Source organism: Stomoxys calcitrans, chromosome 1 (assembly GCF_963082655.1).
Source record: "Stomoxys calcitrans chromosome 1, idStoCalc2.1, whole genome shotgun sequence".
In the NCBI taxonomy this organism is placed as follows: domain Eukaryota; kingdom Metazoa; phylum Arthropoda; class Insecta; order Diptera; family Muscidae; genus Stomoxys; species Stomoxys calcitrans.
The window spans coordinates 109,334,195-109,406,283 of record NC_081552.1 but is presented as its reverse complement, the minus strand read 5'-3'; the positions used below and the strand labels follow the sequence as shown (position 1 = coordinate 109,406,283).

Here is a 72,089-nt window from a genome sequence, read left to right as displayed (position 1 = left end):
CCTTTCTTTTGAGCCACATATTAGCATTGTCGAAAAATGTTTACCATTTGGGGGTGTTTTGGGGAAAGGGTGATGCCCTAAATACATGGTCCTACATTTGGATATCAAATTCGTATTTTATTTCCAAATACCTTTATTTCAGCGATGGTCAGTAAAAAATTGCTGTTTGTGGCGTTCTTTGGGAAAGGGGTAGACCCCCAGAAAATTGGTCCCGAAAGTGGGTATCAATTCTTGCTCTACTCCCAATACCTTTCACTTGAGCCCCACATTGATGTGATTGGTAAATATGCTTGGGGGAGTGGGGTGGTCCCCCAAACATTAAGCCCAGAAAATATGTCAGTATTGTGCTCTACTCTCAAATATTATTTATTTGAACCCCATATTGCCATTGCCCTCAAAATTGGATATCAAATTCGTTTTCTAATCTCATTTAAACTTCTTATTGCAAAAGTCAGCAAATATATCCGGTTTGGGGTATTGGCCCTATACACTATAAATATTTAGTTCCATTTTCTTTAAAGACCCAAATTGTCTTGGTGAGCAAATACGTCCCATTTGAGGGTTGTTATGGTAGTGGGACGTCCCCTCGACAGTTTGTCCCTAATTTTGATGTTAGATGCGTGGTCTACTCCCAAATACCTTTAATTTGAGCCCCATATTTCCACAGTCGGCAAACATGACCGGCTTGGGGGGTGTTTTGGGGGATGGAAGGCCATTCAGTAAATTGGCCTTGAAAATATATATGGGATTCGTGTTCTACTCTAAAAACCCTCTCATATTGCAATTGTCAGCAAATACTTCCTTTTTGGGTAGTTTTGTGGGGGGTGGGGTGGCCCCATAGATACTTTTCCCGAATATTGATATCATATTCGTGCTTTACTCCCAAAGACCTTTCGTTTAAGCCCCATATTGCTGTGGTCGCAAATTTGTCCCCTTTGAGGCGTCCCCCCAAACACTTGGTCCCGTATTTGGATATCAGATTAGAATTCGACACTCAAATACCTTTTACTTAAGCCCCATATTTCCATGGTCAGTAAATAAGTCCTGTTGGGGGGTGTTTTGGGGAAGTAGTGGACCCCAGACACGTGGTCCCACATTTGGATATTAGATTCGTATTCTACTCGCAAATACCTTTCATTTGAGTCCCATATTGCCATGGTCCGATTTAGGTGTGTTTTCGGTGTTGGGGTGGTCCCCCTAACACTTGATCCGACAATTGGATATCAGATACGTTTTCTTATCCAAAATACCTTTCATTTGATTCCCATATTGTCGTGATTGGTATAAATATATGTTTGGTAAGTTTTAGGGCGGGGCGGCCTCCCTAGGTACCCCATCCGAAATTTGAATACCAAATTTTTATTTTTCGGGTATTATATGAGAGCACACAAAATTTCGCTTAAATCGCACCACCCATCTCCGAGATCTGGCGTTTCTGAAAATTAGGGTAAGGGGGAGGGTCCGTCCCCTTTCAGATATCAGATCACTTCGGGATCATTATGCACCATCTGTGAAAATTTCTAGAAAATCGGCTCAGCCGTATCTGAGTCTATAAGGAACACAAAAACAAACAAACACAAATTGATTTTTTTATATAAGACTAGCTGAGCCCGGCCCGCTCTGTTGCGCCCGATTGTGCTATGTTGGAGAGAAGTACTCTTAATTTGAACATTTCTGCGTAATTGTAGTTGAAAATGTATTCCAATTTTCCTATGGATCTTTCTACACTCAAGTACCTCTTATTTAAAACCCACATTGCAATGGTCAGTTAAAATCCTTCTTGGGGTCTGGTGGACACCCAGGCACTTGCTCCCAAAAGTGAAAGTCTATTTCGTGCTCTATTCCCAAAGACCTTTCATTTAAGATCCATGTTGCCATGGTCGGTAAATATATCCGATTTGAGGGGATTTATAGAGGTGGGGTAACACACGAAACACTTAATTTCGCAGTTGGATATCAGATTCGTTTTCTACTCTCAAATACCTTTAATTTTAGTCCCATATTGTAGTGGTTGGTCTATAGATCCTTTTGCCTGGTTTTGGGTGTGGGCTGCTCTGCTAGGCATCCCGACCCAGAATTTGATACCAAATTTGATCTTGGTCTTGATCGGCGTAAAAATCTAAGACGATCTATACACGTCCGTCTGTCTGTTGAAATCACGCTACAATCTTTAAAAATAGAGATATTGAGCTGAACCTTTGCACAGATTCTTTTTTGTCTATAAGCAGGTTAAATTCGAAGATGGGCTTTATCGGACTATCTTGATGTAGCCCCCATATAGACCCATCCGCCGATTTAGGGTCTTTGACCCATAAAAGCCACATTTATTATACGATTAAGATTAAATTTGGGACAGTGAGTTGTGTTAAGACCTTCAAAATCCTTCGCGAATTTGGCTCAGATCGGTCCAGATTTGGATATAGCTGCCATATAGACCGATCCTCCGATTTAGGGTCTTAGGCCCATAAAAGCCACATTTATTATCCGATTTAAATAAAATTTGGGACAGTGAGTTGTGTTAAGACCTTCGACATCATTCGCTAATTTGGCATAGATCGGTTCAGATTTGGTTATAGCTGTCATATAGACCGATCCTCCGATTTAGGGTCTAAGGCCCATAAAAGCCACATTTATTATCCGATTTTGACAAAATTTGGCTCTGATCGGTTCAGATTTGAATATAATGGACTGATTTTTCGGTTTAAGGTTTTGGGCCCATAAAAGGCGCATTTAATGTCCGATGTCGCCGAAATTTGGGACAGTGAGTTAGATTGAGCCCCTTGACATACTTCTGCAATATCGCACAGATCGGTCCAGATTTGGCGCATTTATTGTCGACAGTTAGTTGTGTTAGGCCCTTCGACATCCTTCGTCAATTTGGCTCAGATCGGTTCAGATTTGAATATAGCTTATAATCCGATTTCACTGAAATTTGACACAGTGACTTATGTTAGGCTTTTTGACATCCGTGTTGTATATGGTTCAGATCGGTTTATTTTTATACCCACCACCGACGGATGGGGGTATATTCATTTTGTCATTCCGTTTGCAACACATCGAAATATCCATTTCCGACCCTATAAAGTATATATATTCTTGATCAGCGTAAAAATCTAAGACGATCTAGACATGTCCGTCCGTCTGTCTGTTGAAATCACGCTACGGTTTTCAAAAATAGAGATTTAAAGTCTTGGCCCCATAAAAGGTGCATTTTTAATCCGATTGCACTGAAATTTAACACACTGACTTATGTTATGCTTTTCGACATCCGTGTGGTATATTGTTCAGATCGGTTTATTTTTAGATATAACTACTAAAAAGACCAATATTTTGTTATATACAATTGAACAATAACTTTTACTTATTAGTATCTGGTCCAAATCGGAACATAGCTGCTATGGGGCATTAGGTATGAATTTTGCACCGGATTTTGAGGAAAGGTGGTTCATATATATATATCCAAGGTGGTGGGTATCCAAAGTTCGGCCCGGCCGAACTTAACGCCTTTTTACTTGTTAGATACTAAAAAGATCAATATTTTGTTATGCACAATTGAACAATTGAATTGTACTTATTAGTATTTGGTCCAAATTGGAACATATTTCGATATAACTGCTATGGGACATAAGGTATGAAATTTTCACCGAATTTTGGTGAAAGGTGGTTTACATATATACCCGAGGTGGTGGGTTACCAAAGTTCGCCTCGGCCGAACTTAACGGTTATTTACTTGTTTTTAAATCATATTCAATTGCCATATTAAACGATTTTCTGTGGTGAAAAACTAATTTGCTAGCCTATATATTTGGTGCGGTGGCGATAGTTCTTACCGTGTAAAACTCTTGAAAAAAAAGTGTTGCCCAGCAACACGTCATTTGGTCTCGTCTAGCGGAGAGCTAAAAATGGTTGCTACATTATCGTTAATTAAATCACACAGTGTCCCGTATGATCATTATAAATAATCGACTGTTTTGGGGTGAAGTGGTCCGCTAGATATATAAGCAGGATCAGATTCGCAGTACACAACCTTATACCTTTAATTTAACCTCATATTGTCATGATTGGTGTATACAGCCGTTTGGTGGAGGGCGTCCATATGAGCGTTGTGCGCCACACTGCCACTTGAGCACAAATTTGAATGACGCATTGGAGGCGATTTTAGTAGGTAAAACACCACCTAGGTCTTGTACACAAAGTTTAATGTCATATTCGTAATCTGCTCTCAAATGCCTTTCATTTGAGTTTCATCAAGCTATGATTAAGTGGTTTTCCCATTTGGGGAGTTTATGGCGGATGGGGCGACTATCAGTTACATGGACCTCGTGTTACATGTAATTTTCGTAGTCTACTCACGAATACCTTTTATTTTAGTCCTATATTGATATATACGTTCAATATGTCTATTTGGAGTAGTTTTTGGGGTTGGACGACCCCTTGGATACTTGAATCCAAGTTTTTATACCACATTCGCTTTCTACTCTCCAATATCTTTTATTTGATACACATATTGTCCCTATTAGCCCACTTTAGATTTTGGACGGCGTTTTTGTGGTAACGAGGGAGGGTCCGCCCACTTCCAACAACAACAAATTACATAGCCTATACTTCCTTTCTGACCATATTCGTAATCTACTCGCAAATACCTTCCATTCGAGCTCCACATTGCCCTTAACGTCCAATAAACCAATATGGGTGGTTTTGGGGTCGGGGCGGTCCCCCAATTACTTGGCCTCAATTCTTTAAAATGGAAATCGTACCTTACCCATATTGTCCTCATCAGTCCACTTTTAGTTTTGGGTGGTACTTTTGGGGTAAGTAAGAGGGTCCGCCCCCCTTGCGATATCAAAAACTTATATAGCCTATTGCTCCTTCCGGACCATATTCGTAATCTACTCCCGAATACCTTTCATTCGATTCCCATGTTGTCATTATCCTCCAATAAATCTATTTTGGGGGGTTTTGGGGTCGGGGCGGCCCCCCAATTACTTGGACTCATTTTTTAATGTGGAATTTAAACTCTACTCTTGAATACTTTTCATTTAAGTCCCATATTGTCCCATTTGGCTGGTACTTTTGGGGTCCCCCCCCGATGCGATATCAAAAAATTATATAGCCTATTGCTCCTTCCGGACCACTCAACACAATCTATGAAAATTTCAAAAAAAACGGTTTAGCCATTTTTGAGCCTATACGGAACAAACAAATTTAACAACCCACAAACATACAAACATGCAAACATACAAACATACAAACATACAAACACACAAACATACAAACATACAAACATACAAACATACAAACAAACAAACATACAAACAAACAAACAAACACAAATTAATTTTTATGTATATAGATACATATAAACTAGATGAGCCCGGGGCGCTCTGATGCATTATGCTATGTTGGAGAGGAGTACTCTAAATTTGAAAATTTCTGTAGTTGAAAATGTATTCTAATTTTCCTATGAATTTGTCTACACTCAAGTGCCTCTTATTTAAACCCCACATTGCAATGGTCAGTAAAAGTCCTTCTTGGGGTGTAGTGGACCCCCAGACACTTGGTCCCAAAAGTGAAAGTAAATTTCGTGCTCTATTCCCAAAGACCTTTGATTTAAGATCCATATTGCCATGGTTGGTAAATATGTCCGATTTGAGGGGTTTTATGGTGGTGGGGTGACCCACGAAACACTTAGCTCTGTAATTGGATATAAGATTTGTTTTCTACTCTCAAATACCTTTAATTTTAGTCCCATATTATAGTGGTTGATCTATAAATCTGTTTGCGGGTTTTGGGGGTGGGCAGCCCTCCTATTTTTAGTTGTTATAAGGGTACATACAAAAAAATGCTAAATCGGCTAAGCCATCTTCGATAACTGGCGATTTTTGGTCAACAAATATGCACAGTATATGCAAAATATGGAAAAGATGTCCATACATTTTTGAACAAAAACAAGTAAAAAGGCGTTAAGTTCGGCCGGGCCGGACTTTGGATACCCACCACCTCGGGTATATATGTAAACCACCTTTCATCAAAATTCGGTAAAAATTTCATACCTTATACTCATATACCTCATACCGATCTGAACTATATACGACACGGATGTCGAAAAGCCGAACATAAGTCACTGTGTCAAATTTTAGTGAAATCGGATTATAAATGCGCCTTTTATGGGGCCAAGACTTTAAATCGAGATATCGATCTACATGGCAGCTATATCCAAATCTGGACCGATTTGGGCCAAGTTGCATAAACATGTCGAAAAGCCTAACACAAAGCACTATCCCGAAATCGGACAATAAATGCTTTTTTTATGGGCCCTAAAACTTAAATCGAGAGATCGGTCTATATGGCAGCTATATGCAAATCTGGACCGATCTGGGCAAAATTAAGGAAGGACGTCGAAGAGCCTAACCAAACTCACTGTGTCAAATTTCAGCGACATCGGACAATAAATGCGTCTTTTATGGCTCCAAAACCTAAAACCTAGATATCGGTCTATATGGCAGCTATATCCAAATCTGGACCGATATGTGCGATATTGCAGAAGTATGTCAAGGGGCTTAACTTAACTCACTGTTCCAAATTTCGGCGACATCGGACAATAAATGAGCATTTTATGGGCCCAAAACCATAAATTTAGAAATCGGTCTATATGGCAGCTATATCCAAATCTGAACCGATCTGGACCAAATTGCAGAAATATGTCAAAGGACCCAACACAACTCACTGCCCCAAATTTCAGCAAAATCGGATAATGAATGTGGCTTTTATGGGCCTTACACCATAAATCGGAGGATCGATCTATATGGCAGCTACATCCAAATCTGGGCCGATCTGAGCCAAATTAACGAAGGATGTCGATGGGCCTTACATAATTCACTGTCCCGAATTTCATCAAAATCGGATAATAAATGTGGCTTTTGTGGGCCTAAGACCCTTAACCGGAGGATCGGTCTATATGGCAGCTATATCCAAATCTGGACCGATCTGAGCCAAATTGACGAAGGATGTCAAATGGCCGAACACAACTCACTGCCCCAAATTTCAACAAAATCGGGTAATAAATGTGGCTTTTATGGGCCTAAGACCCTAAATCGGCGGATCAGTCTATATGGGGGCTATATCAAGATATAGTTCGATATAGCCCATCTTCGAACTTAACCTGCTTATGGACAAAAAAAGAATCTGTGCAAAATTTCAGCTCAATATCTCTATTTTTAAAGATTGTAGCGTGATTTCAACAGACAGACGGACAGACGGACGGACATGTCTAGATCGTCTTAGATTTTTACGCTGATCAAGAATATATATACTTTATAGGGTCGGAAATGGATATTTCGATGTGTTGCAAACGGAATGACAAAATGAATATACCCCATCCTTCGGTGATGGGTATAAAAAAATATATTTATGTGACCGTTTGGTCTTTCTAGTGCTAAGTAATATCTTAGTATTCTGTAGAGTCAAATTTTGAATACCCATCGGTCCGGTGCTCCAAACCTTATATCCATTTGCATATGTATCCACTCTCTACTAACAACCCTACATTCCTAGAGATGGGTATCTACCGGGTAAACGCTTGGGTATTTATAGGGTAAATATCCGATAAATTCCTTTTTTGGGTATTTTTATACCCTCCACCATAGGATGGGGGGTATACTAATTTCGTCATTCTGTTTGTAACTACTGGAAATATTCGTCTGAGACCCCATAAAGTATATATATTCTTGATCGTCGCGAAATTTTATGTCGATCTAGCCATGTCCGTCCGCCTGCCCGTCCGTCCGTCTGTCTGTCGAAAGCACGCAAACTTCCGAAGGAGTAAAGCTAGCCGCTTTAAATTTTGCACCAGTACTTCTTATTAGTGTAGGTCGGTTGGTATTGTAAATGGGCCATATCGGTCAATGTTTTGATATAGCTGCCATATAAACAGATCTTGGGCCTTGACTACTTGAGCCTCTAGAGTGCGCAATTCTTATCCAATTGGAATGCAATTTTGTACGACGTGTTTTGTTATGATATCCAACAACTGTGCTAAGTATGGTCCAAATCGGTCTATAACCTGATATAGCTGTCATATAAACCGATCTTGGGTTTTGACTTCTTGAGCCTCTAGAGGGCGCAACTCTTATCCGATTTGAATGAAATGCACGAAATATTTTGTTATGATATCCAACAACTGTGCTGAGTATGGTTCAAATCGGTTCATAACCTGATATAGCTGTCATGTAAGCCGATCTTGGACCTAGACTTCTTGAGCTTCTAGAGGGCCCAATTCCTATCCGATATGGCTAAAATTTTGCATGGCGTATTTTATTCTTACTTCCAACAACTGTGTCAAATAAGGTTCAAATCGGTTCATAACCTGATATGGCTGCCATATAAACCGACCCACAGTGGGCCAAATGGCAAAAAAATTGGAAATAAGTCTACAACTTTTTATCTGTTGATTTTAGCCATACAAAATGTTCTAGACATTTGTAGAGGAGGACATAGGCTTTCAGAAAAGTGCTGTTGTTGGTCCATATCTTTAATACAGGGTGAGCTACAGGGTGTCAAAGTTGACCACTTTTGACTTCTCCAAGCTTCTGGGGGCCATAACTTTTGATCTACTCAACCGATTTACATGATTTAGGACTCTAGAGAAAGAGCTTGACAAGATCTAAAAAACTTATGCATAAAGTACCATGCCATCGTGTACTGTTAAGGAGTTATGAATTGTTTAATTTTAAAATATGAAAATTTGGCCTTGGTTTTTTTCAGTGTTTTTTAAATAACTCCGTCAATTTTAAAGCTATAAACTTCATACTTCACACAAATTATGCCAGCATATGTGTGCATAAAATACAAAAGGAATCACGTGAATATCTTTGGCGGTTTAAAAATGGCATCGTTTTCAATATGAAAAATATTTTTTTTGTCAAAAAATTGCAAAATTTTTCAAAAAAGATACTCCCATTTCCTTTAAGTTTTCGCAAACTTTGGCCGTCAAAGCATTATCATTTCTTTCCATTTTCACAAAGTCGAGGTATTAAGAAAAGTTTTAAGTGCTAATTTGGCTAATTTCGATATCAAACAACACCGTTATCTTAAGACCAAAATGGCCAATTTTTTTACTAAACTTCAAAAGTTTCTCACTGGAAAAAAAGTTCCACGGGGATTTTTTCGCTTTTTTTGAACTTAAATGAAAGCTTAAAATGTTCCCAACATTTTAAGGTATGTCTCGCCATATCCTAGCCATAAATGAGATCGTAGCGATCAAAATACTGAAAAAAGTCAATTTTCAAGTAGTGCTATATTCATTGCTAAAAAACAAGTATTACGTCACATTTTATTGCAAAGATGTTAAATAAACTTTTATTTGGTAACACTTCTTCTACAAAACACAAAAAGAATCATGGAAATATCTCTATTCTATTCCATTTTATGGAACCGGCAATAAAAAAGTCAATTTTTCAAAAAAGTCGAATTTCCCAAATTTTGTTTTTGTTGTCCTAATTGCACATGACACACTATAGCCATATTTACGCAACATACCTTATCGTAAAGGAAATTTTCATACCTTTCCAACAATGTATAAAACATTTCTCAACTCGGATTCTATCTACTCTAAAATTCATTTACACTTCATTAAACTCTATATAAAAATGTCTATTTGTGAAATGGAACCTTATATGGGGCCTACACTAAAACATTGATAGATTTGCCCAGGGTTTACAATACAAATGTGTTAGAATAAAAAAAGGTCTCCTGCCAAAGTTTAAAAAAATTGGAATAAAAATATGTGTTTTAGAGCGAAAACACTTCGCATCGGCGTGCGTTTGTATGTATATTAGCTACTCCCAAAATAAAAAAGCATTTTAGTTTTGTATTATTTGATTTTATTCTCTACCAAATAATCTAAGGTATCAAAATTTAAAAGCTCTTTAATTTGAATGGCATCGGGATCGTCCTTATCTATATCGTCACATATTTTTGGTAGCCATTTAGTTCTGATGCTGTATAGTACCGGATCAGACGATAACAATAAATATTGAAGTAAATCATAATTTTGGTTAAATTTGGTGCTCTTTCGGGTATTGAAAAGCCGGAACTGTTTAACATCTCTATTACGGGATTCCTGAGCTTCTTCTGTAAGTTCTCCTAACGGAAGTATGTTGTATTCCACAATTTCCTTGCCATGATGTAAGACTTTATGTACTGTCGGTGTTAAAGCTTTCCACGAATATAAATCAGATAAAATGTTTTTTGTGTCATTACTATAAGCTTCAAATTTGGTTGAATTTATCATCTTTTTGCTATTGATTACAGCCAAAATCACTTTGAATCGTCTTAGCAAGTGTTCATCAAGACCGGTTATTTTAGATGTCGATACGGGGTCCTCAAAAAACCGCCTTGCCGAGTTGCCATCATTTGTGCTTCCGTATCCGTAAAGAGGTTTATCTATTATAAGTCCCTTTTGTTTAAACTCCAACTGGATTCGATTCTTCTCTTCCTGCCTCATTTTGTGAAGATCTTGGTTGTTTCTAGCAGAGACATCGCGGTTTCCAGGGCTAGTCCGATATTTAAGGTCATACGATAAATGCAAACAATACTCCATGAATCGAATTCTACAGTGCAGGGGCGAAATACCGAAATTGAGCGCATTTTCGTTTACTAAATTTTCATCAGACTTGTCCTCGAATTGCCCATTCTTCTTGCCACAAATATTGCATCTCCAATTGGACATAACGCCAGTTAATGCGTTTGCCACCTTTCCATCGATCATAGTGAGTTGTAGTTGAAACGAAACTTTTATATTTCTTCCCAATTGGTTTATAACAATCATGGGTAATGCAGCAATTTCTTCCTTTATTTCGTTCACCAAAGATCGTGTTGTGTTCCGGTCTTCCTTTGTATACTCAAACCGAATTGGGCGACATAAATATTTTGACCCAGGTGTTCTATTTATCCATATATCTTGAAATGCATTTTCTTTCGATGATGAAGATTGGTCCTTGTACAATCTCATTCTCAATGGTACTAATGATGCCATGAAAATTGATGCGAAGTTGGTATCTATTTCTGTTTGTTGCTTATATTCGGAAAATCCAGATGATCCATCACAACCCCATTTGCTGATCAAAACCACTTCGGAATTATTACATGTGTTCAACTGTTCTTCAGTAAAATTAGAAATAATTCTAACAGCTGTATTTTCAACAAGATCAGCAAGTTTCACTCTTGCTTTTAATTCGTCCACGTATATATTTGATGGCACCATTTTCGTCCTGGTGTTGTACAATTTATGTTTTGAGGGTAAACAACCCCATCCTTTTTCACGAAGAGCCTTCCTCATTGTTGAGTATTTGTTTCTTGAGAGGCCTAGGTTCAAAATCAGGGCCAGTGCATCTTCCTCCGTGAATTCTGTAGTCGATTTTGGAGTTGGAATACTTTCTACCATTCTCTTTACCCTTTTCGGAGATGCTAATGGTAAAACATCGACAATTCGTCCAACATTTTTTGGTTGTGTTTTTAACAATGCTGTTTTGAACGTATCTTTTATTAAATTTGGCGGATGTGCCGCCAATAGTTCCTCTTGTTTTTTCTTTTTGGTTTTCTCCGTAACTTCGTCGTATGCTTTGCTAGGCCGGCCGGGAATCAGCGGTTTAATTTCAATAAGTAGATCCGATTTCAGCCACTTCTCATACATTTTGAAAAACTTGATTTTTGCGAATGAACATTCTGGCAACCTTCTCTCAAATGATTTGTAGAATTTTTCAAGTTTGTCTAAAGCGTCTTTATTTAGCCTTATTCCATATATGTGGTCCAAAGTGTAAACAAGTTCCTTAAATGACTCCGTGTATGATTTGGAATCATTTTTGATGTCCCATACAATTTTCGAAAGAGTGGAATACTTCAGTATGACTTCCATAACTTATAAATGTCCTTTACGCCTCTACAAAATATAATGAAGAAAATTTGGATTTTGTTCAAATATTTATGCAATATATTCACAATTAATGACCCATTTCAGGTATCAGACGCAATCGTAAAAAGGGGTCCAAAGTGCCTCTTTTTACTTACTCTTCTATAATTATTTACCTGGACTCGAATTTGGTTAAAAAAAATGACAATGAATTTTTTATGGGTAGGTTTTTTCACATTCATTGATACGGTGGATTTCCTGGGAATTCGACATAGCGAAACAGGTAACATTTGTCTGCATCAAATCTTAACACAAATATATATATATATGCAGGTATATTTCTAGGTTACTTTTTATTCAAAAATCATCAGCTTACATTAAAAATAGATGTAGGTACTATACAAACGCACGCCGATGCGAAGTGTTTTCGCTCTAAAACACATATTTTTATTCCAATTTTTTTAAACTTTGGCAGGAGACCTTTTTTTATTCTAACACATTTGTATTGTAAACCCTGGGCAAATCTATCAATGTTTTAGTGTAGGCCCCATATAAGGTTCCATTTCACAAATAGACATTTTTATATAGAGTTTAATGAAGTGTAAATGAATTTTAGAGTAGATAGAATCCGAGTTGAGAAATGTTTTATACATCGTTGGAAAGGTATGAAAATTTCCTTTACGATAAGGTATGTTGCGTAAATATGGCTATAGTGTGTCATGTGCAATTAGGACAACAAAAACAAAATTTGGGAAATTCGACTTTTTTGAAAAATTGACTTTTTTATTGCCGGTTCCATAAAATGGAATAGAATAGAGATATTTCCATGATTCTTTTTGTGTTTTGTAGAAGAAGTGTTACCAAATAAAAGTTTATTTAACATCTTTGCAATAAAATGTGACGTAATACTTGTTTTTTAGCAATGAATATAGCACTACTTGAAAATTGACTTTTTTCAGTATTTTGATCGCTACGATCTCATTTATGGCTAGGATATGGCGAGACATACCTTAAAATGTTGGGAACATTTTAAGCTTTCATTTAAGTTCAAAAAAAGCGAAAAAATCCCCGTGGAACTTTTTTTCCAGTGAGAAACTTTTGAAGTTTAGTAAAAAAATTGGCCATTTTGGTCTTAAGATAACGGTGTTGTTTGATATCGAAATTAGCCAAATTAGCACTTAAAACTTTTCTTAATACCTCGACTTTGTGAAAATGGAAAGAAATGATAATGCTTTGACGGCCAAAGTTTGCGAAAACTTAAAGGAAATGGGAGTATCTTTTTTGAAAAATTTTGCAATTTTTTGACAAAAAAAATATTTTTCATATTGAAAACGATGCCATTTTTAAACCGCCAAAGATATTCACGTGATTCCTTTTGTATTTTATGCACACATATGCTGGCATAATTTGTGTGAAGTATGAAGTTTATAGCTTTAAAATTGACGGAGTTATTTAAAAAACACTGAAAAAAACCAAGGCCAAATTTTCATATTTTAAAATTAAACAATTCATAACTCCTTAACAGTACACGATGGCATGGTACTTTATGCATAAGTTTTTTAGATCTTGTCAAGCTCTTTCTCTAGAGTCCTAAATCATGTAAATCGGTTGAGTAGATCAAAAGTTATGGCCCCCAGAAGCTTGGAGAAGTCAAAAGTGGTCAACTTTGACACCCTGTAGCTCACCCTGTATTAAAGATATGGACCAACAACAGCACTTTTCTGAAAGCCTATGTCCTCCTCTACAAATGTCTAGAACATTTTGTATGGCTAAAATCAACAGATAAAAAGTTGTAGACTTATTTCCAATTTTTTTGCCATTTGGCCCACTGTGCGACCTGAGATCTTGACTTCTTGAGCCTCTAGAGGTCGCAATTATTATCCGATTTGCCTGGAAATACGACGGATCCTCTCATGGCCATCAACATACGTGTTTATTATGGTCTGAATCGGTCTATAGTCTGATACAGCTCCCATGTAAATCGATCTCTATATTTTACTTCTTAAGACCCCAAAGGGCTCAATTCTTATTCGAATTGGCTGAGATTTTACACATATAATTTAATTGTGGTCCAAACCGGACCGTATCTTGATATCGCTCTAATAGCAGAGCAAATCTTTTCTTATATCCCTTTTTGCCTTAGATGGAATGCCGGAAAAAGAACTCGACAATTTCGAACAATGGTGGAGGGTATATAAGATTCGGGCCGGCCGAAATTAGCACGCTTTTACTTGTTAATTTTGCGGATATCATGGATATATCAAAATTTTCCAAACAATTGTTGATGATTTCGTATTCTTTGTATATTAAACTCGCTTTCCGATCTCATAAATTCGGATTTTAGGTATATATAGCCGCTATATAGACTGATCTTCCGACTAAAAGTCTAGAGGCAATAAATTGGTAAATTTTCATCCGATTTCGATGAAATTTTGTACATTGAGTTCTGGTAGACCCCTTCTTATACCTGTCAAATGTGGTTCAGATCGGACCATATTTGGATATATCTGCCATATTTAGCCAAAGCCCATCTTCAATACAAGAAAAATGAGGTTTCTTATACACCCTCACCAAAGGCAAATATGTATTTTTAAAAAATTGTGGTTTTGATGAAAATAAGAAATATAAACTATTTTACAGATAAGACGACTTTTCCTCTCTTTATTAAGAATTATTAATTAATTTAAGTCTTCTTATTAAATAAAATTCATTTAATTTCTATATCACTGAACAATATAAGATTCAATATAGTCTTGATGATGTACATAACCTTTGGTTGTAAACTTCTTAATTAAGAAGTCTTGCTATTTCAGGTATAGGCAGCTTTTGAATGTACGACTAAACCATCGCAGTTAAAACAAGTAAGAGCGTGCTAAGTTCGGCCGGGCCGAATCTTATATACACTCCACCATTGATCGCATTTGTCGAGTTCTATGCGCGGTATCTCTTTTTAGACAAACATAGAACATTGAATAAGAACTATTATGCTATTGGACCTATATCAAGTTATAGACCGATTCGGACTATAAATGAATGCTGAACATAGTAGAAGTTATTGTGTAATATTTCAGTTCATTCGGATAAGAATTGCGCTTTGTAGGGGCTCAAGAAGCAAAATCGGGAGATAGGTTTATAGAGGAGCTGTATCAAGCTATTGGCCGATTTAAACCATACTTAGCGTAGTTGTTGCAAGTGCTACCAAAACACTACGTGCAAAATTGCAATAAAATTGGACGAGAATTGCACCCTCTAGAGGCTCAAGAAGTCAAGACCCAAGATCGGTTTATAAGGCAGCTATATCAAAACATGGACTGATTTGCCCCATTTACAATACCAACCGACCTACACTAATAAGTAGTATTTGTACAAAAATTTCAAGCGGCTAGCTTAACTCTTCGATAGTTAGCGTGCTTTCGACAGACATACAGGCGGACGGACGGACAGACGGACGAACATGGCTAGATCGACTTAAAATGGCATAACCATATACTTTATGGGGTCTTAGATGCATATTTCGAGGTGCTACAAACAGAATGACGAAATTAGTATACCTCCATTCTATGGTGGAGGGTATAACAATATTATGAATAATATATATTCAGTGGTGATTATATATATCCCCCGAGACACACATTAACATTTGTATTTTATTATAACAATGGAAAAACAAGTAAAAGCGTGCTAAGTTCGGCCGGGCCGAATCTTATATACCCTCCACCATGGATCGCATTTGTCGAGTTCTTTTCCCGGCATCTCTTTTTAGGCAAAAAAGGATATAAGAAAAGATTTGATCAGCTATTAGAGCGATATCAAGATATGGTCCGGTTCGGACCACAATTAAATTGTATGTTGGAGACCTGTGTAAAATTTCAGCCAATTCGTATAAGAATAGAGAGAACGATTTATATGGGATCTGTATCGGGCTATAGACCGATTCAGACCATAATAAACACGTTTGTTGATGGTCATGAGAGGATCCATCGTACAAAATTTCAGGCATATCGGATAATAATTGCGACCTCTAGGGGTCAAGAAGTCAAGATCCCAGATCGGTTTATATGACAGCTTATCAGGTTATGGACCGATTTGAACCTTATTTGACACAGTTGTTGAAAGTAAAAATAAAATACGTCATGCAAAATTTCCGCCAATTCGGATAGGAATTGCGCCCTCTAGAAGCTCAAGAAGTCAAATCCCCAGATCTGTTTATATGACAGCTATATCAGGTTATGGACCGATTTCAACCATACTTGGCACAGTTGTTGGATATCATAACGAAATACTTCGTGCAAAAATTCATTCAAATCAGATAAGAATTGTGCCCTCTAGAGGCTCAAGAAGTCAAGACCCAAGATCGGTTTATATGGCAGCTATATCAGGTTATGAACCGATTTAAACCATACTTGGCACAGTTGTTGGGTATCATAACAAAACACGTCGTGCGAAATTCCATTCCATTCGGATAAGAATTGCGCCCTCTAGAGGCTCAAAAAGTCAAGACCCAAGATCGGTTTATATGGCAGCTATATCAGGTTATAGACCGATTTAAACCATACTTATCACAGTTGTTGGATATAATAACAAAACACGTCGTGCAAAATTTCATTTCAATCGGATAAGAATTGCGCCCTCTAGAGGCTCAAGAAGTCAAGACCCAAGATCGGTTTATATGGCAGCTATATCAGGTTATGGACCAATTTGAACCATACTGGGCACAGTTGTTGGATATCATAACAAAACACGTCGTGCAAAATTTCATTCTGATCGGATAAGAATTGCGCACGCTAGAGGCTCAAGAAGTGAAGACCCAAGATCGGTTTATATGGCAGCTATATCAGGTTATGGACCGATTTGAACCATACTGGGCACAGTTGTTGGATATCATAACAAAACACGTCGTGCAAAATTTCATTCTGATCGGATAAGAATTGCGCACTCTAGAGGCTCAAGAAATCAAGACCTAAGACCGGTTTATATGGCAGCTATATCAAAACATGGCCCGATATGGCCCATTTACAATACCAACCGACCTACACTAATAAGAAGTATTTGTGCAAATTTTCAAGCGGCTAGCTGTACTCCTTCGGAAGTTAGCGTGCTTTCGACAGACAGACGGACGGACGGACGGACAGACGGACGGACATGGCTAGATCGACATAAAATATCACGACGATCAAGAATATATATACTTTATGGGGTCTCAGACGAATATTTCGAGTAGTTACAAACAGAATGACGAAATTAGTATACCCCCCATCTTATGGTGGAGGGTATAACAAGTAAAAGCGTGTTAAGTTCGGCCGGGCCGAATCTTATATATCCTCCCCAATGGATCGCATTTGTCGAGTTCTTTTCCCGGCATCTCTTCTTAGGCAAAAAAAGATAAAAGAAACAAGTAAAAGCGTGCTAAGTTCGGCCGGGCCGAATCTTATATACCATCCACCATGAATCGCATTTGTCGAGTTCTTTTCCCGTCATCTCTTCTTAGGCAAAAAAAGGATATAAGAGAGGATTTGTTCTGCTATTAGAACGATATTAAGATATGGTCCAATTTGCACCACAATTAAATTACATGTTGGAGACCTGTGTAAAATGTCAGCCAATTCGAAAAAGAATTGCGCCCTTTGGGGGCTCAAGAAGTAAAATAGAGAGGTCGATTTATTTATCGAGGTGTGTCGGGCTATAGACCGATTCAGACCATAATAAACACGTATGTTGATGGTCATGAGAGGATCCGTCGTACAAAATTTCAGGCAAATCGAATTATACTTGCGACCTCTAGAGGCTCAAGAAGTCAAGATCCCAGATCGGTTTTCATGGCACCTATTTCGTGTTATGAACCGATTTGAACTATACTTGGCACAGTTGTTGGATATCATGACAAAACACGTCGCGCAAAATTTCATTCCAATCGGATAAGAACTGCGCACTCTAGAGTCTCAAGAAGTCAAGACCCCAGATCGGTTAATATGGCAGCTGTATTGGGTTATGAACCGATTTGAACCTTATTTGACACAGTTGTTGAAAGTAAGAATAAAATACGTCATGCAAAATTTCAACCAAATCGGATAAGAATTGAACTCTCTAGAAGCCCAAGAAGTCAATTTCCCAGATCTTTTTATATGACAGCTATATCAGGTTATGGACCGATTTGAATCATACTTTGCACAGTTATTGAATATCATAACAAAACACCTTTTACAAAAATTCATTCAAATTGGATAAAATTGCGCCTTCTAGAAGCTCAAGAAGTCAAGACCCAAGATCGTTTTATATGAGAGCTATATCAGGTTATGAACCGATTTGAACCATACTTGTCACAGTATCAAAACACGTCGTACAAAATTTTATTCCAATCGGATAAGAATTGCGCACTCTAGAGGCTCAAGAAGTCAAGACCTAAGATCGGTTTATATGGCAGCTATATCAAAACATTGACCGATATGGCCCATTTACAATCCCAACCGACCTACTCCTATAAGAAGTATTTGTGCAAAATTTCAAGCGGCTAGCTTTACTCCTTCGGAAGTTAGCGTTCGACAGACAGACGGACGGACATGGCTAGATCGACATAAAATGTCGCGACGATCAAGAATATATATACTTTATGGGGTCTCAGACGAATATTTCGAGTAGTTACAAACAGAATGACGAAATTAGTATACCCCCCCCTATGGTGGAGGGTATAAAAAAAATCGGCAAAGAAAAGAAAAACCGGCTGTAACACAGAAACCGGCAACACTTTGGACATTTTCGTATGTGTACTGAGCACAGTGACCGACGACCCACAGAGAAACGTGCGGATAGATTAAACGACCGACTTACAGATACATCCAACGGACAGGCGAACGATAAACAACCAAACGATTGAGTAGGCTATGTTTATTGCAAAGATTTTAAAGTGTTTAGAGAGCGTTTCTGTCAAAGAATGAGAGAGTGCTCTCAATAGCAATCTTTATTAATTAGGCTTAGGCTGCCAGTGCACTCCATCACAGCGAGCGGTGAAGGCGAGGGAGATGCTCAATTAGGGATGAAAATTTTAACGCTTTGGTACTTTTTTTGATACCTTGTAAACTTCGAAAGTTCAATGGTACCACAGCGAGTCGTTTGATACCATATATGTATACGAAAACTCAAGAATGAAGAGTTTTAATTCTATGATTGGCATTTGCATTTCCTATCGCAAAATTGCAAATATGCCTTTGAAAATTCCATTGAGGAACAGCGTGGATCGATTTGGAATTTCATCAAATTACTTGAATTTCCCAAACGCTAACTTTTGTATTCCAACGAGTATGAACTTTCGCTATTCTTATACTGACTCCAAACAAAAGATTGGTTCAAACATCTGTGAGCCATACTCAGTTTATTCATCGAAATCAAATGAATGAGACTTTCGTCAGTCCAAGCAGCTAATTAAATAAATTTAGCTATATGGCGGTTATATCGAAATGTAAAAAATATTTGGAACTCGCGTAGAAGGTGCTGATATAACTTATTATTATATAAAAATCGGATGAAATATACGTTCCCAAAAAGAAAAATCTAGGATTCGGTGTATGTCGAGGCTACGTCGAAACCTAGATCTATGGGGACCATGTTTGAAAAATATGTGGAAGGGGCTAAGCATCCCATTATTCCTTATTTGAAAGCAAGAGGTAAAATTAGAAGATCGGTCTATAAGGAAGTCAAGATATTGTTCAGAATTCAGACTCGGGTATAACAAGGAGTTCCTGTTTCAATGAGTTAAGAACTTGATCAGATTGCACCCACAGGAATTTTCATGGCCAACGTACACGTTTATTATGCACGCGCAGACTGACCTTCACGCACTTCATTTTATACCCTCCGCCATAGGATGGGGGTATACTAATTTCGTCATTCTGTTTGTAACTACACGAAATATTCGTGTGAGACCCCATAAAGTATATATATTCTTGATCGTCGTGACATTTTATATCGATCTAGCCATATCCGCCCGTCTGTCTGTTGAAAGCTAACTTTCGAAGGAGTTAAGCTAGCCGCTTCCAATTTTGCACAAATACTACTTATAAGTGTAGATCAGTTGATATAGTAAATGGGCCATATCGGTCCATGTTTTGATCTTCTTCTTCTTCTTGAGCCACTAGAGGGCGCAATTCTCGTCCGATTTTATTGAACTTTTGCACGAAGTGTTTTGGTAGCACTTCCAAACACTTCGTTAAGTATGGTTTAAATCGATCGACGTTTTGATATAGCTGTCATATAAACCCATCTTGGGTCTTGACTTCTTAAGCCTCTAGAGGGCGCAATTCTCATCCGATTTGACTGAACTTTTGCCAGTAGTGTTTCGGTTTCACTTTCAATAACTGTGCAAAATATGATTTAAATCGGTTAATAATCTGGTATAGCTGTTATATAAACCAATCTTGGAACTTCACTTTTTGAGCCAATATAGCGGGCAATTCTCATCGGATTTGGCTGAAATTTTGCATGAGGTGTTTTGTTATGACTTTCAATAGCTGTGCTTTTAAATCGGTATAAAACCTGATATAGCTGTCATATAAACCGATCTGGGATCTTGACTTCTTGAACCTCTAGAGGTCGCAATTACTATCCGATTTGCCTGAAATTTTGTACGACGGATCCTTTCATGACCATTATTCGTGTTTATTATGGTCTGAATCGGTCTATAGCCTGATACAGCTCCCATATAAATCGATCTCTCTTTTTTACTTCTTCAGCCCCCAAAAGAGCGCAATTCTTATTCGAATATTAATATCGCTCTAATAGCCGAGCAAATCTTTCTTTTATGGTAAATAAGATTCCTTTACCTTTATGGTATATAGCTGACCCGGGCCCGCTCTGCTGCGCCTTCTTCTTTCACTTTATATGGAACAAAAGGTTCCTTGGAATATTTATTTTCGAAGATCTTTTAGTGAAATACCATGCTAACTTGACTAAGAATTTAACAATATAAGTGCCTTTATCTGAATCCCATATGATATTTATTGGCCTACGAATTTAAGTTTGGATGTAAGGTGTACTCCATTCTTAAAATACTACATTACAGCCCGATATGTTCTTGATTTCTGATTTAGTGGTGTTTTCGGGGGAGATGTGGTTCCCCATATACTTGGCCCTGAAAAATATCAGCATCGTGCTCTTCTCTCAAATACCATTTATTTAAACCCAATATTGGCATTGGCTTTAGAAGAGTTTACAGGATGGGGCCCCAAAATAGGTTATCAAATTCGTTTTCTAATCTCAAATACATTTCATTTGAGCCACATTGTCATGGTCGAAAATTTTTATCCCTTTGGGGGTGTTTTGGGAAAGGGGTGATGCCCTAAATACATGGTCCTACATTTGGATATCAAATTCGTATTCTACTCCCAAATACTTTTATTTGAGCTGCATATTGCGATGGTCACTAAAAAAATGCTGTTTGTGGGGTATTTTGGGAAAGGGGTAGACCCCCAGAAAATTGGTCCCGAAAATGGGTATCAATTCTTGCTCTACCCCCAATACCTTTCATTCATTCATAGTCGGCAAAAATGACCGGCTTGGGGGGTGTTTTGGGGGATGGGCGGCCACTCAGTGAGTTGGCCTTGAAAATATATATCAGATTCGTGTTCCACTTTAAACCCCCTCTTATTTGAGCCCAATATTGCAATAGTCAAAAAATATTTACTATTTGGGTGGTGTTGTGGGGGTGGCGTGGCCCCATAGACACTTTTCCCATATAATGATATCAAAGTCGTGCTTTACTCCCAAAGACCTTTCATTTGAGCCCCATATTGCTATGGTCGTAAATTTGTCACCTTTGGGGGATGTTTTTGGTGAGAGGCGGCCCCCAAACACTTGGTCCCACATTTGGATAACAGATTCGTATTATACTCGCAAATACCTTTCATTTGAGTCCCATATTGCTATGGTCGATTTAGGGGTTTTTTGGGGCTTGGGGTGGTCCCCCTAGCACTTGGTCCGACAATTGGATATCAGATACGTTTTCTTATTCTAAATACCTTTCATTTGAGTCCCATATTGTCGTGATTGGTGGCTTGGTAGGTTTTATGGTGGGGCAACCCCCCTAGCTATCTTTACCGAAATTTGCATACCAAATACGACCCCCTTATCCGATTGAAATGAAATTTTGCACGACGTGTTTTGTTATAATATCCAACTAAACCGATCTTGGGTCTTGACTTCTTGAGCCTCTAGACGGCACAATTCTTATCCAATTTGAATGAATTTTTGCACGAAGTATTTCCTTATGACATACAACAACTGTGCCAAGTATGGTTTAAATCGGTCCATAACCTGATATAGCTGTCATAAAAACAGATCTGGGGATTTGACTTCTTGAGCTTCTAGAGTGCGCAATTCTTATGCGATTTGGCTAAAATTTTGCTTGACGTTTTTTATTCTTACTTTCAACAACTGTGTCAAATAACATTCAAATCGGTCCATAACCTGATATAGCTGCCATATAAACCGATCTGGGATCTTGACTTCTTGAATCCTAGAGGTCACAATTATTATCCGATATGCCTGAAATTTTGTACGACGGATCCTCTCATGACCATCAACAAACGTGTTTATTATGATCTGAATCGGTCTATTGCCCGATACAGCTCCCATATAAATCGTTCTCTCTGTTTTAATTCTTGAGCCCCCAATGGGCGCAATTCTTATTCGAACTGGCTGAAATTTTATACAGGTCTCCAACATATAATTTAATTGTGGTCCGAACCGGACCATATCTTGATATCGCTCTAATAACAGAACAAATCTTTTCTTATATCCTTTTTTGCCTAAGAAGAGATGCCGGGAAAAGAACTCGACAAATGCATACCATGGTGGAGGGTATATAAGATTCGGCCCGGCCGAACTTAGCACGCTTTTACTTGTTATATATAAGTTTCGGCACTGCCGAACTAAGCATGCTTTTACTTATTTAAATTATTCCCCATTGTTATATCTTTGAGCTAAATTTGTTTAAGTTATGACCGAAAGAGCAAAAAGTACCTTTTTACTTGTTTTTAATACCATTTCGCCAACCCCATTTATCATCCCTGTGCTCAATAAGTAACGACGACGAATACTTCTTATGACAGTTTTCCTAATGCATGGGTGAGTATGGAACAAGTAAAAAAAAAAAAAAAAAATCGCCGCACAGCAATAAAGACATACACTACGAATTGCTACGAAATACCGACCCAAAAGAACTCAGACCAAAAGTAAAATAACAAAGCAACCAAACAACGACCCAACCACCCGACCGACCGCCAAACAAATGAAAAAGTCACGTACACCACACAGTTGGAGCTGTTGCACATTGAGAAAAAAAAACAGGAAAAGAGATAAAGACCAAAAATCATTGAAAAATACTTAAAACTAAAAAAATACACGCAAAAAGGCATTAACTTCGGCGGGGCCGAACTTTGGATACTTGCCAGCTCGGGTATACATGTAAACAACCTTTCGTCATAATCCGGTGAAAATGCATTACTTATGCACCCATAGCAGCTATATCCAAATATGGTTCGATTTGGACCAAATTCGGCACGAATATCAAAAACCAAACATAAGTCACTGTGTCAAATTTTGGCGAAATCCAATGCGCCCTTTATGCGGTCAAGAATTCAAATCGAGAGATCGGTCTAAATGGCAGCTATATCCAAATCTGGACCGATCTGGGTAACATTGAAAAAATATATCGAAAGGCCTAACACAAATCACTGTCTTAAATTTGAATCAAGAGATCGGATTATATAACAGCTACATCCAAATCTAGACCGATCTGTTCACAAACTGAAGAAGGATGTCGAGTGACCTAACACAACTCACTGTCTCAAATTTCACCAAAATCTGATAAGAAGAAGACCATAAATCGGCAGATCGGTCTATATGGGGGCTATATCAAGATATAGTCCGATATAGCCCATCTTCGAACTTAACCTGCCTATAGACAAAAAAAGAATCTGTGCAAAGTTTCAGCTCAATATCTCTATCTCTAAAGACTGCAGCGGATTTCAACAGACAGACGGACGGACATGGCTTGGTAGCCTTAGATTTTTACGACGATTAAAAATATATATATTTTATAGGGTCGGAAATGGATATTGTGATGTGTTGCAAACGGAATAACAAAATGAATATACCCTCACCCTTCGGTGGTGGGTATAACAAAATAGACAAAACAAGCAGAGAGCGAGCGTAAAAAACAATTTTGTTGTAAGTGTATGCGAAATAACTCAATTAATAAGAGAGCGCTAGCAAGACAAGAGAAATAGAGATGAAAATTTCTTATTTTTGGTGGTGAAGAGCTAAGGAAATGTCATTATATTAGGCAAGAGAAACGTGGAGTAATGTACAATTGAGTAACTTCCAAAGAGAGCGCTCCTCTATTAGAGACTAAATTAGAAAGAAGAGACAAAATGAGATACATGGAGAACAATAGTAAAATTTCTTAACTAAACTCTTGATACAGTAAAAGCTAAAAAAAATAAAGTTTTAATAATGAATTATTTTAAACGATTCTTATTTTTAATCTTCAGTAATAAACCAACTCCATGGAACAGCTTCTTACAGAAGTTTTTAACTGTTTCCAAGCTATAAGTTAAGATACAAAGCCAGCTGTTTAACATCAAATGTTTCCACATTTTTTTTCTTTCTCTAATTAACTTACACCCTTCCGCCAGTTTCACCCATTTAAGTATATTTCACTCAATGACCAAACGGAGAACTTTCCTCCCTAAACCTCTCACTCTAGCTTTTTCCCTCACCGGTGGTGGGCTGTTCGAAACTCAAATGGCCCAGCCGGGACTATAAATGCAGCGCCACACAGCTGTTCGCCTCAGTTGCTGTTAAACACTGCTGATATTCACACTTAAATGGAAATAGAGCAGCGCAAGCAAATTAATTAAAACGTTTTCTATTAAATAACTACAAAAATTTCGGTGATACTAAAATTAAAATTAGTTTGTTGTGATTTTTAAACATATGAAAAGAAACAAGTTTTTTTAACAAACAACTTTTATGAAAATATATATTTGAATATCAGAGTGCGTATATGACTTATATGGGCAAATCTAATATTGCCAAATTTAAAAAATCATTGTTTTTAATTAGAAAAACATAAAAATATGAAATAAAAAGGAACTGTGATTTCCTGGTTTATCTTTAACCAGAACAAAAAAGTATGAACTAAACTGTGCATTTAAATGTTTTTTCTTTTTGACAAAAAAAGTTAACAAATTTATTAAAAAAGGTTTTTTCAAGATAATAAAATCTTAAAACCTTTTGAAAGTTTTATTTGTAATACTTGTGCATCAAAGCTAAACCAGATAAAATGGAAGTGTTATCAATGCAAAATCAATACCCTGAACGTTTTACGATTATCGCCAGAGCTACAACAAAAGCTAATGGTAGGTTACAAAATTATATGGCAACAAAAAAATTATTTTGTGAAATATTGAGAAATAAAAAACGAGAAGAAACAATAATGTTTATTAAAAACTTTATAGGAAAAACTCAACAAGAGTATATGCGTAGGCAAAAGAACGAGTTTTACCAGCTAAACAAAAGCAAAAATTTTTTTTTTGTTCAAATGCCGACGGGTAAATGGTAACAATATTTTCAAGATAATATGAGAAATTTTTTACTTCTTACAGAATATGTGATTTGTGAAAATGGCCAGTGAGTGGATTGTGCATTTTATTTCAACCTTTTTGCAAAATGTTGGTTTTATTTATAATAAGGTTAGATTAACAGTGCAAAACATTAAAAGACTTCTTCTAGGTAAAATTCAATGCAGTTTTAAGATTATTATTAAATAACAAGTTTGAATCATATTTGTGATTTTTTTAAAAAAATATTGTTTGTGAAGTTTTTTATTCAAAAAGTTTTCGTAAACACTCTTTTTAATGGGAGACCAGAGAAAAAGGGTATACAAGGTGTATTACCACTGTAATATTTTCATGTACTTTGCCTTGTTTTCATGGAAAACATTTACCGTTTGGGAGTTAAGTTTTATCAACGTTTCCTGGTTACAGCGGTTTTGTTTAAGTTTAAGTTCCCATGATTAATTTGCCCCTTTTCATAATGTTACGTATAATGTCGTAATTTTGAATGGCCTATGATGACTTAAATCTTTTTCGAAATAGTAAATCTCTTGTCTTAACTAAAAAAATAGCTGGTTCGCCAAGCGGTTATAAAACATATTGGAAGTGATGGAACCAGTTAAATAACTTCCGCCTGTGTGTGGAGATGCGATTATCTGTTTATATATTTTTTTTAAATTCATTTTCAGGAATAACAAGTAAAAGCGTGTTAAGTTCGGCCGGGCCGAATCTTATATACCCTCCACCATGGATCGCTTTTGTCGAGTTCTTTTCCCGGCATCTCTTCTTAGGCAAAAAAAGATAAAAGAAAAAATTTGCTCTGCTATTAGAGCGATATCAAGATATGGTCCGGTTTGGACCACAATTAAATTATATGTAGGAGACCTGTGTAAAATGTCAGCCAATTCGAATAAGAATTGCGCCCTTTGGGGGCTCAAGAAGTAAAAAAGAGAGATCGATTTATATGGGAGCTGTATCGGGCTATAGACCGATTCAGACCATAATAACACGTATGTTGATGGTCATGAGAGGATCCGTCGCACAAAATTTCAGGCAAATCGGATAATAATTGCGACCTCTAGAGGCTCAAGAAGTCAAGACCCAAGATCGGTTAATATGGCAGCTATATCAGGTTATAAACCGATTTGAACCTTATTTGACACAGTTGTTGAAAGTAAGAATAAAATACGTCATGCAAAATTTCAGCCAAATCGGATAAGAATTGCGCCCTCTAAAAGCTCAAGAAGTCAAGTCCCCAGATCTGTTTATATGAGAGCTATATCAGGTTATGAACCGATTTGACCCATAGTCGACGCAGTTGTTGGATATCATAACAAAACACGTCGTGCAAAATTTCATTCCAATCGGATAATAATTGCGCACTCTAGAGGCTCAAGAAGTCAAGACCCAAGATCGGTTTATATGGCAGCTATATCAAAACATAGACCGATATGGCCCATTTACAATACCAACCGACCTACACTAATAAGAAGTATTTGTGCAAAATTTCAAGCGGCTAGCTTTACTCCTTCGGAAGTTAGCGTGACAGACAGACAAACGTACATGGCTAGATCGACATAAAATGTGGCGACGATCAAGAATATATATTCTTTATGGGGTCTCAGATTTATTTTTCGAGTAGTTACAAACAGAATGACGAAATTAGTATACCCCCCATCCTATAGTGGAGGGTACAAAAAATTCAAAACTGAAATGAATAGAAATAAATTTTCTGCACATGAGTTAGATATTTAAGTCGGTTCTTTCTAAATTATTATTTTAAATTTGAGTTGAACTATTTCCTGTTAATTTTTCATACTTTTATTGTATTTTCAAGTTTTTAATGATGATTTGCTTTAAAAATTTCTTTTTGATTAAAATTTTTCCATGAGGCTTTTCCTTTCAAATGTAAACATTTTTTGGTATATATTAAATCTAGATCTTATTTGTCATAAAAGTGTTTTTACCTATCGCTATAGCAAGAATTAAAATGAATTTTATTTCCTTACCAAACGAAATTTTTTCGTAATGCCTTTTCGATATTTCAAAATGTTTCTTTCTTCCAATTTTAAGACCATAGGCTATTAAAAATATCGATTCTATTGCCAGAAATTGAAATGTCTTTTTGTTTTGATTTTATAATTTCTTTGCATTCTTTTTTGTGAAACTCAAAGTTGGACATCGAAAATGTAAAAATGTCATAAATTTTGGTGTCATTAAATTTTATGCGTTTTAAACAAATAAAAAAAATAAATAAATAAACATTTTGCAGTAATTTTCAATTTCAGAAAAAACAAAAATAGATATATTTAAGAATTTTAATAAATTTTTCTTGCTTTTGTAACAAATTTTAATGAAATTTAGAGACGCGTTAAGTTCGTTTTGAAAAAGAACTTAACGAAAATCGGCTTTATTTTTTGCTTTTCAAAATAGAAAAATAACGTACTTAAATAAGAAAGTATAATATAAAAGAAAATTTTTGTAAATCCCCTAAAAAGTTTAAAATTCGAGAACCAATTTTATCCAACTGAATCAAATTAGATATAATTTGATTCATTTATATAGGACAGACATAAATGGATCTGAATATATCAAGTTTTGAACTCGGGACTTAATTTATTCTGAACTTGAAATAAAAACCTATATTTAAATTTGATATATTTTGTATATAACAATGCCTGCAAAAGTACAGAATTTATCAAAATGTGAATTATTTTATTTGGTTGTTGTAATAGCACCGGAATACATATATATATATTTTGTTTTTGTATATTACAAAAAATATGACTAATAGTTACAAGTACACTGTCCTTCCAGATACCATTTGTGATTATATTTTTCGGAATTTCTATATCTCTCTTTCGCTTGTCCTTGCATATGCCAGTCTACGACATTTCTGGCTATATTTTTCGGAACTTCTGAGTCGACGGGCGAAGTGTTTGTTCTTATTATACCCTCCACCATAAGATGGGGGGTATACTAATTTCGTCATTCTGTTTGTAACTACTCGAAATATTCGTCTAAGACCCCATAAAGTATATATATTCTTGATCGTCGTGAAATTTTATGTCGATCTAGCCATGTCCGTCCGTCTGTCCGTCCGTCCGTCCGTCCGTCCGTCTGTCTGTCGAAAGCACGCTAACTTCCGAAGGAGTAAAGCTAGCCGCTTGAAATTTTGCACAAATACTTCTTATTAGTGTAGGTCGGTTGGTATTGTAAATGGGCCATATCGGTCTATGTTTTGATATAGCTGCCATATAAACCGATCTTGGGTCTTGACTTCTTGAGCCTCTAGAGTGCGCAATTCTTATCCGATTGGAATGAAATTTTGCATGACGTGTTTTCTTATGATATCCAACAACTGTGCAAAGTATGGTTCAAATCGGTCCATAACCTGATATAGCTGCCATATAAACCGATCTTGGGTCTTGACTTCTTGAGCCTCTAGCGTGTGCAATTCTTATCCGATTGGAATGAAATTTTGCACGACGTGTTTTGTTATGATATCCAACAACTGTGCCAAGTATGGTTCAAATCGGTCCATAACCTGATATAGCTGCCATATAAACCGATCTTGGGTCTTGACTTCTTGAGCCTCTAGAGTGCGCAATTCTTATCCGATTGAAATGAAATTTTGCACGACGTATTTTCTTATTATATCCAACAACAATGCCAAGTATGGTTCAAATCGGTCCATAACCTGATATAGCTACCATATAAACCGATCTTGGGTCTTGACTTCTTGACCCTCTAGAGGGCGCAATTCTTATCCGATTGGAATGGAATATCGCACGACGTGTTTTGTTATGATATCCAACAACTGTGCCAAGTATGGTTCAAATCGGTTTATAACCTGATATAGCTGTCATATAAACAGATCTGGGGATTTGATTTCTTGAGCTTCTAGAGGGCGCAATTCCTATCCGATTTAGCTGAAATTTTGCATGACGTATTTTATTTTTACTTTCAACAACTGTGTCAAATAAGGTTCAAATCGGTTCATAACCTGATATAGCTGCCATATAAACCGATCTGGGATCTTGACTTCTTGACCCCTAGAGGTTTAATTGTGGTCCGAACCGGACCATGTCTTGATATCGTTTTAATAGCAGAGCAACTCTTTTCTTATATCCTTTTTTGCCTAAGAAGAGATGCCGGGAAAAGAACTCCACCAATCCATGGTGGAGGGTATATAAGATTCGGCCCGGCCGAACTTAGCACGCTTTTACTTGTTTTTATATTTCTTAATTTAAAATACGGTTTGGTCGGAAAATTCGAAGCGTTTGTTGTAGGCAGCGATTTATAAAAACTTTGATTTTGCGGGAGATCGCTTGTGTCAAGCTCCAAGTTGTATATACAATAAAAAAGATTTCACACTACTGTTGAAGATTCTGACTTTTGTATTAAATCAGATGGCACTGCATCTATAAACTTATTGAGTTTGATACGTTAACGGATGTCGGTTTCTGTTCCTCCGTCCTTAGTAATTTTGCTGCCAAGATGGGAATAGTTGTCAAATATCTTGAATGATATGGCCGTTTGTAGTGAGCGATGTTAGATTTTTATACCCTCCACCATAAGATGAGGGGTATACTAATTTCGTCATTCTGTTTGTAACTACTCGAAATATTCATCTGAGACCCCATAAAGTATATATATTCTTGATCGTCGTGATATTTTATGTCGATCTAGCCATGTCCGTCCGTCCGTCTGTCTGTCGAAAGCACGCTAACTTTCGAAGGAGTAAAGCTAGCCGCTTGAAATTTTGCACAAATACTTCTTATTAGTGTAGGTCGGTTGGGATTGTAAATGGGCCATATCGGTCCATAACCTGATATAGCCACCATATAAACCGATCTTGGGTCTTGACTTCTTGAGCCTCAAGAGTGCGCAATTCTTATCCGATCACAATGAAACTTTGCACGACGTGTTTTGTTATGATATCCAACAACTGTGCCATGTATGGTTCAAATCGGTACATAACCTGATATAGCTGCCATATAAACCGATCTTGAGTCTTGACTTCTTGAGCCTCTAGAGGGCGCAATTCTTATCCGATTGGAATGAAATTTTGCGCGACGTGTTTTGTTATGATACCCAACAACTGTGCCAAGTATGGTTTAAATTGGTCCATAACCTGATATAGCTGCCATATAAACCGATTTTGGGTCTTGACTTCTTGAGCCTCTAGAGGGCACAATTCTTATCCGATTTGAATGAAATTTTGCACGAAGTATTTCGTTATGATATCCAACAATTGTGCTAAGTATGGTTGAAATCGGTCCATAACCTGATATAGCTGTCATATAAACAGATCTGGGGATTTGACTTCTTGAGCTTCTAGAGGGCGCAATTCCTATCCGATTTGGCTGAAATTTTGCATGACGTATTTTATTTTTGCTTTCAACAACTGTGTCAAATAAGGTTCAAATCGGTTCATAACCTGATATAGCTGCCATATAAACCGATCTGGGATCTTGACTTCTTGACCCCTAGAGGTCGCAATTATTATCCGATATGCCTGAAATTTTGTACGATGGATCCTCTCATGACCATCAACAAACGTGTTTATTATGGTCTGAATCGGTCTATAGCCCGATACAGATCCCATATAAATCGTTCTCTCTATTTTACTTCGTGTGCCGCAATGGGCGCAATTCTTATACGAATTGGCTGAAATTTTACACAGGTCTCCAACATATAATTTAATTGTGGTCCGAACCGGACCATATCTTGATATCGTTTTAATAGCAGAGCAACTATTTTCTTATATCCTTTTTTGCCTAAGAAGAGATGCCGGGAAAACAACTCGACAAATGCGATCCATGGTGGAGGGTATATAAGATTCGGCCCGGCCGAACTTAGCACGCTTTTACTTGTTTATCTTATTCTCATCAATTTGGTCTTAGTTATGTTTATTTTTAGGCCTGCTTTGGCCGCGTTTTCATTCATTACTTTTAAATGCTCAAGGCAATGCCCAAAGAGCCGTCATCCGCGTAGTCGATATTTCCAAGGAAGTCGTTTTTACCTCAGCGAATTCCATAGGATGCCTCAGCATCAATCGGCTCTAAGACGGAGTCGAGTAATATTAACAAGTAAAAACGTAATAAATTTGACCGGGCCGAATCTTCGAAACCCACCACCATGGATTCTGCGTAAAATTGACACAAAATAAAATTAGCATAAGTTTACTCGACGTACCAAATTTCTGTCAAACCAGGCAAAAATGAAAGCTTTTAGGAACCGAAAAAGGATAATCGAGATACCTGTTCATATGGGAGCTACATCAGGTTAAATACCGATTTGGACCATGCTTGGTTGGAAGTCGTAAAAGAACACTACATGCAAAATTTCAGCCCAATCGGATAACAATTGCGGCTTCTAAGGGCTAAATATGTCAAATCGGGAGATCGGTTTATATAGGAGATATATCCAAATCGGAACCGATAAAGCCCAGACTAGGTTAGTATACCCCCATCCTATGGTGGTGGGCTTAAAAATTGCGTCGGAAATAGGATACACCCCTGCTTCACTCCTTTATCGATCCCGAAAGGATAGCTCTGTTTTCCATTCAAACGGACTGAAACTTCAGCATTCCTATACAGCTCCCTAACTACAGCCACGATCTTTTCTGGGATGCTCTTATTCAATAGCGTCCTCCACATAGAACTTGTCGAAACTGTATCTAAAGCACGCTCGAAGCCGATGAAGAAAAGGTGTACGTGTGTTAATACATACATAATACATACATAATAGTTCTGCAGACTGTTCAATAATTATACGCAAGGAGTTTATGTGGTTGGCACAAGAACGTTCTGGCCAGAAACCCGCCTTTTCCTTCCGCAAAATTCTGTCGAGTGCAGGCGAAATACGCTGAAGCAGAAGGGTTGCCATTACCTTATTTATTGTGTTTAGCAATGTTATCCCTCTCCATTTTTTACACTGGATGAGGTGACCCTTCTTTGGGATCGTTACATTTGGATCCCAGGCCTGTCTGATGATTGGGGTGATTGATTGAGAATTGGGTGTGCCCCATACCGCAACAGTTCGGTAGTTTTAGTGAGACCATGAAGGCCGTTTTTGAGTGATACCATGACGGCCTCACTTTCTTCGCAGGTTGGTGGGGCTGTAGATATATCCCTACGTGGGGTTCGGTGCACTGGGGGAATAAGAGGGCCGGAGTTCACGTCCTCGGTTGTTGGTCCTTCGAAGCTTAAAAGTCCGCGCCATCGCTCTAATTGATGTTTGGGCGCTGTTAATTCCGAACCGTCCACATCTTTTATTATTATTGAGGTTGGCCTTATATTGTTGCTGCTCACTTGTTCTATTGACTCGTAAACGCAACGTATGTTTCCAATATGAGCTGCATTTTCGGCTTGCTCTGCTAGCATATTAAAGTATATTCGCTTTTCTCTGCGAACTAGGCGGAGGCGCGATATTCAATCCTGGCTGCGGTTTTTGTTACACTGTATTTTGCCCGTAGCATTGCGTTGCCTAGACGTTTCCGGTACTTTTGTCCTCTATAGTTTCGTTGCTTATTCATGGTTCTGGGGATCGTCTAGCAAAGCCAATGATAGGCGGGCCGTCACCGTACATGCTGCTGTTATATAAGAGCTACAAAATACCACCCATACCATGTCTGGGTTGCTTTTCGGTTAATGCTGTCGTCCGAGTTTTCTCGGTTTTTTAGGTGAAAGAGGGTGAACTTTGTGCTTTTTGTTTGAGTCCTTTTCAAAAGGTAGAATGACCACAAAGAGTATATGGTCACTATCCATGTCGGCTCCACGCCTAGTTTTCACATCCAACAACGAACACAGGTAAAGTTTGCTGGTAAGTACGTGGTCGATTTGATTACGGGTGAGGCCATCGGGTGATTTCCAAGTATATTTGTGTATGTTTTTATGGGGGAATTGTGTGTCTTCAATAAAAAGCAGGATTCTTGCGCAGAAGTCAACCAATCTGTCGCCATTGTCATTCCTGGTATCGCCAAGACCTTGCATTCCCATGATAGATTGTAGATTATTTTTGTTATTGCCCACCTTGGCATTGAAAACTACCATAACAAGTATAATGCCTCATTTTGGTAGAGAGTATGTCAATGAATCGAGTTGGGAATAGAATTGATCCTTTTTTTCGTCCTCATCTGAGCGTGACCCTCTGCCGACCCTATTGCACGGTCCCATCGTATTCGTATCCGTGCAAGCGGAACACATCCCGTCATATCTGACGATCTTTCCCCCTCCACGACCCGGGGAGGTTTCCTATGAGAGAAGTAGCATGGAGACTTCGCACGGAGTTTGTATTTGAAACAAATTACCCACCCATTTTGTTTAAGATTAAACTAGGAAAGTAGTAGTAGTTTCAGTAAAATAATATCTTATATATAAAAATCAATTTGATTTTGTTTGTTTGTCGGTTTGTTTGTTAGTTCCGTGTATACTCAAAAACGACTTAACCGATTACCTTGATTTTTTTACAGATGATGTAGGTTGATCTGGAAGGTGCAATAGGCAATATATTTTTTTGTATCGAATGGAGGCGGACCCTCCCCCTTACCCCAAAAACACCACCCAAAATCCAAAGTGGACCTATCGATACAATATTTAATGAACTTTCATGTCAATAAGGGACTCAAATACCTTTAATGGGCATAATAGCCGACAATGGCTATATGGGAGTAGATTAGTAAAATGACATTAAAACTAATGTTATAGTATCTAGGCGGCGCTTAACCTCCTTTAAACAACTCAAATATGTAGGCCATGATGGGTCTTTATGACAATATTTGACTCAAATGAAAGGTATTTGAGAGTAAGCCCCAAAGCTCCCCTCCAAACCGTACATATATATCGACCATGACAATTTCACGCTTAAATGAAAGGTATTTGGGGGTAGAGCAAGAATTTGACATCCATATTTCGGTGAAATGTCTGAGGTGCCATCCCATCCCCAAAGAGCACTCCCCGTCAAATGGATATATAGACCTATCACGACAATATATGGCTCAAATTAACGACCATGGTACAATAATATGTAGCTCATGTAAAAGCTATTTGAGAGTATGGCACGAAGTTTATATTTACTTTCAGGGCCATGTGTCTGGTTGGCCACCTCACTCCCCAAATACACCGAAAAACGGAAAAATTTACCCATTGCAATATAGGATTCCAAAGACACCTATAAGGGAGTAGCAAACATTTGCCCATGAAGATTTCACTGAAGTGAATTCGAATCCTGGCGAGAACATCAAAAAAATGTTCAGCGGTGGTTATCCTCTCCTAATGCCAGCGACATTTGTGAGGAACTATGCCATTTGAAATAATGATATGGCAGGTGTCGCACTGCGGCACACGTTCGGACTCGGCTATAAAATGGAGGCCCCTTATCATTAGTCTTTAACTTGAATTGGACAGTACTCATTGATTTGCGAGATGTTTGCCTCTATTCCTTAATGGAATCTTCAAATTGTTGTTTATTTAATACTAGCTGACCGCGCCCGCTCCGATGCGCTTTCTTTTACTTTATATTTAACAAAAGTTTCCTTGGAATATTTATTTCGACAATTAAAAAGCTTTTAGTGAAATACCATGCTACCAAAATAGTATATCGCTTGACAAACAGTTTAACAATTTAAGTGCCTTTATCTCAATCCCATAGGATCTTTATTGGTCTACGAATTTAAGTTTGGATGTAAGGTGTACTCCATTCTTAAAATACTTTATTTCAGCCCGATATTCTCATGATGTCTGATTTAGTGGTGTTTTCGGGGGAGAGGTGGTTCCCCAGATACTTGGCCCTGAAAAAATATCAGCATCGTGCTCTTCTCTCAAAAACCAATTAGTTATACCCCATATTGCCATTGGCTTAAGAGGAGTTTACAGGAGGAGGCATCCCCCAAACACATGGCCCAGAAATGGGTTATCAAATTCGTTTTCTAATTTCAAATACCTTTCATTTGAGCCACATATTGGCATGGTCGAAAAATGTTTTTTTCTTTGGGGGTGTTTTGGGAAAGGGGTGATGCCCTAAATACATGGTTCTAAATTTGGATATCAAATACGTATTCTACCTTTATTTGAGCCCCATATTGCGATGGTCACTAAAAAATTGCTGTTTGTGGGGCATTTTGGGAAAGCGGTAGACCCCCAGAAAATTGGTCCCGAAAATGGGTATCAATTCTTGCTCTACCCCCCAATACCTTTCATTTAAGCTCCACATTGACATGGTCGGTAAATATGCCCGATTAAGGGGTGTTTTGGGGATTGAGGTGGTCGCCCCAACACTAAGCCCGGAAAATATATCAGCAATGTGCTCTATTCTCATACATCATTTATTTGAACCCCATATTGCCATTGCCCTCAGTATTGGATATCAAATTCGTTTTCTAATCTCATTTAAACTTCTTATTGCAAAAGTCAGCAAATATGTCCGGTTTGGGGTATTGGCCCTAAAAACTATAAATATCTAATTCCACTCTCTTTAAGGCCCAAATTGTCTTGGTGAGCAAATACGTCCTATTTGGGGGTTGTTATGGTGGTGGGACGTCCGCTAGACAGTTGGCCCCTAATGTTGATATCAGATACGTGGTCTACTCCCACATACCTTTAATTTGATCCCCATATTTCTATACTCGGCAAACATGACCGGCTTGGTGGGTGTTTTGGGTGTGGGGGGCCACTCAGTGAGTTTGCCTTGAAAATATATATCAGATTCGTGTTCCACTTTAAAAACCTTTTATTTTTGCGTCATATTGCAATAGTCACAAAATACTTACTATTTGGGTGGTGTTGTGGGGTTGGCGTGGCACCATAGACACTTTTCCCGAATATTAATATCAAACTCGTGCTTTACTCCCAAAGACCTTTCATTTGAGACCCATGTTGCTATGGTCGTAAATTTGTCCCCTTAGGAGGATGTTTTTGGTGAGAGGCGGCCCCCAAACACTTGGTCCCATTTTGGATATCAGATTCGTATTCTACAATCAAATACCTTTTATTTAAGCCCCATATTCCCATGGTCACTAAATAAGTCCTGTTTGGGGGGTGTTTTGGGAAAGCGGTGGACCCCCAGAAACGTGATCCCACATTTGGATATCAGATTCGTATTCTACTCGCAAATACCTTTCATTTGAGTGCCATATTGCCATGGTCGGTAAATATGTCCAATTTAGGGGTGTTTGGGGCTTGGGGTGGTCCCCCTAGCATTTGGTCCGACAAATGGATATCAGATACGTTTTCTTATCCTAAATACCTTTCATTTAAGTCCCATATTGTCGTTATTGGTCTAAATATATGTTTGGTAGGTTTTAGGGTGGGGCAGCCCCCCTAGGTACTTCATCCGAAATTTGTATACTAAATTTTAATTTTTAGGGTACTATATGAGAGCACACAAAATTTCGCTTAAATCGCACTACCCATCTTCGAGATCTGGCGTTCTGAAAATAAGGGGAAAGGGGGAGGGTCTGCCCCTCCTTCAGATATCCAAAAATTGTTGTACCCTATTTTTACCACGGGGTCATTATGCAACATCTGTGAAAATTTCAAAAAAATCGGTTCAGCCGGAACACACAAACATACATACAAACACACAAACAAACAAATCTACAAACAAACACAAATTGATTTTTATACCCTCCACCATAAGATGGGGGGTATACTAATTTCGTCATTCTGTTTGTAACTACTCGAAATATTCGTCTGAGACCCCATAAAGTATATATATTCTTGATCGTCGCGACATTTTATGTCGATCTAGCCATGTCCGTCCGTCTGTCCGTCCGTCCGTCCGTCCGTCCGTCCGTCCGTCCGTCCGTCTGTCTGTCGAAAGCACGCTAACTTCCGAAGGAGTTAAGCTAGCCGCTTGAAATTTTGCACAAATACTTCTTATTAGTGTAGGTCGGTTGGTATTGTAAATGGGCCATATCGGTCCATGTTTTGATATAGCTGCCATATAAACCGATCTTGGGTCTTGATTTCTTGAGCCTCTAGAGTGCGCAATTCTTATCCGATTGGAATGAAATTTTGCACGACGTGTTTTGTTATTATGTCCAACAACTGCGCGAAGTAAAGTTCAAATCGGTCCATAACCTGATATAGCTGCCATATAAACCGATCTTGGGTCTTGACTTCTTGAGCCTCTATCGTGCGCAATTCTTATCCGATCAGAATGAAATTTTACACGACGTGTTTTGTTATTATGTGCAACAGCTGTGCCAAGTATGGTTCAAATCGGTTCATAACCTGATATAGCTGCCATATAAACCGATCTTGGGTCTTGACTTCTTGAGCCTCTAGAGTGCGCAATTCTTATCCGATTGAAATGAAATTTTACACGACGTGTTTTGTTATTAAATCCAACAACTGTGCCAAGTATGGTTCAAATCGGCCCATAACCTGATATAGCTGCCATATAAACCGATCTTGGGGTCTTGACTTCTTGAGCCTCTAGAGAGCGCAATTCTTATCCAAATGGAATGGAATTTCGCACGACGTGTTTTGTTATGATACCCAACAACTGTGCCAAGTATGGTTGAAATCGGTTCATAACCTGATATAGCTGCCATATAAACCGATCTTGGGTCTTGACTTCTTGAGCCTCTAGAGGGAACAATTCTTATCCGATTTGAATGAATTTTTGCCCGAAGTATTTCGTTATGATATCCAACAACTGTGTCAAGTATGGTTGAAATCGGTCTATAACCTGATATAGCTGTCATACAAACAGATCTGGGGATTTGACTTCTTGAGCTTTTAGAGGGCGCAATTCCTATCCGATTTGGCTGAAATTTTGCATGACGTATTTTATTTTTACTTTCAACAACTGTGTCAAATAAGGTTCAAATCGGTTCATAACCTGATATAGCTGCCATATAAACCGATCTGGGATCTTGACTTCTTGACCCCTAGAGGTCGCAATTATTATCCGATATGCCTGAAATTTTGTACGATGGATCCTCTCATGGTCTGAATCGGTCTATAGCCCGATACAGACCCCATATAAATCGTTCTCTCTATTTTACTTCGTGAGCCCCAATGGGCGCAATTCTTATACGAATTGGCTGAAATTTTACACAGGTCTCCAACATATAATTTAATTGTGGTCCGAACCGGACCATATCTTGATATCGTTTTAATAGCAGAGCAACTCTTTTCTTATATCCTTTTCTGCCTAAGAAGAGATGCCGGGAAAAGAACTCGACAAATGCGATCCATGGTGGAGGGTATATAAGATTCGGCCCGGCCGAACTTAGCACGCTTTTACTTGTTTCTTTTATCTTTTTATACCCTCCACCATAAGATGGGGGGTATACTAATTTCGTCATTCTGTTTGTAACTACTCGAAATATTCGTCTAAGACCCCATAAAGTATATATATTCTTGATCGTCGTGAGATTTTATGTCGATCTAGCCATGTCCGTCCGTCTGTCCGTCCGTCCGTCCGTCCGTCCGTCTGTCTGTCGAAAGCACGCTAACTTCCGAAGGAGTAAAGCTAGCCGCTTGAAATTTTGCACAAATACTTCTTATTAGTGTAGGTCGGTTGGTATTGTAAATGGGCCATATCGGTCCATGTTTTGATATAGCTGCCATATAAACCGATCTTGGGTCTTGACTTCTTGAGCCTCTAGAGTGCGCAATTCTTATCCGATTGGAATGAAATTTTGCACGACGTGTTTTGTTATGATATCCAACAACTGTGCCAAGTATGGTTCAAATCGGTCCATAACCTGATATAGCTGCCATATAAACCGATCTTGGGTCTTGACTTCTTGAGCCTCTAGAGTGCGCAATTCTTATCCGATTGAAATGAAATTTTGCACGACGTATTTTCTTATTATATCCAACAACAATGCCAAGTATGGTTCAAATCGGTCCATAACCTGATATAGCTACCATATAAACCGATCTTGGGTCTTGACTTCTTGACCCTCTAGAGGGCGCAATTCTTATCCGATTGGAATGGAATATCGCACGACGTGTTTTGTTATGATATCCAACAACTGTGCCAAGTATGGTTCAAATCGGTTTATAACCTGATATAGCTGTCATATAAACAGATCTGGGGATTTGATTTCTTGAGCTTCTAGAGGGCGCAATTCCTATCCGATTTAGCTGAAATTTTGCATGACGTATTTTATTTTTACTTTCAACAACTGTGTCAAATAAGGTTCAAATCGGTTCATAACCTGATATAGCTGCCATATAAACCGATCTGGGATCTTGACTTCTTGACCCCTAGAGGTCGCAATTATTATCCGATATGCCTGATATTTTGTACGATGGATCCTCTCATGACCATCAACTAACGTGTTTATTATAGTCTGAATCGGTTTATAGCCCGATACAGATCCCATATAAATCGTTCTCTCTATTTTACTTCGTGAGCCCCAATGGGCGCAATTCTTATACGAATTGGCTGAAATTTTACACAGGTCTCCAACATATAATTTAATTGTGGTCCGAACCGGACCATGTCTTGATATCGTTTTAATAGCAGAGCAACTCTTTTCTTATATCCTTTTTTGCCTAAGAAGAGATGCCGGGAAAAGAACTCGACAAATGCGATCCATGGTGGAGGGTATATAAGATTCGGCCCGGCCGAACTTAGCACGCTTTTACTTGTTATATATAAGATTTTGCATTGTTTGCTTTCTTGTCGCCCTAGAAACAATGTCTTTAAACTCGTAGATATTTCATTAGCTATGTTAGATTTTTCAAATTCTCAACATCATCATCATAGCCATAATCATACAATCAATAGCACCACCATAGACTTGTTCAATATTGTCTCCCTTTTGCTTAAAGAAATATGAAACAAGTAAAAGCGTGCTAAGTTCGGCCGGGCCGAATCTTATATACCCTCCACCATGGATTGGTGGAGTTCTTTTCCCGGCATCTCTTCTTAGGCAAAAAAGGATATAAGAAAAGAGTTGCTCTGCTATTAAAACGATATCAAGACATGGTCCGGTTCGGACCACAATTAAATTATATGTTGGAGACCTGTGTAAAATTTCAGCCAATTCGTATAAGAATTGCGCCCATTGGGGCTCACGAAGTAAAATAGAGAGAACGATTTATATGGGATCTGTATCGGGCTATAAACCGATTCAGACCATAATAAACACGTTAGTTGATGGTCATGAGAGGATCCATCGTACAAAATTTCAGGCATATCGGATAATAATTGCGACCTCTAGGGGTCAAGAAGTCAAGATCCCAGATCGGTTTATATGGCAGCTATATCAGGTTATGAACCGATTTGAACCTTATTTGACACAGTTGTTGAAAGTAAAAATAAAATACGTCATGCAAAATTTCAGCTAAATCGGATAGGAATTGCGCCCTCTAGAAGCTCAAGAAATCAAATCCCCAGATCTGTTTATATGACAGCTATATCAGGTTATAAACCGATTTGAACCATACTTGGCACAGTTGTTGGATATCATAACAAAACACGTCGTGCGATATTCCATTCCAATCGGATAAGAATTGCGCCCTCTAGAGGGTCAAGAAGTCAAGACCCAAGATCGGTTTATATGGTAGCTATATCAGGTTATGGACCGATTTGAACCATACTTGGCATTGTTGTTGGATATAATAAGAAAATACGTCGTGCAAAATTTCATTTCAATCGGATAAGAATTGCGCACTCTAGAGGCTCAAGAAGTCAAGACCCAAGATCGGTTTATATGGCAGCTATATCAGGTTATGGACCGATTTGAACCATACTTGGCACAGTTGTTGGATATCATAACAAAACACGTCGTGCAAAATTTCATTCCAATCGGATAAGAATTGCACACGCTAGAGGCTCAAGAAGTCAAGACCCAAGATCGGTTTATATGGCAGCTATATCAGGTTATGGACCGATTTGAACCATACTTTGCACAGTTGTTGGATATCATAAGAAAACACGTCATGCAAAATTTCATTCCAATCGGATAAGAATTGCGCACTCTAGAGGCTCAAGAAGTCAAGACCCAAGATCGGTTTATATGGCAGCTATATCAAAACATAGACCGATATGGCCCATTTACAATACCAACCGACCTACACTAATAAGAAGTATTTGTGCAAAATTTCAAGCGGCTAGCTTTACTCCTTCGGAAGTTAGCGTGCTTTCGACAGACAGACGGACGGACGGACGGACGGACGGACGGACGGACGGACGGACGGACAGACGGACGGACATGGCTAGATCGACATAAAATTTCACGACGATCAAGAATATATATACTTTATGGGGTCTTAGACGAATATTTCGAGTAGTTACAAACAGAATGACGAAATTAGTATACCCCCCATCTTATGGTGGAGGGTATAAAAATGAAAATAAACAAGCAAAAAAATCATATTTACGTCACGTCACAAAGAAGAAAGAAAACAAGTAAAAAGACGTTAAGTTCGGCCGGGCCGAACTTTGGATACCCACCACCTCGGGTATATATGTAAACCACCTTTCATCAAAATTCGGTAAAAATTTCATACCTTATACTCATATACCTCATACCGATCTGAACTATATACGACACGGGTGTCGAAAAGCCGAACATAAGTCACTGTGTCAAATTTTAGTGAAATCGGATTATAAATGCGCCTTTTATGGGGCCAAGACTTTAAATCGAGATATCGATCTACATGGCAGCTATATCCAAATCTGGACCGATTTGAACCAAGTTGCATAAACATGTCGAAAAGCCTAACACAAAGCACTGTCCCAAATTTCGGCGAAATCGGACAATAAATGCCTCTTTTTATGGGCCCTAAACCTTAAATCGAGAGATCGGTCTATATGGCAGCTATATGCAAATCTGGACCGATCTGGGCAAAATTAAGGAAGGACGTCGAAAAGCCTAACCAAACTCACTGTGTCAAATTTCAGCGACATCGGACAATAAATGCGTCTTTTATGGCTCCAAAACCTAAAACCTAGATATCGGTCTATATGACAGCTATATCCAAATCTGGACCGATATGTGCGATATTGCAGAAGTATGTCAAGGGGCTTAACTTAACTCACTGTTACAAATTTCGGCGACATCGGACAATAAATGAGCATTTTATGGGCCCAAAACCATAAATTTAGAAATCGGTCTATATGGCAGCTATATCCAAATCTCAACCGATCTGGACCAAATTGCAGAAATATGTCAAAGGACCCAACACAACTCACTGTCCCAAATTTCAGCAAAATCGGATAATGAATGTGGCTTTTATGGGCCTTACACCATAAATCGGAGGATCGATCTATATGGCAGCTATATCCAAATCTGGACCGATCTGATCCAAATTGACGAAGGATGTCAAATGGCCGAACACAACTCACTGCCCCAAATTTCAACAAAATCGGGTAATAAATGTGGCTTTTATGGGCCTAAGACCCTAAATCGGCGGATCAGTCTATATGGGGGCTATATCAAGATATAGTTCGATATAGCCCATCTTCGAACTTAACCTGCTTATGGACAAAAAAAGAATCTGTGCAAAATTTCAGCTCAATATCTCTATTTTTAAAAATTGTAGCGTGATTTCAACAGACAGACGGACAGACGGACGGGCATGTCTAGATCGTCTTAGATTTTTACGCTGATCAAGAATATATATACTTTATAGGGTCGGAAATGGATATTTCGATGTGTTGCAAACGGAATGACAAAATGAATATACCCCCATCCTTCGGTGGTGGGTATAAAAACAAGTAAGAGCGTGCTAAGTTCGCCCGGGTCGAATATTATATACCCTCCACCATTGATCGCATTTGTCGAGTTCAAGAACTGTTATGCTATTGGAGGTATATCAAGTTATAGTGCGATACGGACCATAAATGAATGCTGAACATTGTAAAGGGTGATTTTTTTGTGGTTAGGATTTTCATGCATTAGTATTTGACAGATCACGTGGGATTTCAGACATGGTGTCAAAGAGAAAGATGCTCAGTATGCTTTGACATTTCATCATGAATAGACTTACTAACGAGCAACGCTTGCAAATCATTGAATTTTATTACCAAAATCATCTTCACTCCAAATGCGGCAATTTTGCTTATTTACGTAGCCATTCAACCAGAAATGAGCCTCATCGCTGAACAAAATTTGTCAAAATTTGAACACATTTCGAACCGAACACTGATTTTGGTAATAAAATTCAATGATTTGCAAGCGTTGCTCGTTAGTAAGTCTATTCATAATGAAATGTCAAAGCATACTGAGCATCTTTCTCTTTGACACCATGTCTGAAATCCCACATGATCTGTCAAATACTAATGCATGAAAATCCTAACCTCAAAAAATCACCCTTTAGAAGTCATTGTGTAATATTTCAGTTCATTCGGATGGATAAGAAATGCGCCTTGTAGGGTCTCAAGAATCAAAATCGGGAGATATGTTTATATGGGAGCTGTATCAAGCTACTGATCGATAAGACACGTATGTTGAAGGTCATGAGAGAAGCCGTTGTACAAAATTTCAGCCAAATCGGATGAGAATTCCGCCCTCTAGAGGTTCAAGAAGTCAAGATCCCAGATTGGTTTATATGGCAGCTATATCAGGTTCTATAACGATTTACGCCATACTTAACACAGTTATTGAAAGTCATAACCAAACACCTCGTGCAAAATTTCAGCCAAGTCGGATGAGAACTGATTATTATACTACCAGGGACGAGAATTGCGCCCTCTAGAGGCTCAAGAAGTCAAGACCCAAGATCGGTTTATATGGCAGCTATATCAAAACATGTACCGATTTGAACCACGCTTAGCGTAATTGTTGGAAGTGATACCAAAACACTACATGCAAAATTTCAGTTAAATCGGATGAGAATTGCGCCCTCTAGAGGCTCAAGAAGACAAGACCCAAGATCGGTTTATATGGCAGCTATATCAAAACATTGACCGATTTAAACCATACTTAGCGTAGTTGTTGGAAGTGATACCAAAACACTACTCGCAAAATTTCAGTCAAATCGGATAATAATTGCGCCCTCTAGAAGCGCAATAAGTCAAGACCCAAGATCGGATAATATGGCAGCTATATCAGGTTATGGACCGATTAGGACTATACTTAGCACAGTTGTTGGAAGTGATATCAAAACACTATGTGTGAAATTTCAGTCAAATCGGACGAGAATTGCACCCTCTAGAGGCTCAAGAAGTCAAGACCCAAGATCGGTTTGTATGACAACTATATCAGGTTATGGATCTCTTAGGACCATACTTCGCATAGTTGTTGGAAGCGATATCAAAACACTATGCGCAAATTTCAGTCAAATCGGAATTGCACTCTATATAGCCTCAAGAAATCAAGACCCAAGATCGGTTTATATGGCAGCTATATCATGTTATGGACCGATTAGGACCATACTTCGCGTAGTTGTTGGAAGTGACATCAAAACACTTTGTGCAAAATTTCAATCCCAAGAATGGATTGTAGGGTAGCTATTTAAAAATATGGACCGATTTGGCTCAACCGACCAACATTAATAAGAAGATTTGTGCAAAATTTCAAGCGGCTAGCTCTCCTACTTCAGAAGTTAGCGTGCTTTCGACAGACAGACGGACGGTTGGATGGACAGACGGACGGACATGGCTAGTTCGACTTAAAATGTCACGACGATCACGAATATATATACTTTATGGGGTCTTAGACGCGTATTTCGAAGTGTTACAAACAAAATGACGAAATTAGTATATATATCACGGGTGCGCAATTCTTATCCGATTGAATGAAATTTTGCACGACGTGTTTTGTTACGATATCCAATAACTGTGCTAAGTATGGTTCAAATCGGTCCATAATCTTATATAGCTGTCATATAAACCGATCTTGGGTTTTGACTTCTTGAGCCTCTAGAGAGCGCAATTCTTATCCAATTTGAATGAATTTTGGCACGTAGTATTTTGTTATGATATCCAACAACTGTGCCAAATATGGTTCAAATCGGTTCATAACCTGATATAGCTGCCATATAAACCGATCTGTGATCTTGACTTCTTGAGCCTCTAGAGGTCGCAATTATTATCCGATTTGCCTGAAATTTTGTACGACGGATTCTCTCATGACCATTAACATACGTGTTTATTATGGTCTGAATCGGTATATAGCCCGATACAGCTCCCATATAAATCGATCCCTCTATTTTACTTCTTGAGCCCACAAAGGGCGCAATTCTTATTCGAATTGGCTGACTGATTTAATTGTGGTCCAAACCGGACCATATCTTGATATCGCTCTTATATCTTTTTTTTGCCTAAAAAGAGATGCCGGGAAAAGAACTCGACAAATGCGATCCATGGTGGAGGGTATATAAGATTCGGCCCGGCCGAAGTTAGCACGCTTTTACTTGTTTATACCTATAACCGTAGGATAGGGGGTATATTCATTTAGTCATTCCGTTTGGAACACATCGAAATATAAATTTCCGACCCTACAAAGTATATATATTTCGGATCGTCGTAAAAGACGATTTAACGATGTCCGTGTGTCTGTCCGTCTGTCTATTGTGATCACACTACAGCCTTCAAAAATTGAGATATTGAGCTGAAATTTGGCACAAAAATGTCTTTTGGCCAAATCGGGCCATATTTAGATATAGCTGCTATATAGACTGATTTTCCGATAAAGCGTCTAATGACCATAAATGCTTTATTTTTCATACGATTTCGCTGAAATGTGAGACAGTGAGTAGTAAGGTTAGGCCTCCCGACATCTAAGACAAATATGGTCCATATCGGACTATATTTATACATAGCTGCCGTATATACCGATCTGCCGATAAAGGGTCTGAAGCCAATAAAAGTTTAGAACCCAAATATGCTTCAGATCGGACTATATTTAGATATAGCTTTCATATAGACCGATGTGCCGATTAAGGGTCTGAAACTCGTAAAAGCTTTATTTATTATCCGATTTTGTTGAAATTTGAAACACAAAATTCAACAGTGACTTATTAGCCCACTCAATATCAGTGTCGAATTTGGGTGCGTAAGTTATTAAATTTTCACGGGTAGTATCCCCCCCATCTTATGGTGGAGGGTATAAAAAAGTAAAAGCGTGCTTAGTTCGGCCGGTCCGAATATTGGGAACCCGCCACCATGAATTCTGATAAAAATGTATTCAAAATAAAAATAGTCGAAGGGCATAATTTTATTCTACATACAAAACTTCTGCCAAACCAGCGAAAATTAAAGCTTCTAGGAGCCGAACAAGGATGATCGAGAGAACGGGTTATATGGGAGCTACATCAGGTTACAGAACGATTTAGACCGTATTTAGCACAGTTGTTGGAAGTTATAACAGAACTCTACGTGCAAAATTCAGCCAAATCAGACAAAAATTGTGGCTAGTAAGGGCTCAAGCAGTCAAATCGGGAGATAAGTTTATATGGGACCTATATCAGGTTATAAACCGATTTGGACCGAACTTTGCACAGTTATTGAAAGTCATAACAGAGCATTAATTGCAAAATTTCAGCCAAATCAGACAAATATTGGGGCTACCAGGGGCTCAAGAAGTCAAATGGGGGGATCGGTTATTATGGGATCTATATCTAAATCTGAACCAATATGACCCATTTCAAATCCCCAACGACCTACATCAATATTTAGTGTAGGTGCGAAATTTCAAACGGCTAGCGTTACGCTTTCGACCGCTATCGTGATTTCGACAGGCAGACGGACATGGCTAGGACGACTCAGAACGTCGAGACGATCAAGAATATATATACTTTATGGGGTCTTAGACGAATATTTCGAGGTGTTACAAACGTAATGACTAGATTAGTATACCCCCATCCTATGGTGATGGGTATAAAAAATTAGTTTAAGTCAATAAAAAACAAAGTTGTGTTTCGAAATCTAAAGCAAGACTTATATAGTGGCGGTGGACTCTATTACAACAATGTATTGGCGTAGAAGCAACGGAAAAAACTGTTCTCCCAGCTACAACACTTTTTGTTTAAAATATATCCCTCTAAAAATCTAAAATTTTGTTAGGGTTCACATCTGCAATTTCAAACAGAGGTGGAGCGAGTCATGATTATGTTTGTTTAAAATTAGGGTCTGAATTTTTATGCATAATCAAAATTTTGCGATATTTTTTTTTTTGAAAAATTCGTTGATAATTTGTAGTTAAAGTTAATTTTGTAGACATATAATAACTTGGGAACTTTGAAAAGCTAAATTTTATCGCAGAATATCACGCCAAATAAGGTTTGGCAAACTTTCGATTTTGCATAAAAATCCGGACTCTGGTTGTAATTGTTGAGCAGTGTGTTGTACACTGAGACGACAGCCCGTGCCGATGAAGAAGTCCATCGGGTCAATCCGTTACCTACAACCGGCTGCCATGGGATTGGACTCTAGTTATAATATAGAATTGTGCTTGGAATTATCAATATTTGTGAGGTTCTAAGTTTTATTATTAGTCTACTTTAATAAAGTATGTGAAATTCCTATTACAACTTAATGATTTTTATACCCACCACCGAAGGATGGGGTATATTCATTTTGTCATAAGGTATATATATTCTTGGGCGTCGTAAAAATCGAAGACGATCTAGCCATGTCCGTCCGTCTGACCGTCTGTCTGTTGAAATCAAGCTACAGTCTTTAAAAATAAATTCATAAATTCTTTTTTTGTCCATAGGCAGGTTATGTTTGAAGATGGACTATATCGGACTATGCCTTGATAGCTCCCATATAGACCGATTCGCCGATTTAGGGTCTCAGGCCCATAAAAGCCACATTTATTATTTGACTAGCTGACCCGGACCCGCTCCGCTGCGCCCTCTTTTACTTTATATGGAACAAAAGTTTTATTGGAATATTTATTTTTGACAATTAAAGATCTTTTAGAGAAATACCATGCTACGAAAATCGCTTGACTAACAGTTTAACAATATAAGTGCCTTTATCTGAATCCCATATTATCTTTATTGGTCTATGAATTTAAGTTTGGATGTAGGGTGAACTCCATTCTTAAAATACTTCATTTCAGCACGATATTTTCAAGACGTCTGAATTAGTGGTGTTTTAGGGGGAGAGGTGGTCCACCAGATACTTGGCACTGAAAAAAATACCACCATCGTGCTCTTCTCTCAAATTCGGTTTCTAATCTCAAATGCCTTTCATTTGAGCCACATATTGGCATGGTTGCAATTTTTTCCCCTTTGGGGGTGTTTTGGGTAAGGGGTCCTACATTCGGATATCAAATTCGTATTCTACTCCCAAATACCTTTATTTGAGCCCCATATTGCGATGGTCAGTAAAAAATTGCTGTTTGTGATGTATTTTGGTATCAATTCTTACGTAAATGGGTATCAATTCTTGCTCTACCCCCCAATACTTTTCATTAAAGCTCCACATTGACATGGTGGGTAAATATGCCCGATTTGGGGGTGTTGTGGCGATTGGGGTGGTTCCCCAAACACTATGCCCAGATTTGGATATAGCTGCCATATAGACCGATCCTCCGGTTAAGGGTCTTAGGCCCACAAAAGCCACATTTATTATCCGATTTTGATGAAATTCGGGACAGTGAATTATGTAAGGCCCATCGACATCCTTCATTAATTTGGCTCAGATCGGTCCAGATTTGGATATAGCTGCGATATAGATCGATCCTCCGATTTATGGTGTAAGGCCCATAAAAGCCACATTCATTATCCGATTTTGCTGAAATTTGGGACAGTGAGTTGTGTTAGGCCCTTTGACATATTTCTGCAATTTGGTCCAGATCGGTTCAGATTTGGATATAGCTGCCATATAGACCGATTTCTAAATTTATGGTTTTGGGCCCATAAAATGCTCATTTATTGTCCGATGTCGCCGAAATTTGGAACAGTGAGTTAAGTTAAGCCCCTTGACATACTTCTGCAATATCGCACATATCGGTCCAGATTTGGATATAGCTGCCATATAGACCGATATCTAGGTTTTAGGTTTTGGGGCCATAAAAGACGCATTTATTGTCCGATTTCGCCGAAATTTGGGACAGTGTTTTGTGTTAGGCTTTTCGACATGTTTATGCAACTTGGCCCATATCGGTCCAGATTTGGATATAGCTGACATGTAGATCGATATCTCGATTTAAAGTCTTGGCCCCATAAAAGGCGCATTTATAATCCGATTTCACTAAAATTTGACGCAGTGACTTATGTTCGGCTTTTCGACATCCGTGTCGTATATAGTTCAGATCGGTATGAGGTATATGAGTATAAGGTATGAAATTTTTACCGAATTTTGATGAAAGTTGGTTTACATATATACCCGAGGTGGTGGGTATCCAAAGTTCGGCCCGGCCGAACTTAACGCCTTTTTACTTGTTTAATTTGGTTTAGATCGGTCCAGATTTGGATATAGCTGCCATATAGACCGATCTCTTGACATAATGTTTTGGACACATATTGTCCGTTTTCGCCGAAATTGGGGACAAAGAGTTGTCTTAGGCTCTTCGACATATTTCTGCAATTTGAACTTGATCAGTTTAGATTTGAATATAGCTGCCATATAGACCGAGCTCTCGATTTATGGTTTTGGACCCATAAAAGGCACTTGGTTGCTGATGTCGCCGACTACAGTTCGGCCAGGCCGAACTTAACGCCTATAAATTTTGCATTCGTGTACCATGTAACGCGCATTTTAAAAACCGCCAGATCTCAAAGAAATTTCCTATTACCTTTAGAAGATAATGGGTATAGGCGAATTTAAAGTTGATAATGTACTTGGTGTTCAACAATCCAAAGATCTCCTGAGTTTTTTGTAGGCTCCATTTCAACGATAAAATTTGTCACATAAACTTATTGGAAGTTTTTCAAAGTGGTTATTTTCTTTCTTATCTTCTTTTTTAGATTGGACAACGCCAATAACGAGCTCTCGAGCAACCAAATCATCATCAAACTCCGCCCACAGTGGCCAAATTGTTGTTGGCACTCCCCAGGAAGAAGAACTCATATGCTGTGATAATAGCGATGCGGCGGCTTGCCATAATCTGTCGCTGCGTTTGCTTGACGAATTGCGTGAGGCCAAGTCTCGCAACTTAACCTGCACGGAAGTCTCCATACCCTGTGATCTCACCACACGCATAGCGTCTGACATCCTACGCGTCTCCGAACGTGAACCATGTGGCGTACGCGGTTGCACCGTCTACATTGAATTCGAAGAAGAACCCCAAAATTCGAGACGCATTGGCACACTTAAGGTGGATAGCGAAATGGTTTCAACATTTGAGCTATACTTGACTCTGCGTCAAGATAAACGCGGCTGGGCGTCACTACTGCCGCAATTCATGAAGAACCTTTCGCGCAGTGTAACCATCAGTTCCGACTACAGTCTGACGAAGCACAAACTATATTCGCCCTACGAAAGTAGTTAGTGTATGAGCTCCTAGAGGCTTCAACCCACTACCACCGCCAACACGCCTCTCCGCCCAGCAGCTGACGGTGTTGTTGGTACAGTGAACAACCCACCTTAAGGTATACTCATTATTTGAAAAACAAATGCAAACAATAACGCTCATCATTATCAAGATGCAAATGAAAGATTGCTGCCACTGTTATGTTTATTTCAAGCTTTATAAGCCTGTCCAAATAATACAACGTCAAAGTATCTCAAAACAACTATAAAACACATTGTGAATTTGCCACCATATTAGCTTGTAAGTATTTTATCGTAATAGTTTTAAGTTTTTTGAGTTGTTAAAAGAAACAAGAAAAACAGAAAAACAACATAAATCGGTTTTGTTTTGATTTCAAAGGAACGAAAATTGTGAAAAATATGGTCAGATGTTCGCAAAGATAGCTCCGGCGCTTTTGTATATAAATACAAGCTCCAAAGTGGCCGGAGTTAGCCATCTACTATAACTCATTAAAATGTGATACTGATTAAGTAGTAGATTATAGATGTTATATAGTTAGCACTTAGGCGTTTTTTTAAAATTCATCCCTCAAACATAAACATCAAGAAATCTGACGTACTTACTCACCTTCAAAAAAAGCAAATCACCACAAAATTGATTTATTAAAATTTTGTATCTTTTCAAATCTATAGCTTTTTCTTTGTAAATGTCTAAAAATTGAGCTGTTAAAAAAATAAAGAAACCCCATAAAACTAAAATAAATACAAGAAAACACCTAAATTCAGTAAATGATATATAACCAAACCGCAAAGAAAACTCCTCAATATTGTGAATGATAATTTAAAATAAAAATGCAAATGCAAACAAAAACACATGCATGCATGCAAAAAAAAAAAAAAAAAAAAAAAACTAGAAACAAACAACTCAATCTAAACCAACATTTTTTTCAAACCTTAATAAATCTGTATTAAAATAGGAAACAAATTTCATAACTGCGATATTAAAAATTAATATAAAAAATTAAGATTAGCGTTTTAAAATTTTCTCACATCTAAGTGTTCTCGTAGTCTTACTAAATAAGCCAACTACTAAAACATTCAAATCAAATAAAGCCTCAAGAAAAATTTCAAATTGAATATTTTAAATATTTAATAAAAACATACAAAACAAATCTAAAAGAAAATATGAAGAAAAATCGATCCCTCCAGCACTTGAAAATTTCTGGGAAAACTCTACCAAAACCACCATAGCAAATGGAAATCCATGAAATCCACATTTAAAAAAACTACTTATAAAATATTTTTAACCAAACAACTATAAATTGATCTTAAACTCTTTAAGTGTGTATTAATTAGTATTTAATGTGAACGCCCCATCCCCCTCACAAAAACAAAAAACAAATTAATTTATTTAATATCAAAAACCAACCAATAAACCAACATACAGTAAAATTGATTGTCGCTGTTCAATATTAATTTAATCAATATTATTAATTAATCAATGATAACATTTCAATAAAATTATAACAAGGCCCCTACAACAAGAACAACCACTTACAATATATTGCATATTTATCGAATCAAAAAACAAAAAGGAAAGAAAGAAGAGAAATTAAATATCAAACAAAACAATTAAAACTCCCATAAATAGGACGAAATAAAACATTTATATGTATATGTGCGTGAAAAATTTATTATTTATTTTTAAAACTTCAAACCACAATACAGCGAAAACAAATTACTGAACAAGTAATAAAAATCTATTTTACCATAATTTTTATTATTATACTACTATAATTGAATAAACAAACAAACAAATTAAATTAACAAACAAAACCCAAAAGAAAGTCTAGTAGTACTTATAATGTTAAGTTTTGTCTCTTATTATTATTGTCAGTTTTTTAAATCATTATAGTTATTATAAATGTGTCTGAAATTGTCTATGTAGGAACCATATGAAATTATTAATTATGAAACAAATAATTACAAATTTATTTATAAAAAAACAACTGCAAAAAATCCTACAAAATAAATTTGAAAAACTATTCCAACTTCTGCTGTAATAGCAAAAGTTGGGGAGAAATTTGTACTCAAAAGAAATGTCTTTGTGTTTTTACTTTCCTTAAATGGTTTGGAAAATATTTAATTGGGAAAACATTAAATTGGAATAGTACAGAAACAACAACAGAAAAAACACGTTGACATTTTTGATAGCCACCATTACGGATGTTAATTGTAATGCGAACCTAAGAAGATTATTCAGAAGACCGGCGGAGGAGTCTGAAATAACTCGTTGATGCATTTTCCATCGAAATCCTGTAATAAATATCTGAACAATATATAATTTTTTTATATATTAAGGTGGAGAGTGCCCGCTGCGCTGCGTCTTCTTTCACTCTCTTATTTTATCTGAGCCCTATACGGCCACGTCAGGAAGAAAGTCCTGTTTGGTGGTGCTGGTATGGCCTTTCTGATATTTCGCGCCAATGTGAATATTATATTGGTGCTCTACTCCCAAATACCTTTCATTGGAGCCGTATATTGCTATAGTCGGAAATATGTCCGGTATGGGGGTGGTTTAGAGAGTGAGGCGGATCCCCATATATCAGAATCGTGCTCTGGTCTAAAATACCTTTCGATTGAGTCCCATATTGTCAATATTGGTTTATATTCCATTTGGCTGGTGGCTTTGGAGGTGGGGCGGCCCCCTAGATATCCCACCGATCTTCGAGATCGGATGTTTTTGGATGGTAAGGGAGGGTGGCCGCCCATTAAAGTTTGAATGTTAGATCTACCAGTCTCTTGGATTTGGTGGTGGATTGGAGTAGCCAAACTCTTTGCCACTCCCGAAAATCATATTGGAGCTACATATTGCTATAGTCGGTATATATGTGTGGTTTAGGGGCAGTTCATGAGGTGAGGTGACCTGAAATACTTGGCCATGAAACAGATACAGATTTGAGCCTCATTTGGGCATAATCCACAAATATGTCCATAATACAAACATGTCAGTAGTTTGTCCGTGTTTACGTATTATTCCATTACATTTTTTCGTGAATTTGTGAACAAAACTTAAAGAAAATATTAACTACAACAATGTCATCCTTCAAAGTGCCAATAAAACAAGTAAGAAGGCGTTAAGTTCGGCCGGGCCGAACTTTGGATACCCACCACCTCGGGTATATATGTGAACCACATTTCGTCAAAATTCAGTGAAAAATGCATACCTTATGCCCCATAGCAGCTCTATGGATATCATTCGATTTAGACCAAATGCTTATAAGTACAAGTCATTGTTCTACCGAGAGATCGGTCTATATTGCAGCTATATCCAAATCTGGACCTATCTGAGCCAAATTGAAGGCAAATATCGAAGGGCCCAACACAAGTCATTGTCCCAAATTTCGGCGACATCGGACAATAAATGCGCTTTTTATGGGCCCAAAACCTTAAATCGAGAGATCGGTCTATATGGCAGCTATATCCAAATCTGAACCGATCAGGGCCAAATAGAAGAGAGATGTCGAAGGGCCTAAGGCAAATCACTGTCCCAAATTTCAGCAAAATCGGATAATAAATGTGGCTTTTATGGGCCTAAGACCATAAATCGGAGGATCGGTCTATATGGCAGCTATATCCAAATTTGGACCGATATGAGCCAAATTGACGAAGGATGTCGAAGGGCTCAACGCAACGCTCTGTCCCAAATTTCAGCAAATTCGGATAATAAATGTGGCTTTTATGGGCCTTACACCATAAATCGGAGGATAGGTCTATATGACAGCTATATCCAAATTTGGAACGATCTGGACCAAATTGACGAAGGATGTCGAAGGGCTCAACACAACTTTCTGTCCCAAATTTCAGCAAAATCGGATAATAAATGTGGCTTTTATGGGCCTAAGACCCTAAATCGGCGGATCGGTCTATATGGCAGCTACATCCAAATTTGGACCGATCTGGGCCAAATTGACGAAGAATGTTGAAGGGCCTTACACAACTCACTGTGCCAAATTTCAGCAAAATCGGATAATAAATGTGGCTTTTATGGGCCTAAGACCCTAAATCGGAGGATCGGTCTATATGACAGCTACATCCAAATTTGGACCGATCTGAGCCAAATTGACGAAGGATGTCGAAGGGTTCAACGCAACTCACTGTCCCACATTTCAGCAAAATCGGATAATAAATGTGGCTTTTATGGGCCTAAGACCCTAAATCGGCGGATCGGTCTATATGGGGGCTATATGAAGATATAGTCCGATATAGCCCATCTTCGAACTTAACCTGCTTATGGACAAAAAAAGAATCTGTGCACAATTTCAGCTCAATATCTCAATTTTTAAAGACTGTAGCGTGATTTCAACAGACAGACGGACAGACGGACGGACATGTCTCGATCGTCTTAGATTTTTACGCTGATCAAGAATACATATACTTTATAGGGTCGGAAATGGATATTTCGATGTGTTGCAAACGGAATGACAAAATGAATATACCCCCATCCTTCGGTGGTGGGTATAAAAATAAATCTCTTTCGAAAACAATAAATAAAACAAGTAAAAGCGTGCTAAGTTCGGCCGGGCCGAATCTTATATACCATCCACCATGGATCGCATTTGTCGAGTTCTTTTCCCGGCATCTCTTCTTAGGCAAAAAAGGATATAAGAAAAGAGTTGCTCTGCTATTAAAACGATATCAAGATATGGTCCGGTTCGGACCACAATTAAATTATATGTTGGAGACCTGTGTAAAATTTCAGCCAATTCGTATAAGAATTGCGCCCATTGGGGCTCACGAAGTAAAATAGAGAGAACGATTTTTATGGGATCTGTATCGGGCTATAGACCGATTCAGACCATAATAAACACGTTTGTTGATGGTCATGAGAGGATCCGTCGTACAAAATTTCAGGCATATCGGATAATAATTGCGACTTCTAGGGGTCAAGAAGACAAGATCCCAGATCGGTTTATATGGCAGCTATATCAGGTTATGAACCGATTTGAACCTTATTTGACACAGTTGTTGAAAGTAAAAATAAAATACGTCATGCAAAATTTCAGCCAAATCGGATAGGAATTGCGCCCTTTAGAAGCTCAAGAAGTCAAATCCCCAGATCTGTTTATATGGCAGCTATATCGGGTTATAGACCGATTTCAACCATACTTGGCACAGTTGTTGAATATCATAATGAAATACTTCGTGCAAAAATTCATTCCAATCGGATAAGAATTGCGCACTCTAGAGGCTCAAGAAGTCAAGACCCAAGATCGGTTTATATGGCAGCTATATCAGGTTATGGACCGATTTGAACCATACTTGGCACAGTTGTTGGATATCATAACAAAACACGTCGTGCAAAATTTCATTCTGATCGGATAAGAATTGCGCACACTAGAGGCTCAAGAAGTCAAGACCCAAAATCGGTTTATATGGCAGCTATATCAGGTTATGGACCGATTTGAACCATACTTGGCACAGTTGTTGGATATCATAAAAAAACACGTCGTGCAAAATTTCATTCTGATCGGATAAGAATTGCGCACGCTAGAGGCTCAAGAAGTCAAGACCCAAGATCGGTTTATATGGCAGCTATATCAGGTTATGGACCGATTTGAACTATACTTAGCACAGTTGTTGGATATCATAACAAAACACGTCGTGCAAAATTTCATTCCAATCGGATAAGAATTGCGCACTCTAGAGGCTCAAGAAGTCAAGACCCAAGATCGGTTTATATGGCAGCTATATCAAAACATTGACCGATATAGCCCATTTACAATACCAACCGACCTACACTAATAAGAAGTATTTGTGCAAAATTTCAAGCGGCTAGCTATACTCCTTCGGAAGTTAGCGTGCTTTCGACAGACAGACGGACGGACGGACGGACGGACAGACGGACGGACATGGCTAGATCGACATAAAATGTCACGACGATCAAGAATATATATACTTTATGGGGTCTCAGACGAATATTTCGAGTAGTTACAAACAGAATGACGAAATTGGTATACCCCCCATCTTATGGTGGAGGGTATAGCAAGTAAAAAGGCGTTAAGTTCGGCCGGGCCGAACTTTGGATACCCACCACCTCGGGTATATATGTAAACCACCTTTCATCAAAATTCGGTAAAAATTTCATACCTTATACTCATATACCTCATACCGATCTGAACTATATACGACACGGATGTCGAAAAGCCGAACATAAGTTACTGTGTCAAATTTTAGTGAAATCGGATTATAAATGCGCCTTTTATGGGGCCAAGACTTTAAATCGAGATATCGATCTACATGGCAGCTATATCCAAATCTGGACCGATTTGGGCCAAGTTGCATAAACATGTCGAAAAGCCTAACACAAAGCACTGTCCCATATTTCGGCGAAATCGGACAATAAATGCCTCTTTTATGGGCCCTAAACCTTAAATCGAGAGATCGGTCTATATGGCAGCTATATGCAAATCTGGACCGATCTGGGCAAAATTGAAGAAGGACGTCGAAGAGCCTAACCAAACTCACTGTGTCAAATTTCAGCGACATCGGACAATAAATGCGTCTTTTATGGCCCCAAAACCTAAAACCTAGATATCGGTCTACAGGGTGGCTGATGAATATTGCTACAATGATGAATATTGCTACATTTTTTTTTCGGTGTATGGAATACATTTTTCTTTTATTCATGTTAAATTAAATTATTAAATTAATTATTAAATTATTATTAATTAAATTAATTAATTAATTAATTAAATTAATTATTAAATTATTATTATTAAATAGAAAAAAAGTTATTACATTTTTTTTTGGTAGCGGCTTTCATCAGCCACCCTGTATATGGCAGCTATATCCAAATCTGGACCGATATGTGCGATATTGCAGAAGTATGTCAAGGGGCTTAACTTAACTCACTGTTCCATATTTCGGCGACATCGGACAATAAAAGAGCATTTTATGGGCCCAAAACCATAAATTTAGAAATCGGTCTATATGGCAGCTATATCCAAATCTGAACCGATCTAAACCAAATTGCAGAAATATGTCAAAGGACCCAATACAACTCACTGTCCCAAATTTCAGCAAAATCGGATAATGAATGTGGCTTTTATGGGCCTTACACCATAAATCGGAGGATCGATCTATATGGCAGCTATATCCAAATCTGGACCGATCTGAGCCAAATTAACGAAGGATGTCGATGGGCCTTACATAATTCACTGTCCCGAATTTCATCAAAATCGGATAATAAATGTGGCTTTTGTGGGCCTAAGACCCTTAACCGGAGGATCGGTCTATATGGCAGCTATATCCAAATCTGGACCGATCTCAGCCATATTGACGGAAGATGTCGAAGGGCCTAACACAACTTACTGTCCCAAATTTCAGCAAAATCGGATATTGAATGTGGCTTTTATGGGCCTTAGACCCTAAATCGGAGGATCGGTCTATATGGCAGCTATATCCAAATCTGGACCGATCTGAGCCAAATTGACGAAGGATGTCAAATGGCCGAACACAACTCACTGCCCCAAATTTCAACAAAATCGGGTAATAAATGTGGCTTTTATGGGCCTAAGACCCTAAATCGGCGGATCAGTCTATATCGGGGCTATATATATATCAAGATATAGTCCGATATAGCCCATCTTCGAACTTAACCTGCTTATGGACAAAAAAAGAATCTGTGCAAAATTTCAGCTCAATATCTCTATTTTTAAAGATTGTAGCGTGATTGCAACAGACAGACGGACAGACGGACGGACATGTCTAGATCGTCTTAGATTTTTACGCTGATCAAGAATATATATACTTTATAGGGTCGGAAATGGATATTTCGATGTGTTGCAAACGGAATGACAAAATGAATATACCCCCATCCTTCGGTGGTGGGTATAAAAATAAACCAAGCAACAATCCCATCAAAATTTCTTAAGTGCAAGTGCATAAGACAATAACAATAACCCGGTCGTTTAGTTTTTCGTCATAACAAATCAAGAAACAATAACAACAATACGCGCCTCAGACTCATCATCATCACCTGTTTAATAATGCAGCCGACGTTAATAAATCTCCGGGCCCGGACGTTATATCCACACTTGTCCTTTGTAAGTGTTCCTCGGCGTTTGCTCGTCCATTACGCAACCCTTTCAACATTGCTTACCGGGCGGGAGTTTTCCCGGCGCGTTGGAAGGTTGCGAACGTTCAGCCCATCCCCAAGAAAGGTGGGGCGAACAACCCTGCGAATTACCGGCCAATTGCGATATGCTCTGCGCTCTCCAAGGTTATGGAGATGGCATGGTTAACCATCATCTTGTCAGATACTTAGAGTACAATGACCTTCTTAGCGACAGACAGTATGGGTTCCACAGAAATTGCTCTACGGGAGACCTAATGGCATTTTTGACGGAACGATGAAGTCGCTCTATCCACCAGTTTGGTGAGAGCAAGGTCGTGGCTCTAGATATCTCCAAGGCATTTGATAGGGTCTGGCACGGTGCACTTTTATCAAAGCTTGTCGCTTTTGGAGTCGGTAATAAATTCGATCGATTTATATCGAGCTTTCTCAGAGATCGCACTATACGAGTTGTTGTAGATGCGTTCTCATCAGATGAGTATACATTGACCGCACGTGTGCCACAAACCTCTGTCCTTTCCCCTTCCCTTTTTATACCCTCCACCATAAGATGGGGGGTATACTAATTTCGTCATTCTGTTTGTAACTACTCGAAATATTCCTCTGAGACCCCATAAAGTGTATATATTTTTGATCGTCGTGACATTTTATGTCGATCTAGCCATGTCCGTCCGTCTGTCCGTCCGTCCGTCTGTCTGTCGAAAGCACGATAACTTCCGAAGGAGTAAAGCTAGCCGCTTGAAATTTTGCACAAATACTTCTTATTAGTGTAGGTCGGTTGGTATTGTAAATGGGCCATATCGGTCCATGTTTTGTTATAAATGCCAGATCTCGGAGATGCGTGCACCGATTTAAGCGAAATTTTGTACGTCACCTTATGGTACACCAAAATCACGAAATAGGTAAACAATTTTGGAGCCAAGTAACCTGGGGGGACGAACCATCCCAAAACCCATCCGAACGGACTTGTGTTCCGATTGGGACAATATGGGTATCAAATGAAAGGTATTTAAGAGTAGAGTACGAATTTGGAATACAAATCTCACTTCAGGGGGGGTCCCGCACCCACAAAAACACCACCCAACAGGACACTTTACCCACTTTGAGCAATATGGGAAGGAAATGAAAGGTATTTAAAAGTAGAGTACAAATCTGAAACAAACATTTATTTTTTTGATGTCTGACGGCCCTCCCCAGTACCTTAAACTCCAGCAGGACAAATTTACCGATTCGGGCAATATGGATATCAAATGAAAGGTATTTAAAGGAGGAGTTCAATGTTGATATAAAAATTAATTCCTTGGTGTCTGAGGCGCCTCCCCACCACAAGAAACCCCTCAACAGGACATATTTACCGATTGGGACAATATGGGTATCAAACGAAAGATGTTTGGAATTTGTTATAAGAATTTGGGCCCAGGTGTCTAAGGGGCCTCCCCAACCCCAAAAACCCCCAAAACGCGCATGAATGTTCAAAGTCACAAAATGAGTAGCGAAAGAAAGGCCTTTAGGAGTTAATTACGAATGTGGTATAGACAATTAGGACAGAGTCTGGGACCGACCTACCCACTAATTACCCTTCAATAGGACGTGTAGTTCGATCGGGATAATATGTCGATTAAAAGAAAGGTCTATGACAGTATATTTCGAATCTAATGTTGGTATAAAGATTCAAGTTTCTGGATCGCGTCCTACCGTGCCGCAGGACAGTAAATGGCGACAATAAAATACTCAAATGAATTGTCGTTTGGTTCTTAGCGTCGGGGGGATCGACCCCCTCTTCCCAATAAATGGAATTTAACTGTCATGTAGGATGAACGAGAATATACTGTTCTAAAATAAAAGGCCGTGTCAGAGGGCAATCCCCTCCCCCTATCTTTCGCCCACTAAAGTTTCGATGTTTGATCCACTTCATTCTTTTGGATTTGGTGGTGGATAGGAGTAGCCAAACTCTTTGCCACTCCCGAAAATCACATTGGAGCTACATATTGCTATAGTCGGTAAATATGTGTGGTAAAGGGGGAGTTTATGAGGTGAGGCGACCCTGAAATACTTGGCCATGAAATAGATACAGATTTGAGCCCCTTTTTGCCATAATCCACAATTATGTCCAGATTTGAGGGGTATGTGGGGTGGGGCGGCCATCCACGTACTTACAAACAAACAAAAAATTTCTCCCATGAACATTCCACTAAGGAAAAGGGGAAAACTTCTCACATACCAATGAGTACAGCGGGTTCAAGTTTTAAGCTCAATGATAAGGGACCACCTTTTTGTAGCCTATTCCAAACGACGTTCCGCAGTGCGACACCTCTTTGGAGAGAAGTTTTACATGGCATAGTATCTCACAAATGTTGCCAGCATAAGCCCGTATCTAGCCCTGCAAAAATATCAGCATTGTGCTCTACTTTCAATTTATGTCTTTAATTTGAGCCCCAATTATGGGGTGACACGACCCCTAAAAATTTGGCCACAAACTTGGATATCAAATTCGTTTTCTACTATCAAATACCTATTATTTATTGCCATGGTAGGCAATCATGACCGGTTTGAAGGGAGTTTAGAAGCGGAATCTGAAGTAATATCAGCACCGTGATAGAGCACGATTTTGTTGAGTCCCATAATGTCAAGCATTTTGAAGGAGGCTATCAAGATATTCAGGGCTAGGGCGTCTCGTTCAGATTCACACTAATTAATTTTTTTGTAGTGGTTATCTACATTTAAAGTCATATTTCAAAGCGACCACTTGGGATACTACATTCTTAAAGATCTGAAGGTCTTCCTGTGTCCATCCCAATGTTAGGGTAAAAAGTGTACTCTACTACCAAAGACCTTTTATTTCTGTCCCATTCTATCCTGAGCGGCCTTCATATATTATTCCATATATTATTCATAATTCCTGTTTTTATACCCTCCACCATAAGATGGGGGTATACTAATTTCGTCATTCTGATTGTAACTACTCGAAATATTCGTCTGAGACCCCATAAAGTATATATATTCTTGATCGTCGTGACATTTTATGTCGATCTAGCCATGTCCGTCCGTCTGTCCGTCCGTCCGTCCGTCCGTCTGTCTGTCGAAAGCACGCTAACTTCCGAAGCAGTAAAGCTAGCCGCTTGAAATTTTGCACAAATACTTCTTATTAGTGTAGGTCGGTTGGTATTGTAAATGGTCCATGTTTTGATATAGCTGCCATATAAACCGATCTGGGGTCTTGTCTTCTTGAGCCTCTAGAGTGCGCAATTCTTATCCGATTGGAATGAAATTTTGCACGACGTGTTTTGTTATTATATCCAACAACTGTGCCAAGTATGGTTCAAATCGGTCCATAACCTGATAAAGCTGCTATATAAACCGATCTTGGGTCTTGACTTCTTGAGCCTCTAGAGGGCGCAATTCTTATCCGATTGGGATGAAATTTTGCACGACGTGTTTTGTTATTATATCCAACAACTGTGCCAAATATGGTTCAAATCGGTTCATAACCTGATATAGCTGTCATATAAACAGATCTGGGGACTTGACTTCTTGAGCTTCTAGAGGGCTCAATTTCTATCCGATTTGGCTGAAATTTCACAAGACGTTTTTTATTGTTACTTTCAACAACTATGTCATATAAAGTACAAGTCGGTTCATAACCTGATATAGCTGCCACATAAACCGATCTGGGATCTTGACTTCTAGAGCCTCTAGAGGTCGCAATTATTATCCGATTTGCCTGAAATTTTGTACGACGGATTCTCGCATGACCATTAACATATGTGTTTATTATGGTCTGAATTGGTCTATAGGCCGATACAGCTCCCATATAAATCGATCTCTTTATTTTACTTCTTGAGCCCACAAAGGGTGCAATTCTTATTCGAATTGGCTGACATTTTACACAGGTCTCCAACATATAATTTAATTGTGGTCCAAACCGGACCATATCTTGATATCGCTCTAATAGCAGAGCAAATCTTTTCTTATATCCTGTTTTGCCTAAGAAGAGATGCCGGGAAAAGAACTCGACAAATGCGATCCATGGTGGAGGGTATATAAGATTCGGCCCGGCCGAACTTAGCACGCTTTTACTTGTTATTTGTAAACACTGACTTGTTCCACTTTTCATTTATTGTAACCTAGTTTATTTATTAAGAAACTACTTTAGTCGGATGTTTTATATAACAATAAATCTACACTCTAATTATAAGATTATTATCTTGTTGTGTAGACAATAAATCCATAAATAAATAAAAACAAGTAAAAGCGTGCTAAGTTCGGCCGGCCCGAATCTTATATACCCTCCACCATGGATCGCATTTGTCGAGTTTTTTTCCCAGCATGTCTTCTTAGGCAAAACAGGATATAAGAAAAGATTTGCTCTGCTATTAGAGCGATGTCAAGATATGGTCCGATTTGGACTACAATTAAATTATATGTTGGAGACCTGTGTAAAATGTCAGCCAATTCGGATAAGAATTGCGCCCTTTGGGGGTTCAAGAAGTAAAATAGAGAGATCGATTTATATGGGAGCTGTATCGGGCTATAGACCGATTTAGACCATAATAAATACGTATGTTGATGGTCAAGAGAGGATCCGTCGTACAAAATTTCAGGCAAATCGGATAATAATTGCGACCTCAAGAGGCTCAAGATGTCAAGATCCCAGATCGGTTTATATGGCAGCTTTATCAGGTTATGAACCGATTTAAACCTTATTTGACACAGTTGTTAAAAGAAAAAATAAAAAACGTCATGCAAAATTTCAGCTAAATCAGATAGGAATTGCGCCCTTTAGAAGCTCGAGAAGTCAAGTCCCCAGAACTGTTTATATATGACAGCTATATCAGGTTATGAACCGATTTGAACCATACTTGGCACACTTGTTGCATATCATAACAAAACACGTCGTGCAAAATTTCATTCCAATTGGATAAGAATTGCTCTCTAGAGGCTCATGAAGTCAAGACCCAAGATCGGTTTATATGACAGCTATATCAGGTTATGAACCGATTTGAACCATACTTGGCACACTTGTTGCATATCATAACAAAACACGTCGTGCAAAATTTCATTCCAATTGGATAAGAATTGCTTTCTAGAGGCTCATGAAATCAAGACCCAAGATCGTTTTATATGGCAGCTATATCAAAACATGGACCGATATGGCCCATTTACAATACCAACCGACCTACACTAATAAGAAGCATTTGTGCAAATTTTTAAGCGGCTAGCTTTACTCCTTCGGAAGTTTGCGTGCTTTCGACAGACAAACGGACGGACATGGTTAGATCGACATAAAATGTCACGACGATCAAGAATATATATACTTTATGGGGTCTCAGACGAATATTTCAAGTAGTTACAAACATAATGACGAAATTAGTATACCCCCCATCTTATGGTGGAGGGTATAATAAATTAAAGTCCTACCATGAGGAATTCAGTTTTTATTGGGTTGCCCAAAAAGTAATTGCGGATTTTTCATATAGTCGGCGTTGACAAATTTTTTCACAGCTTGTGACTCTGTAATTGCATTCTTTCTTCTGTCAGTTGTCACTTTTAGCTTGCTTTAGAAAAAAAGTGACAAAAAAAGATTATTTGATTAAAGTTCATTCTAAGTTTTATTAAAAATGCATTTACTTTCTTTTAAAAAATCCGCAATTACTTTTTGGGCAACCACAGTATGGATGTCGTACACAGATTTCAACACCCAAAGCATTTGAAACCCTTTAATAGGTTGACATCAAATATTAACAGAAACTGAAAATCTATTTAGGGTTCAAATCATAAAAATAATTAGAGCTGCCGACGAAAACCAAAACTGCGGAAATGTCTTAAAAATAAAAGTCTGGCGTATTTGCAACGGAGTCCTACCGCAATTGGTGGATGTTTCAGCAGATAACTTTCCAATTTTCAAAAAACTGAATGCCAAAAAAATCACAATTTTCCCAAATAGACTTGTAAGAAATATTATCATTAATTCTCCATTCTCATTCCTAGTCTTGTGTATACGTATCTTTTATAGTAAAATTGTCAGATATACGTGTAAGGAAACTCCAAGTCTGTTCTCGTATCCATCCGGCAGTCTTAAACCGCCGTATAATTTCACTCTAGGTAAAATGAAACCTAATGCAGATTCTTTCCCTTAGCAGCAACAGACGCAATCAAAATTTAACCACTTACGAACCACGAATACAGTATTAAGTTCCCAAAACTGTGAAACTGGACCTCCTTTCTATAAGTTTAGTAAACCTATGGTAAAAATTCCACAGCATGTATTTAGTTGAAATGTCATTAAAAAATGTTGACCGAATTTTTATAGTTATCAAAGTAGAATGCGAGTAAATTCGACACGGTAGTCCCACTTTGTCATCGAAGTCTTTCCTTCTATTACAAGTGGCTACAAACGCTTACAGCGTTCCTAGGAAGTTACTTTCCATACACTCGATTTTATTACGATTTATTCACAGAATTTTATTGCGCGTTAATATTAGTACTCAACATATTGATTTCGGATGCGTTTAATGTATGCGTCGGTTATTAAAAGAATTACATTGAAAATTCTTGGGAATTACCTAGTTCCTATGTGCGAAAAATCAAATTCAAATATATTCGAGTCTAACACTTAGATGGTAGATTTCCGAAACGGCTTGCCCTCTACCAAGTCAAATAAAACGTCGAATATCAGAATCTTGTTTCAAGTTTCGTGGTAAAAATTTAAATATTTCAAATATTATTTGGCACTTCAAATCAATTTCACTGTCACTTGCATGACCACGTTTCTATTCTGTAGAACGGGAGTGTAAAGGAGAAAAAAGACGAATGTTTAACTAGACAGAAAAGGGAATTCATAAATATAATCTCATCTCTATCTGCTTGTGGTAAACTGGATTAGCACACAATAAAATAAACATAACTTCAATGTTGGGGAAGTCGTGGGGTGTTCGTGAATTTGAGCGTTATGTGGTATCCCAGTATTAAGTGATTTATGGTTTGTATGCTGCTTAATGATCGTATAACTATATTATACTAGCTGACCCGGGCCCGCTCCGCTGCGCCTTCTTCTTTTACTTTATATGGAACAAAAGTTTCCTTGGAATATTTATTTTCGACAATTAAAGATCTTTTAGTGAAATACCATGCAAACTTGACTAACAGTTTAACAATTTAAGTGCCTTTATCTGAATCCCACATGATCTTTATTGGTCTACGAATTTAAGTTTGGATGTAAGGTGTACTGCATTCTTAAAATACTTTATTTTAGCCCGATATTCTCATGATGTCTGATATAGGGGTGGTAAGTAAAAAATTGCTGTTTGTGGGTATGTTGGAAAAGGGGTAGACCACCAGAAAATTGGTTCCGAAAGTGGGTATCAATTTTTGCTCTACCCCCCAAATTCTTTCATTTGAGTCCAACATTAGTCGGTAAATTTTTATCTGAATCCCACATGATCTTTATTGGTCTACGAATTTAAGTTTGGATGTAAGGTGTACTCCATTCTTAAAATACTTCATTTCAGCCCGATATTCTCATGATGTCTGATTTAGTGGTGTTTTCGGGGGTGAGGTGGTCCCCCAGATACTTGGCCCTGAAAAAATATCAGCATTGTGCTCTTCTCTCAAATACCATTTATTTAAACACCTTAACACAAGAGGAGTTTACAGGATGAGGCGTCTCCCAAACACTTGGCCCCAAAATAGGTTATCAAATTTGTTTTCTAATCTCAAATATCTTTCATTTGAGCCACATATTGGCATGGTCGAAAAATGTTTTTCCTTTGGGGGTGTTTTAGGAAAGGGGTGATGCCCCTTGCCCCATGGTCCTACGTTTGGATATAAAATTCGTATTCTACTCTCAAATACCTTTATTTAAGCCCCATATTGCGATGGTCACTAAAAACTTGCTGTTTGTGGGGTGTTTTGGGAAAGGGGTAGACCCCCAGACAATTGGTTTCGAAAATTGGTATCAATTCTTGCTCTACACACCAATTCCTCTCATTTAAGCTCCACATTGACATGGTTGGTAAATATGCCCAATTTAGGGGTGTTTTGGGGATTGAGGTGGTCCCCCAAATACTAAGCCCGGAAAATATATCAGCAACGTGCTCTATTCTCATATATCTATATATCATTTATTTGAAATTGGATATCAAATTCAAATCGGATTCGTGTTCCACTTTAAAAACTCTCTTATTTGAGCCTCATATTGCAATAGTCAGCAAATATTTACTTTTTTGGGTGGTGTTGTGGGGATGGGGTCGTCCCATAGACACTTTTCCCGAATATTGATATCAAATTCGTACTTTACTCCAGAAGACCTTTCATTTGAGCCCCATATTGCTATGGTCGTATATTTGTCCCCATTTGGGGGATGTTTTTGGTGAGAGACGGCCACCCAAACACTTAGTCCCATATTAAGATATCAGATTCTTATTCTACAGTCAAATACCTTTTATTTAAGCCCCATATTTCCATGGTTAGTAAATTAGTCTTGGTTGGGGGGTGTTTTGGGAAAGGGGTGGACCCCCAGAAACGTGGTCCCACATTTGAATGTCAGATTCGTATTCTACTCGCAAATACCTTTCATTTGAGTCCCATATTGCCATGGTCGGTAAATATGTCCGATTTAGGGGTATTTTGGGGCTTGGGGTGGTCCCCCTAGCACTTGGTCCGACAATTGGATATAAGCTACGTTCTCTTATCCTAAATACCTTTCATTTGAATCCCATATTGTCGTGATTTGTCTAAATATATGTTTGGTAGGTTTTAGGGTGGGGCAGCCCCCCTAGGTACCCCATCCGAAATTTGGATACCAAATTTTCATTTTTAGGGTACTATATGAGAGCACAGAAAATTTCGCTTAAATCGCACCACCCATCTCCGAGATCTGGCGTTTCTGAAAATTTGGGTAAGGGGGAGGGTCCGATATCAAAAAATGTAGTACCCTATCTGTAAAAATTTCAAGAATATCGGTTCAGAAGTTTCTGAGTCTATAAGGAACACACAAACATACAAACCAACAAACAAACAAACAAACAAACTTTTTTTTTTTTTTTTTTTTTTTTTTTTTTTTTAGTTTAACATTTTATTATTGAAACCCAAATAGACCGATCTCTCGATTTAAGGTTTAGGGCCCCCATTTACTGTCCGCTTTCGCCAAAATTTGGGACAGTTCTTTGTGTTAGGCTTTTCGACATGTTTATGCAACTTGGCCCAAATCGGTCCAGATTTGGATATAGCTGCCATGTAGATCGATATCTCGATTTAAAGTCTTGGCCCCATAAAAGGCGCATTTATAATCCGATTTCACTAAAATTTGACACAGTGATTTATGTTCGGCTTTTCGACATCCACGTCGTATATAGTTCAGATCGGTATGAGGTATATGAGTATAAGGTATGAAATTTTTACCGAGTTTTGATGAAAGTTGGTTTACATATATACCCGAGGTGGTGGGTATCCAAAGTTCGGCCCGGCCGAACTTAACGCCTTTTTACTTGTTATTGTTGCTTTCAACAACTATGTCAAATAAAGAACAAGTCGGTTAATAACCTGATATAGCTGCCATATAAACCGATCTGGGATCTTGACTTCTTGAGCCTCTAGAGATCGCAATTATTATCCGATTTGCCTGAAAGTTTGTGCGACGGATTCTCTCATGACCATTAACATACGTGTTTATTATGGTCTGAATCGGTCTATAGGCCGATACAGCTCCCATATAAATCGATCTCTCTATTTTACTTCTTGAGCCCACAAAGAGCGCAATTCTTATTCGAATTGGCTGACATTTTACACAGGTCTCCAACATATAATTTAATTGTGTTCCAAACCGGACCATATCTTGATATCGCTCTAATAGCAGAGCAAATCTTTTCTTATATCCTTTTTTTATACCCTCCACCATAAGATGGGGGGTATACTAATTTCGTCATTGTGATTGTAACTACTCGAAATATTCGTCTGAGACCCCATAAAGTATATATATTCTTAATCGTCGTGACATTTTATGTCGATCTAGCCATGTCCGTTCGTCTGTCCGTCCGTCCGTCCGCCTGTCTGTCGAAAGTACGCTAACTTACGAAGCAGTAAAGGTAGCCGCTTGAATTTTGCACAAATACTTCTTATTAGTGTAGGTCGGTTGGTTTTGTAAATGGGCCATATCGGTCCATGTTTTGATATAGCTGTCATATAAACCGATCTTGGTTCTTGACTTCTTGAGCCTCTAAAGGGCGCAATTCTTATCCGATTGGAATGACATTTTGCGCGAAGTGTTTTGTTATGATATCCAACAACTGTGCCTAGTATGGTTGAAATCGGTTCATAACCGATTTCCAACAACTGTGCCAAATATGGTTCAAATCGGTTCATAACCTGATATATCTGTCATATAAACAGATCTGGGGACTTGACTTCTTGAGCTTCTAGAGGGCGCAATTTCTAACCGATTTGGCTGAAATTTCGCAAAACGTTTTTTATACCCACCACCGAAGGATGGGGGTATATTCATTTTGTCATTCCGTTTGCAACACATCGAAATATCCATTTCCGACCCTATAAAGTATATATATTCTTGATCAGCGTAAAAATCTAAGACGATCTAGACATGTCCGTCCGTCTGTCTGTTGAAATCACGCTACAATCTTTAAAAATAGAGATATTGAGCTGAATTTTTGCACAGATTCTTTTTTTGTCCATAAGCAGGTTAAGTTCGAAGATGGGCTATATCGGACTATATGTTGATATAGCCCCCATATAGACTGATCCGCCGATTTAGGGTCTTAGGCCCATAAAAGCCACATTTATTACCCGATTTTGTTGAAATTTGGGGCAGTGAGTTGTGTTAGGCCCTTCGACATCTTCCGTCAATATGGCTGAGATCGGTCCAGATTTGGATATAGCTGCCATATAGACTGATCCGCCGATTTAGGGTCTTAGGCCCATAAAAGCCACATTTATTACCCGATTTTGTTGAAATTTGGGGCAGTGAGTTGTGTTTGGCCATTTGACATCCTTCGTTAATTAGGCTCAGATCGGTTTAGATTTGGATATAGCTGCCATATAGATTGATCCTCCGATTTATGGTGTAAGGCCCATAAAAGCCACATTCATTATCCGATTTTGCTGAAATTTGGGACAGTGAGTTGTGTTGGGTCCTTTGACATATTTCTGCAATTTGGTCCAGATCGGTTCAGATTTGGATATAGCTGCCATATAGACCGATTTCTAAATTTATGGTTTTGGGCCCATAAAATGCTCATTTATTGCCCGATGTCGCCGAAATTTGGAACAATGAGTTAAGTTAAGCCCCTTGACATACTTCTGCAATATCGCACATATCGGTCCAGATTTGGATATAGCTGCCATATAGACCGATATCTAGGTTTTAGGTTTTGGGGCCATAAAAGACGCATTTATTGTCCGATGTCGCTGAAATTTGACACAGTGAGTTTGGTTAGGCTCTTCGACGTCCTTCTTCAATTTTGCCCAGATCGGTCCAGATTTGCATATAGCTGCCATATAGACCGATCTCTCGATTTAAGGTTTAGGGCCCATAAAAGAGGCATTTATTGTCCGATTTCGCCGAAATTTGGGACAGTGCTTTGTGTTAGGCTTTTCGACATGTTTATGCAACTTGGCTCAAATCGGTCCAGATTTGGATATAGCTGCCATGTAGATCGATATCTCGATTTAAAGTCTTGGCCCCATAAAAGGCGCATTTATAATCCGATTTCACTAAAATTTGACACAGTGACTTATGTTCGGCTTTTCGACATCCGTGTCGTATATAGTTCAGATCGGTATGAGGTATATGAGTATAAGATATGCAATTTTTACCGAATTTTGATGAAAGTTGGTTTACATATATACCCGAGGTGGTGGGTATCCAAAGTTCGGCCCGGCCGAACTTAACGCCTTTTTACTTGTTAAGATTAAAACCTATAGGCAATGAGATAATTGAGCCTTATCAATGCGGCTTTAGACCTGGTAAATCCTCCCCGGACCAGATATTCACTCTGCGCCAAATCCCGATAAAGACGTATGAACCACGAGCTGTATGACGACGATAGCATAGTAACACGTATCAAAATACAATGGTTGCGTTGGCGTCATGTTGTCAGAATGGATTAAAGCTCCAGCAAAAAAGTTTTTTGAAGGCAAACACGGTGGTACACGCTAACCGGGACGACCAAAAGCCCGATGTAAAGATCATGTGGTGGGAGACACTTCGAAACATGGTGTCATAGATTTTAAAATGGGTACAGAAGATAAAGGCGCTTGGAAAGCTATTCTACGTTCGGCTAGTGTCACAAATGCTCTGTCATAGCCAATTAAAGTTAAGTATGTGAAGTAATGTTCATGCACAAATTTGCATTTGTATTAAATGGTGTGAAGGACAATACGGTTTGTACTAATTTCGATAGGACAGCTACAAAGTTCTAGCCGGATTGACCCGATGGATTCCTTCATCGATAACGGCTGACCAACAACAACAATCACAGAAAAATTTTTTGCTAAAACAGCAGATTTTATCTGCTGAAAATGGGAAAGTAGACATAACTGCCGTTTCAGAAAACATAGCAAACATTTCGGCCAGCTAAATCAGCAAACAAAATCCAATGTTAGGTACAAAAATGTGCTGGAAAAATTGTTATTTTTCTTGTTTTTATGTTTTTCAGTGACTGGTTTTCCATATTTTAGGCATATTTTGGATATTTTGTCGGAAGAGATGAGTTTAATTTGTGGAATCTTGCTGTTAAGAAGCTACCTGGTCAACAGATTCATTATATATAGACATCGCGTCCATTGATGTATATGACAGACATGGCGTTTTGTTTCTAAAATTTAAGAAACAAGAAAAAGCGTGCTAAGTTCGGCTGGGCCGAATCTTATATATCCTCCACTATGGATCCCAATTGTTCCTTTCCCGGTATCGCATTTTAGGCAAACAAAGGAAATTGAAATTGAATGTTGAAGACCACAGTAGAAGTTTTTGTAAAAAATTCAGCCAAACCGAATAAGAATTGCGCCCATTAGGGGCTCAAGAAATATAATAGGCAGATCCGTTTAAAGGTTATAGACCGATTCAGACCATATTTCACAT

The 72,089-nt window shown here is 38.3% G+C and overlaps 1 protein-coding gene across 1 annotated transcript; it reads left to right on the top strand.

Moving 5' to 3' along the window:
* Window positions 1–24,758: 24,758 nt before the first annotated feature.
* LOC106095266 (protein scylla-like) lies at window positions 24,759–52,959 on the top strand. The gene is made up of 2 exons (XM_059360818.1): window positions 24,759–25,320; window positions 50,355–52,959. Exons 1-2 carry the CDS (start codon window positions 25,245–25,247, stop codon window positions 50,876–50,878), a joined length of 600 nt encoding a protein of 199 aa, XP_059216801.1. The 5' UTR covers window positions 24,759–25,244; the 3' UTR covers window positions 50,879–52,959.
* The last annotated feature ends 19,130 nt before the right edge of the window (window positions 52,960–72,089 follow it).

Coding starts and splice junctions, on each gene's coding strand:
- LOC106095266 (XM_059360818.1), top strand. CDS start 25,245: ATGGAAGTGTTATCAATGCAAAATCAATACCCTGAACGTTTTACGATT. Junction 25,321..50,354: donor AGCTACAACAAAAGCTAATG/GTAGGTTACAAA, acceptor CTTCTTTTTTAG/ATTGGACAACGCCAATAACG.